This window comes from Camellia sinensis, chromosome 8, assembly GCF_055761805.1.
Source record: "Camellia sinensis isolate YWXY chromosome 8, ASM5576180v1, whole genome shotgun sequence".
Taxonomy (NCBI): Eukaryota; Viridiplantae; Streptophyta; class Magnoliopsida; order Ericales; family Theaceae; genus Camellia; species Camellia sinensis.
Genome location: NC_138968.1, coordinates 151,928,709 through 152,000,797, shown reverse-complemented (window position 1 = coordinate 152,000,797; position 72,089 = coordinate 151,928,709). Strand labels below are relative to the sequence as shown.

The following is a 72,089-nucleotide window of genomic DNA, read 5'->3' as shown; positions in this document are numbered from 1 at the left end:
TGTATTGGTCAAGATGCTTCGCCGCCACCAGCTCCTCCAGATATTGTTTGAGCGGCAAGCAGTCCTCTGTTCGGTGCCCCTGTTCTTCATGGAAGGTGCAGCGATATTTTGAATTGAAGCCTCTCTGTGCACTTCCCAACTTGGCCGGCCAGCGGACAAAAGGCTCACCTCTGATCTCACTCAAAATGCGGTAGATAGGGATTTTAAAGACCGTGGTGATTCCAGTCTGCGCCTTCAATTTTCTCTTGGCATCCTCCTCTGCATCACGCTGAGCGTCAGTTCGGTCGTTTCTACGACCTTTGTTTCTATCACCGCGGTTTGGGCCACGACGTTGATCTTTTGACCGGTCGCGTGGGCGGTTATCCTCCTGCTCGAACGAGTGAACTTTCCCTGCCACCCTTCTGTCCGCTGCGATCGGATTAACCTTTTCGGTCGCGAAGGCCACATCATCCTCCACACGAATGTGCTCATTGATCCGCTGCATCAAGGACTCCATGGTTATGGGTTGGTGCATTGTGAGCGAATCTCGCAGCCTATGTCCGACTGGGAGACCCCGCTTGTATTGAGTGATCACCAGATTGGTAGGGCAGTCGAGAATTTCGTTGTAAGTTTCCCAGTACTTCGCGTTGTATGCCTTCAATGATCCTCCTGACTCCATCTTGATGCCCAGAAGATGATCGACCTCCTTCGGCGTTCGAGTGTTGGTTTTGAATCTAGTAACGAAAGCTTCCACTAGTTGCTGCCACCCCTCGATACTCCCCTCCGAGAGCCTTTCGAACCACTTCAAGCCCAGTTCTCCCAAGCTTGCCCGGAATATGAGGCACATCAAGGCGTCATTGCACCGATGGCCAGCCATTACCTGCCGGTAATGACTCACGTGTATGTACGAATCCGTCTTGTCGTCGTACAAGGTGAACTTAGGCTGGTGGAATCCGGCAGGGAGTGGTGTACTCTCAATTTCCGGAGACAACGACGTGGCTGTAAGTCACGCCAGCTCTTTGTCCACTGGCGCATGGGCCATTGCTTTGGGCGTTGGCATCGCCACTTCTTCGCTACAATGAACTGGGGGGCTCAACCTCTGCAACGCTGGCACTCTCTGAGCCTCTCGACGGCGCGCCCTCTCCTCTGATACATCTCTCAGGTCTCTGGAACGTGTGGAGAAAGAGTATCGCGACGTTGGCGACGGGCGTGAGGGGCGGTAGGTGCTGTCGCGAGTGAGGGACCTGCCCTCTCTTTGGTCGGAATCTCCAACCGCATAGTTTCGGGTGACGAAGAGAGAGTGAGTCCTCTCCTGGCAGCTACTGCTAGAACGAGGGGACGGGGTGCGCTCACTGAGGTTGCCCTCTCCCGCAACACCCTTTCCCTTAATCTGGCGCTTCAGCACCTCCATCTCTGCCGCCATCTTGCGAATGAGGGCGTCTTGGTCTTTGAGTTTGTGCTCCAGGCGCTGCGCACGGGATTCCCCCCGACGTCAACGGCCTTCTGGACTCTTCGAGCGATCAGTACTCTTTCCGCGTTTGTCTCGCGCACCACGCGAAGAAGTTTCTAGGCCCGCCATGGCTGAAACATTCGGGGGGCCTTCTCTCCGTCAGACAAACTCTGGTGTGACGCCATCGACGACGGACAGTGGAGTTTCGTCGTTATTGGCCATGGAAATGGTCGAAGAAGCTTGAAAAACAAGGTTTGAGTATCAAAGAGTTTCCCACAGACGGCGCCAATTGTACGGGGGCGAAATGTCCACTGTTTTCCGTACTCCTTAGACTCCAAGCTTTACGTGACGACGTCTAACCTGGCAACACAGAGAACGGTGAGCTGCCCGGCGGTGGTGTGCCGGATAGACCCTCCGACGATCAGGTCAGATCACTTGAGGAAGAAGAAGGTTGTTAGAGAGAGTGTGTGTGTTTAAGATGACGCAAATTGCTTACTTCTAACGTTCATTTTCCACCCCTCTTTCTAGGCTGGCCATGCAGCCTCAAGATTATGCGCGCACTACCTCTGTTGTCCTTCCCTGGACAGGTGGCAGTGCTTGCCTCTCACCACCTTACGCGTGTAAAGGCCTAGTCCTCCCACCAGTACACGCAGAACTGCCAAACGGTATTGACGTGTGCTTGGAGCAGATTTTCTCTCCCTCACGCCATTGGCCCAGGTGGCACACTCAATCGGAGTACCGCAACCGACCTATTCCTTGTGGGGAATTGCCACCGCAGATAACAAAACCGAGCTATGTATCGCCGACCTGTCCCTTGACAAGGGGCAAGAGTGTGATGCTCATGGCCGAGCTGCGTAGGACCGATCAGTCCTGGTTGACCGGCCGCGAGGCATGCCGGCCTTTTCCCGTTCTACCTTCATTCTTAGTTATATGAAGCTGGGCCATCTCGGCTGACGGGTTGGTAGCATGCCGACCCTCGCCTCGCCCTAAGTCTATCCCGGGCTGCCTTAGCTTGGTCACCTCAAATCACTGCGCGTCCAGCCGAATGCCTTCCCAGTCATAGCTCGATCAGGCCTCAATCCATACCTGGTCGACCAATCCCTTCGGATGTACACGATAGGTCGGGGCCGCGCCAATTGAGAACACAGCTCGGCACCGTGAGATTTTGACCAACCTGCGTTACTGTAGCTCGACCGTACAGTCCGGTCCAAATCTCCCCTCTCAGTTACAATTAATAATGGAATTTAAACAAATAAAAAATTAATCATGCTATTCGAATCACAACATGTTAGAAATTCTAGGCAAAAAACAACAATATGATGTATTTAATATTCAGATTATGCCATAACAGAAAGTATATCACTTCTGAAATTTTCTGATATTTTCTAGAATTTTAAATAATTAATAAACACACATGAAATCATAAATAAACATTCAAGAATCTGGGAAAATACAACAACCATACCAGTAAATAGTAAACTATTACAGTGGTCTATAGTAAAAATTTCAGCTCCAGAAACTTAATCATGCAACACCAGATGCATTTTAAAGCAGAAATAATGAATTATTATTTCAAGAAAAATATTTTTTATTTTCATAAAATTTTGAAAATTTTACAGAAGATAGAAAATTTAATTTTGAGTCTAACAGTACCAACCACGCTTAAAACAAAGCTATAACGAATTACTTATGACCATTTAACGCAATTCTAGATTAAAAAAAAACAAACAAACAGACCCTTACACTCAGCCGTCAAACCAGCCAAGCCAGCGCGGAAAATGGTGCGGCTTAGCACAAGGCTCGCGCGTGGCAGTGCACGTGGCGCGACTTAAAGCGGTGCGACTTAACGCGCGCGTGAAAGGGCGCAAGTCACGCACGTGGACGACGCAGACAGCGCACGCGGGGGAAGCGCGCCTGGCGTGTGGTGATGCATGGTGCGCGCATGGCAGCACTGACGTCGTCAGATGGCGCGTGCGGCTCACGCGCCGCCTTCCAAGGTATTTTCTGGTCCGATTTTGGTACTGTCAGACTCCATTTTTTAAAATAAAATCAATGGTGGTATCAAAAATTATATTTAACAAACCCAAATAATATGGTGTATTATTTCTCTCTCAAATGAGAGTGAAAGTGCAGAAACTCTGCACTTCATCTTTTTCCTTAAGCCACCAAAAAAATAAAACGAACCCAAATTAGGGTTTGATGTATCTCATCAACCGTAAATCCAAATCTAACAAATAATATATCGTTTCGAAGGTCTCGAAACAAGGATTCTAAATATGTAAGATTTGCAGACTGAAATTAAAGCATGTAAAATCATCATGCATGTAAAGTTTCGAAAATATAAAATGGGTCTCCATTTTCTTGAAATCTAACCGTTGGATTTTCATGAAACTCTACAGATATGTTTTACATTAAATATACTACAATAGATATAAATTTCAGGTCGATCGGAGATAGTTAGAAAAATTATTAATTTTTATGCATATATCGTGTATATATTTATATAAAATTATACACTTATTTTAATGCATAAAAATAAGCACGAAAATACCCATTAAAACTCTGATACCAATGTAAGAACAAGTATAACGCAGCGGGTAAAAATTTCAGATTATACCTTAGGTGATAGAAGCGAAGAATCTTGTGGGTAAATCACGTGCTTCAATAAATGCGAACAACGAACTCCCAGCAGTGGAGTGATACCACAATATGAGTATCACCCATACAAGTCACAATACAAAGACTGGATCGTTCTCTTAATGGGAGAGAGTTAGAGAGAGAGTATATAAAAAAATGTTATGGGTAAAAAAGCACATAACGTATCTTATATCAATCTCTTATTCAAATATATAATCAGATATATAACCATATGTATCAATGTATCCATATCAGTTGATATGATAGATATAGATATCAAGAGTGGGTCATCCAAATAGATTTTGAATTCAAATTCAAAACTTACATGGATAAGGTTCAAAAGGGTCATGGGTCTTGCCACATGGGCGCCCAATTTCTAACAATTACAATTATAATGATTTTGTTTGGTTTGTTTTTAAGGATTCATTTTTAAGAAAAAAAAATTTTAATTTTTTAATTTTTATTGAATTTTTTGAATATTTTAAGTAATTGTTTTAATTTTTAGATACACTTAATATAAATATACTTAAAAAGTATAATATTTGTAAATTTTTAAAAAAAATCGCTAAATACCAAAAGTATAAAAAAATATATAATTTAACATATTTTCATATTTTTGTGTATTTATTAATTTTTTAAAATATTTTTTTACAAATATTTTACTTTTTAGATATATGTAAGGTACATTTAAAAAAAATTAAAAATTGTTTAAAATTTTAAAAATATTCATTAAAAATAAAAAATATAAAAAATACAAAAATTTATATTTAAAAAATTAAAACTAAACGCAATGAATAATTCTAGGGACATCAACTCTAAGGAAATACACCAAAGCAAAAATAAAAAAATTTACTGCTAATGCCTCACATTAAAAGTCCCATGTAGCACAAATTACGTGTTTTTTTTTTTTTTTCGGGATCAAATAGCACAAGTTAAGTTGGATCTGATTTTTATATCCTTTTAATGAGTATCACTGCTCTCCACGTGGGCACAATTTCATAAGCGGATTATAATTTATTTTAATTTGAAAATATATATTAAATTATTTGATATAATTTTTACTTACACAGCATCCTTATTAAATTGTGGGTGAAATATCAATAAATTTTAAATTGTGATTTTGTGAACCGTTTAGTCTTTCATTTTTTTTTAAACCCAAATGTCTTATTAAAGTGGAAATTACATAAAATGATAGTCACTTTTATGTTTGGATTTAATTTTTTAGGAACAAAAGTGGATTTCTCAAAATGTAAAATTAGGGTATGTTACATTGAAATATTAAGTTTGAGATTATACTAATTGAAGTGTTACGTTTCAGAAAAGTATACTAAGAATTTTTTTTTGTATGTTACATTAGAACATTATGTGTGGAAAAAGTATACCAAGGAGTTTTAAAAACGGACCGGTGAGTGAACCGGAAAAAGGATTGGGTGGACAAGTCACTGATTCAACTGTCAGGTTGAACCGAAATCAAACCGTGACATCATAAATATATTAAAAATATATTTAAATAAAAATATAAGTAATAAAATTATAAATTTAAAAAAAAAATAATCTAAAATATTTCACTTAATGCTTTTGTTACTAAAAATATAAAATATATTTTAAAATATTATTAATTTTAATTTTGGAAGAAGAAATCAAATATTTAATATTCCTTCCATATGATTTTAATTCAAATAATTTGATTGAAAGAAGAGCAAAAATTTCGGAGGGATACCAAGTTTCTCTCCAATAAATTTGATTGAATCGCACATAGATTTCTTGAGTTTTTTTGGAAGAATTTTTTTCTTATAAATAGGTAGAGACTTTCACAATAATTTTAAACAGTCAATGGGATTCCTCACAAGAGGTTCAGCGGCTCAATTGCCGGCTTTCCCGGCTCTCACAAAATAGGTCTTTTTTTTTTTTATCTCGAACGGTTTCGTAAGTGTATCCAGATCGGAACCCCGACCGGTCAACGGTTCAACTGGTCGAACAGGCCGGTCCGGTCCAATTTTTAAAACCTTGCTTTGGAGTATTATGTTTAGAAAAAGTACATTAAAATTTTTTTTTTTGTGTGTTACATTAGAGCGTTATGTTTAGAAAAAGTATACCAATGAGTTTTTTTTTTGTGTGTTACATTAAAGAGTTACACTAAGGAATTTTTTTGAAAAGTTTTATTGAAGTGTTATGTTTGGAAAAAGTACACTAAAGAATTTTTTTGTGTGTTACATTAGAATGTTATACTAAGAAGTTTTTATATGTTACATTAGAGTGCTACACTAAGAAATTTTTTTAGATTATTATATTGGAGTGTTACATTTGGGAAGAATACACTAAGAAATTTTTTTATGTGTTATATTAGAATGTTACTCTAAGGAGTTTTTGTGTCTGTGTTACACTAAGGAGTTTTTTTAGATTATTATAGTAGAGTGTTACATTTAGAAAAAATATACTATTTTTTTTTGTGTGTGTTACATTAGAGTATTACATTAAGAAGTTTTTTTTTTTCTTTTTTAGTGTTATATTAGAGTGTTACGTTTGAAAAAAAAATACACTAACGAGTTTTTTTGTGTGCTAGATTAGAGTGTTACAATAAGAAATTTTTTTGTATGTTACGTTAGAGTGTTACATTAAGAATTTTTTTTTGAGTGTTATATTAGAGTGTTACGTTTAAGAAATGTACAGTAAGTGTTTTTTTTTTTTTTTATGTATTACATTAGGGTATAACATTAAGATTTTTTTTTTTTTAATGTTACATTGGAGTGTTATGTTGGAGTATTACAGTTTGAAATTATATATTTAGCCAAAACTTACCAAGTAGTTTTTATACTTCTTCTGAAATGTTTGAAAAATCTCACATCCTTTTGGAATGTTTAAAGAATCCAATATTTTAAGTCATTTTTGTATTCCTTTTCAAATGTTTTCTAAATAAAAAAAGATTTTTACATAAAAATTCATTTCAAATTTGATTTACATATATTGCGTACCTTACCTTTATAGCACAAAAGAAAAAGAAGATAAGGAACATAATAGAAATATGGGTATAACCGTAAATCTTTAAATAATTTATTAAATCTACCTTTCAAAAATCAATGGAATTAATTGGTCTATAAGAAAATCATTATGGCTAAATGGATCACCATTCCTCAAGATGGGATTTATAGGTAATTTTTTCTTAAATTATTTAAAATTTTGTTATATTTTAACTCAAAAGTTAATTTTTCTATTTTGGCTATACACTTTTTCAATACACTTTCCAACAAATTCTCTATTCTTTGCCTATGTTATTCAAATATTATTTTTATTTTAAATTATCTTTTATAAACTCAACACAAGTATCTCTAACATAAAAATATCAATTTTTAATGTTTAACTAATCAAAACTACTACCTACATTTATTGAGTAAAAATTACCGGAACTAAAATAGCTAACTTGGTAACTAGTTTGATAGAGTTAAAATTTGGTGATCTATTCACTATTTTAGTTTTAAAAAAATAAAAATAATTAATTTGATAGAAATACTCTTATAACTTATTAGACAGAAATAACTTAAATAAATTAAAAATAATTTATTATTTAAAAGCTAAGAGAGATACTTTTAATTTTTACTCTCTAATTAACAAATTTTAACTTTAAAAAAACTCTATCAAACAGGGCCGATCTCTCCCCCACTTTCCATTTCTCTGTCTAGAGCATATGTCTCTCTTCTTCTTCCTTTCCCTTCCTACTTCATTCACTCTCTTCCATTTCCTTTCCCTCCCTACTTCATTCACTCTCTTACATTTTAATCAATTTTCTCTCACTAAAACACTTTTCACTCTCTCTATTCCAATGTAAGAACATAAAAAAATCCAATCAAAAGTAAAAGTAGTTTGATCTCGAACGATGAACTAGGCAATTCTTTTAACTTGTTGAATTACTGCAAAACGAATGATAAATCCTTGCAAATCTTGTATTTATAAGATTAATCTTCAAATGTACAAGTTCATTGAAGAGGAATAATGGAGACTTGCTCTCCTTCAACGAAGATACCATGTGTTGTTGTAGAGATTGTGTAAATAAGAGACTCTCAAGCCTCGTTTAGGAATAAGTTATTTTAATAATTTTTTATAAAAAGATGTACAAAAAAATAGAAAGAATAATGTGACAACTTATAATAATTTTTTGACTTTTTAATTAAAATTAAAAGTTGCCAAACGGGACCTAATGTCCCCTTCTTCACAAATGACCTTATATTTATAGATATGATCGGAATTGTTAAAATTGAAATTCCCAAATTAATTCCTTTTGATAGCCAAGAATAGTTCTCAACTTTTGACAACAAAGGTGAACTTGATTTAATTTTAATTTGAAATTTAACTCAATTTCGACACTATCTTCTACTATGTAATATTAACACGTGTCAATGAAAAATCCGCAATAAAATAGGCCAGCTATTTATTTTAGAGTGACCCACATTCTGAAATGTGTGAAGTCCCATATTTAGGTAGGTTTCACACTTAAAAATTAGGGGTAATTTTGAGACTTAATATAAAATAAATTTTTAATTTTTAATTTTTAATTTTTAATTTTGTAATTTAAATTATAATATTTTGATTTCATTTTAATTTAAATCATTTATCTATTCTTGTTAAGTAAAATCGGAACATTAGTTATTTAATCATTAAATTCGATATAAATATTCATAAAATGTATAAAATATTATTTTTATTGAGTTTATTGATTAAAATATTTATTTTTTCATCAATTTTACTTAATGAAAATAGACAAATTATTTAGATTGAAAACAAATTAAAAATTTAGAGTTTAAATTGACAAAATTAAAAACTCATTATTTATTTTGTTAAAAGACTCAAACTCTAAGTTTTTTTTTTTTTTTTTTTTGTAATTTCTCTTAAAATCTATATATTATATAAGGAAAAGTGTGTTTCTAACCCACAAGCTTGGTGGGAGCTCCAAATTCTCAATCTAAATTTCATAATTTTTTGATTTTTAAAAATTAAAAAAATCTTCTATTGGCTAGCTCTTATTCAAGCAAAATAATAATAATAATAATAATAATCTTGATTTATGACTTTTAAATGGAAAGTATATCAAATTAAAAAAAAATGAAAAGTATACTAATCTAAGTTCCCAACCTAAATTTCATAATTTTTTGATTTTTTTAAAATTAAAAAAATTCTTCTACTGACTACCTCTTATTCAAGTAAAAATAAATAAATAAATAAAAATTAATACCACTTGATTTATGATTTTCAAATGAAAAGTATATCAAATCTGATCTATCTATATATTATATAAGAAAAATGTGTTTCTAACCAACAAGTCTCCAAATTCCCAATCTAAATTTTATAATTTTTTGATTTTTAAAAATTAAAAAAGTCTTCTATTGGATAGCTCTTATTGAGATAATGAATAAATAAATAAAAATTAATATCCCTTGATTTATGACTTTTAAATGGAAAGTATATTAATTCTACCAAAAAAAAAATGAGAAGTATACTAATCCAAGTTCCCAATCTAAATTTCATAATTTTTGATTTTTAAAAATTAAAAAAATCTTCTATTAACTTTCTTTTATTGAAGCAAAATAAATAAATAAAAATTAATATCACTTGATTTATGATTTTCACATGAGAAGTATATCAAATCTAAAAAAATGAAAAGTATAGGGTCACTAAATATGGAAAGCAACATATTAATTTAAATTTAAAATTGACACAATATAAATTTAAAATTATAATGATCCATTCCATGATTTATAAGTTTTAAATACAAATTTAAAATTATCATAATTAGCTCATAATTTTTGTATTTAGAAGCCATAAGAGTGACGTGGAGATTTACATATTTTACAAAAGAATGTTTTTAAAAAGAAATATTATCAGAGTTTCAAAACCCCATACAAAATTTATATATAATTATAATTTCCAAATGTTGTCATCTTATTAAAGCTTAAAGTTGCAAAAAAAAAAAAAAAAAAAAAATTGGTTTTGATTTTGTTTGATTTTTGTTAATATCTGTCACAATGTGATTAGTTTATAAATTAATTTTATATTCTAAAATTAAAATTTTAAATTCAGATTGTTCTTTAAATTATATTACCAGAATAAGATCAATATTCATTCCTTAATTTATGGATCATTTATTAAATTAGAAAATAAAATTTTAAATTTAAATTCGTTTTTTAATTATGTTATTACAATTAGAATGAAATCAATATTTACATGTGTCATAATGATATGTCTCAATATTATTGGTCTAAACATAATATGTTACTAAATACACGTGTTCAAATTATTTATCAGTATTAAAAGTTTATATTTTTATTTTTTTGTCATTTTTGGTTTTAAATTTTATAAAAAAATTTACGTCCTTCTAAACAACAAGGACTTGAGTAATAAATTTTTTTAATACAAATATTTTTTTTAACAAAATATAAAAATATTAAGAAAATGAAAGACTTTTTTTAACAATTGTCAAACATTATGGATTTTATTAATTTTTTTAATTTCAATTGTCAATTAAAAAAATTAAAATAAAAAGGTAATTTTTTTTAAGCTTAAATAGTTAAGAAGTGACTTTTGCTAAAAGCAAATAGAAAAAACATTTTTTTTTCTATTAAAAGTGATAGTTGGTGAGACTTATTTTTATTTTATATAATAAAAAAAGAAAATTGAAGTTACATGTGATAATTTATTATTTCAGTAATGTTACAAACCTACATTTTCACCAACAATAATGTGGCAAGGGAGTTGGGCTCCAGGTTATTGAGTATGCACATATGATACCACATTATTGTGGGTTTTTTGTGAGTCTCAAACATTTTTTTTATTGTTCATTTAGACTTTTTTAGCACTTGATAAACGTGGTGAATTCTGTTAATTGTTTTTTTTAATCCCAATTGTCAATTAAACAAATTAAAATAAAAAATGAAAATTTTTTGGTTCAAATTGCTAAAAAGTGACGTTTGCTAAAACAAATAGACATAAATGTTATTTTTTTACTAATAAAAGTGATGGTTTGTGAAATGTCTTCTTTTATTTAAAAAAATGAGAGTTATAGGTGATAATTTATTAGTCATCTATAATTATTTTCTGATCAAATGAGAATATCATTTTAAATTTTCTTCTTACCTTTTATTTATTTTTTATTTTTTTATATAGATACTTTTATTTTGTAATAAATTTAATTTTATTATATTTAAGTATTTTATTTTAATTTTTAAATTAAAAATAATTTTTGAAAAATCATATTTAAATTATTTTACGCCATTATAAAATGTAATCTTTTTAATATCAACTTATTTGATGATCCATTTCTAAAAGGTGTATTTGCTTTTGTTCATTAATATGAAATTTTAATTAATCTCATTTATTATTAAAACAATAAATTAGCATATAATTTTATATGTTTATATGTAAAATTTTGTTTCGATTGCTCAAGTTATTTGGTGTCACTACCCAAGTCCATTCAAATTTATTCGAATTTTTAAATTTTACATAGGTTCTCACTGAATTAAAAATTATGTTGCACAACCTTTAAAAATTTACAAGCTTGACTCAAGTTATTTGAGTTCAACTCGCCCAAATTTATAACTTTAGTAAGGGAGTTGAAAGTTACATTATTGAAGTTGTGACAAATTAAAAATTGATACATAAATTGTGATAAAATTATAAAACTTAAATTGTAAGTTTTAATATTTTTTTATTTTTAAAATTTATATACAAAAATTTAACTATTTATATTATTTTATATAAACATATTTTATTAATTTTTTTACATCCCGTACATAGCACAAATTTTCAATAATTTTTCATTATTCTAAAACTAATCCAGAGTATTTACTTTGTGTCGAATGATGGAATGAAGATTTGAATTTTTACACCAAATTCAAGAATAATCGTGGTGGGTTGGAGCCAAGCCTGGCCTGAGATTTTCGGATCCTAAAGTCGATATTCAACTAATAAATATCACTAAATCATTTGGGGCCCTTTTTTCATTTAACGAAATTTTTTTTGAAGGTAAAGGACAAAAGATTTGTGTCAAAATCACAAAAAATACTTAGCATTATATTACAGCAACTAATAAGTATCGATTGATTCTCGCTCTTCTTATATTTTTAGAAGCAAATAAATCAATCATACTTACTCTGAATTTTTGAAAAATTCATTAGTGCTCTGTTGTGCAGCTTCTCTCAAATTTTTGGAAAAATTGAATTAAGAGTTAGGGTTAGAAATTAGATAGGGAGAGAGCATGAGTCCTTTAATTTTGAATGGGCCTTTTAATTTTTTAATGAGTCAATTCATTTTAAATTAATTTGGGCCTTCTTTAATTTTTTTTTTTTTGACTTAAAACATACCTAATATATTATATTAAACTATAATAGAAGGGACCTTTTTTTTTTGTCTATCTTGAGGGGCCCTAAGCCATAGTCTAATGGGCCTATGCCTAGGATCGGCCCTGGTTGGAGTATTATGTGATTAACGCAATAAGAAAAGTCTAACTGTTAAATAATATTTAATTCACTGGAATGAATTGAAATAAAATGATCATACTATTAAAATTTTCATTCATTTTAATATTTGATTAGGCTGAAAATATATATATATATATATATATTATAAATAGAATCATTTTTTAGTATGCCAAACTAAATTGAACATTATACTTCTCAAACATCTGATCCGTTTCTACTCGCTACTTTTGTTCATCAACAGTTGTGACTTGGACGACAAAATCTCAAATGACTCCAATCAAAATTTTAATGTTGTGTTTGGTTGAGGGATTTAAGGAGGGATTTGGAAAGAGAAATAGAAAATGTAGGTGAAATATGAATAAAACATACATATATTTCACCTAGTTTCACACACCTTTTCCCTTTCTTTTTCCAAATCCCTCTCCAAATCCCCCAACCAAACATAGCATAAATGAATAAAAACGCAATGATAGGGAGAAAAACAAGCCAGAATATAATTCAATACAAAAGCTTCAAATTGTGAAAGCATCAATTGTGTGAGATATGTGAGATATCTGAATTAATGTTGTAAATGTTATATCAGTTGATTACAAAGGTGATGCTTATTTATAGAGAAAGCACCGAAAGAGAGAAGACATAATAATGAAGGTGTGTGAGTGGTGTTTGACAGAATAATAAAAGTGGTGAGTGGTGTTTCTTCTTTACAACCGAAAGAATAAGGGATTCCTATGCCCTATGTTCTTTATCTTATAATATACTATTATACAGTATACTATATACATTATATATTACATTATATGTTAACAACCCTCCTCAAACTCAAGGTGGAAAAACATCGACCAAATGGAGTTTGGAGACAAGTTCAATGAAGCGGTCAGGAGAATGAGCTTTGGTGAAGATATCAGCAGGTTGATCAACAGAAGAGATTGGATGGAGATGGACAGTACCACGAGTAACGTGTTGACGAATAAAATAACAGTCAATCTCAATGTGCTTGGTGCGATCATGAAAAACATCATTGTGAGCAATTTGAAGAGCACTGTGATTGTCACAAAAAAGGTCAGTAGCACCAGAGGAGGGAACACCCAGATCAGTAAGAAGCCAACGAAGCCAGAGAAGTTCCTGAGTAGTATCAGCAAGAGCACGGTATTCGGCCTCAGTACTAGAACGAGCAGTAAGAGATTGTTTCTTGCTGCGCCAAGAAATAAGAGAATCACCCAGAAAAAAGCAGAACCCAGTAGTAGACCGGCGGTCAGTAGGATCTCCAGCCCAATCAGCATCGGAAAAAGCACGAAGCTGGAGAGAGGAGCGGGCGGAATAATGAAGACCATGAAACATGGTGCCTTTGAGATACCGAAGGATACGAATTAAGGCAGCATAATGAGGGGTACGAGGAGCCGACATAAACTGGCTGACAATATGAACGGCATAGGCAATATCAGGACGAGTAACAGTGAGATAGACAAGACTGCCAACCAGCTGACGATATAGGGTAGCATCAGAGAGAAGAGTGCCATCAAGAGGTGTAAGACGACTCTGAGGCTCGAGGGGAGTGGAGGCAGTCTTTCAATCCGTAAGACCAGCACGGGTGAGAAGATCAGAGGTATACTTAGCCTGAGAGATAAAAGAACCCATAGAATCATGGAAGATTTCAAGACCCAAGAAATAGCTGAGAGGACCAAGGTCTTTCATCTCGAAATGGTGGCTAAGAAACTGTTTAAGGCGAAGAATACCATCGATATCATCACCGGTGATAATCATGTCATCCACATAAAGTAAAAGCAGGGTAGTCCCTTGAGCTGTTTTCCGGATAAAAAGAGCAGTATCATAAGAGCTGGAGGTGAAACCACAGTCATGAATAGTAGAGCTGAACTTGGCAAACCAAGCGCGTGGAGCTTGTTTGAGACCGTATAAGGCACGCTGAAGTTTGCAGACTTTATGAGGTGGATAAGTAGACCCAGGGGGAGGTTGCATGTAGACCTCCTCGAGAAGAACACCATTAAGAAAAGCATTGGTTACGTCCAGTTGATAAAGATCCCAGTGGCGGGAGGTAGCAACAGCAATCAAGCTGCGAACAGAGGTGAGACGAGCAACAGGAGCAAAGGTCTCTTCATAGTCAATACCATATTCTTGGTTAAAGCCTTTGGCAACAAGGCGGGCTTTGTAGCGCTCAATAGATCCATCAGAACAAGTCTTGATTTTGTATACCCATTTGCAGCCAATGGCAGACTTGCCAGGAGGAAGATCAACAATGTCCCAAGTATGAGTTTTGGTTAAAGCCTGCAATTCAATAGTCATAGCTTGCTGCCAAAGAGGATTAGAGCGAGCCTCACGATAGGAGGTCGGTTCATAAGTAGAAAAAGCAGTAGAACCAACAATAAAGTCACGAAGACGAGTAGAAGGTTAAGTTACCCGGCGTGGTCGAGCAGACGGAGGAGGAGCCAGAGGAAGAGACTCAGCAGGAGGGGAGGAGTCCGAGGAAGCAAGAGTAGGACCATCAGAGGGAGCAGGGGCATGGGACAGACCAGCAGGCAAGGCGATCTCGAGAGAAGCGGGCAGGGGCGGTGGAGTAAGCGGATCAGAAAACTCGAGAGAGACTGGCTTGGGTGGTGGAGTAAGATCATCAGAAAATAGATCGGTGGAAGGATCAATAAAAAACAGAGAGGGTGAGGGAACGGACAAACGGAAGAGAGAGAGAGAGGAAAACATTTTGTGTTCCCAAAAGACCACATGACGAGAGATACGAAGTCGTTAGGAGAGAGGATCCCAACAACGATACCCTTTATGTTCAATACCATAGCCCAAGAAGCAACAAAGGCGGGAACGAGGTTCAAGTTTGGTACGTTCATGAGGTTGGAGAAGAACAAAACAGGCAGAGCCAAAGACCCGAAGGTTGGTGTAAGGAGGACGGGTGTCATGCAGACGCTCATAAGGAGTGCGATTATGAATGACAAGTGTAGGGATACAATTGATAGTGTAAGCAGCAGTGAGAGCTGCCTCTCCCCAAAAATGTTCCGGACAAGAGGAAGATAGAAGAAGAGCACGAGTAGTGTCGAGAATATACCGATGTTTCCGTTCAGCACGTCCATTTTGTTGAGGCGTACCGGGACAGGAACGATGAGGTTGAGTACCATGACTCTGAAGGAAGGAAAGAAAGTAAAAATCTTTATATTCCATGGCATTGTCAGAGCGAAAAATCTTAATAGTTTTAGAAAATTGTGTGTTAACCATTGCAGCAAAATTGTAATAAAGTTGTTTGAGCTCAGAGCGAGTTTTCATAAGGAACAACCATGTAAAACGGGAAAAACCATCAATAAAAACAACAAAATAGCGGGCTCCGCCCATAGTGGGAGTAGGAGAGGGTCCCCAAATATCAGAATGGATGAGATCAAATGGTGCGAGAGAAACAGAGTCACTTTTATTAAACGACAAAGCAGGTTGTTTGGCAAGTTAACAGGACACACAATCTAAAGCATCAGAACTGACAGGACCTAAATGACCACTAGAAATTAAAGTTTTTAAACGACCAGCAGAAAGATGGCCTAAACGACAGTGCCAAAGCTGAAAAGGAGATAAACGAGGAGCAGTGGTAGCAGTGGTAGGAGCTGTGATCTGAGAGGAATCTGGAACATGAAGATGGATAAGTTCGTAGAGGCGTCCATGCTTACGGCCTATCCCAAGGGTTTGCCCCGTCCGAGGGTCCTGCACCAAACAACCAGTAGGAGAAAAGGTAACAGTTAGACCATGCTCACATAATTGACTAATGGAGATAAGATTTAAAGTGAGAGCAGGCATAAGATAGACATGAGATAAAGATAAGTGAGAGATGGAAACAGAACCAACATGACTTACAGACAGAAGAGACCCATCAGCAGTATGAATAGAAGGAACATGAGGAGTAAAAGAGATAAGAGTAAAAATAGTAGAGTCAAAGGTCATGTGATTACAACAAGCGGAGTCAAAGTACCAGGAAGTGTTACCTGCGGTGACAGACAACGCAATAAAGGAAGGGGTACCGGATTTTTGCCAAAAATGTTGAAACATGGCTTCGACATATGTGTGAGAGAAGACTGGAGTGGAAGGATCTATACGGACAGGGGAAGGTAAATCCTCTGAGGCAGCAGCAGCAGTGCGTTGAGCAGGGAGTGATTTAAACGGAGTCCCAGAACGATGTGAGGTGCTGCGGGAAAAATGCCCGGGGGAAGGACCATTGCGAGAAGCACGGGCGGGATTGCGGAAGCAATCTTGCTGGAGATGACCAGGACCAGTCTTGTTGCAAAACCGACAGAGGCGAACAGGACAATTAACCAGAAGATGAGTCGACGGAAGACTGCGATTTTGACAGTAGTTGCAGAAAGTTGACTTCTGTGGTGAAGGTGGGGAAGGAGAACTCCGAGTTTGGGGAGTAGCAAGAACAGAGTCCACAGGGTACGGATGGAGAGTACCAAACCTAGTTTCCTCTTATAGGAGTTCAGAAATTACTTGCTCAAGAGTGGGTAAAGGAGTGCGATGGAGGAGAGATGCGCGTACTGGCTCAAAACGGGAAGTAAAAGCCATGAGAAACTGAACCAAACGATGTTGGTCACGGTAAGTAGTAAACAAGGCAGCATCCTTAGTACAATCCCATGGAGGTTCAGAAAGAGTGAGCTGATCCCAAACATAATATATTTGGGAGAGGAAATCATTAATGGTCTGAGTTGTTTCTTGGCGCATACGGTGAAGATGACTCAGAAGCTGATATTGGTGAGCAAGGCCAGTAGTCTGATAGCGTTCTTGTAAAAAATCCCAGATGTCCTTGGCGGGAGAGGAAGCAAAGTCAAGTTGAAACCGACCAAACTGAAGGCTGATAGATGTAATAGAAGTATTGCGAAACCAGGTAATGATCTAATAGTTTTTACTATCCCAATCCTCCAGACGATCGACATATTTGGCAGCGGAGTCCGTGGTGGCAGCGGATTCGGTGGTTGCGTGGATGGGTTTGCACACATCTCCAGTGATGATGCGCCAAAGTTTCTTTCCTTTGAGAAACCCCGACATAGCTTGTGCCCATAAGACATAGTTAGTCCCGTCAAGAACAACGAAAATAGGGTGGTTAGAGGAGTCGAGGCGATCCATGAGAGCAAAATCGTACTTTCGAGGTAGAATTTAAAAAATTCGAGGGTACCAGTGAATTCAGAAGGTCGAAATCAGTGGAAAAGGAGTGAACTGACCAAAAAATAGGACCAGAAAGGCACTAAATTGACTGGTCAAAGTGGCTGGTCAAAATTCGGTCAAACAGATGATGTCATGGGCGACAGGGCTGATGTCACAGGCGCGGCGCACGTTAGCAGAGGACAGCAGGCGGCGCACGAAAGCAGCTAGGGCTGACGTCGGCTGACGTCAGAAACACGCGGCTCACGTTAGCAGAGGAGGCCGCGGCGCACAGTAGCGCGGGACAGTGCAGAGGCGCGTAGAGCGCGTCGGAGAACGAGGATGCGCGTGGCCTTAAGTTCTGGCGGCGCGTGGAGGCGCGTGGAACGTCGGCTGGTGATGAATTTGGTGGCGGTGGATTCGTCGTAAGGAGACGAAGAGACTAGTGTGGTCCAATAAGGAAGACAGAGAAGGTCGAGAGATGCAACAATCTGTCCAAATGTGATGCAGACGAGAGACACAGCAGTCTGCAAAGAAGAAAAAAAAAATGTAGAGACTAGGCAAAACACCTGCGCTCTGATACCATGTGAGATATGTGAGATATCTGAATTAATGTTGTAAATGTTATATCAGTTGATTACAAGGGTGATGCTTATTTATAGAGAAAGCACCGAAAGAGAGAAGACATAATAATGAAGGTGTGTGAGTGGCGTTTGACAGAATAATGAAAGTGGTGAGTGGTGTTTCTCCTTTACAACCGAAAGAATAAGGGATTCCTATGCCCTATGTTCTTTATCTTATAATATACTATTATACAGTATACTATATACATTATATATTACATTATATATTAACAAATTGGACAATCATCAATGGAGCCATTAAAAAAACTCGTTGAGGGTAGAGAGAAACTGTTTAATGAAAGAAAAAGATATACAAGAAAAGATTTTGAGATAGCTCTAAATCTCAATTTGAGTGAAGACAACAAAATAGAGAGATTTTATATGAATAGTAAAGAAGCAAAAGTTTTTAAGTAAAATTGTTCAACATTACATACCATATTCTTGATTTTTTTTTTTAATTACATTTTTGCGCATCAAACAATTACCTTCTTTTTTTTCTTTTTTCTTTTTTGACAAAATTCTAAACCCTAATATTTTCAAAACACACCACCAGCCTCCACTACTCACTACTCAGTCCCCAGAAGCCCCCCAACCCCCTTGCCCCACCATCCTTTGCACCCACGACCACCACAATAGTAACTTCTACTCCTGTGCTCAAATGTTGTTCAACATTGGTGCAAACGATGCAAAAATAAAGAACAATTTGATTTGAGATTGTCCACTGAATTGCCAACCAGATAGAGCATTGATGACAAATAAATCCATCAGGAGCTATATGTGTCACGACTGGCTAAGTTACCTACACAAAATCCCCATCAAAAGAGACTCAAGCAATAAAGGCTAATGGAAGATTCTGGAACTTTTTGAATGACTTGAGAAATTATGAGAATATTATACATGATTTTAGAACTTGCATAGAATACTCTAGAATAGCTAGTTCTAGGAGAGTGTGGAATACTCTTAAGAGAATTCTACAAACCGCATTCAATATTGCCAGGAAGGCTAGGTTCCGATAAAAAGGGGAGGCCTCATTTGGCCAAATGAATACATTCTTCAAAATTTTGTGTGTATGAGCTTCTCCTTCTAGAAAGTGTTTTTCTCTAAAATTTTTGTGTATGTGGTTGACAAACATTTAAGGTAGTGCGGTTGACAGAGACTTGTCATCTCACGTAATATTAAGTGAAATGTAATTTTATCAGGTAAGTTCTCCCATTACCAAGTAGGCTCTCCTAAAAGTTTGAAAAATCAAAGAGTTTGAAAATTAGCGAAGAATGAGATAAATTGACAAATAACGAAAAATTTTAATTAAGAGATTTAATTTGGAGAAAAAAAATGCCTAAGGATCACTATTTTTAAATCTGAAGTTACAGTAAACTTTCTCAATGCTCAAAACTCTCTATGACGATTTAAACACACAAGTTTTTGTATTGTTCTATCTGCATAAGTGAACGGAAACAACCATCATTCCATTGTTCATGAAGTATCACAAAATAACGAGATCGGTGGAGTTTCTTCACACTCTGATGATGGGTTATCGGAGGAGCAAAAGTCGCACTCAAATTGAAAGGAAGAAGTATTATGTTTATATTCAAAAGATTGATGGGAAGACGACAAATTTGCTTCAAGGACTCGAGCTTCACACCCAAGTTTTTAATATCGAGGAGCAGAAGAAAATTGTTGTTTGTGTCTATAGGTTACAGCGACGTGTGATATTTTTGTTCAAAATTGATATACCAATTATGATGTGCTTCCAACAGCCTTTTTTAAACTTGAAGCACTGTTTGCACAATAGGAGAAAAAAAAAAAAAAAAAAAGGCAAAATTGATGCGGAACACTTTACCCATATTCAAAAAAGAAAATGTTTGAGGGCCACAAAATCAGTGACTCAAATGGCTCAAAACTACCAAAACGACGTCATTTTGCGTCGTTTTGTGCCCAAAACGACGTCGTTTTGATGGTTTTGAGCCATTTGAGCCATTAATTTTGTGACCCTCCAGCATTGTTGATTCAAAAATAAGCGGATAGAATGCTAGTAGTTTTGGACTAATTTGCATTTGTTAACTATAAAATGACTATTTTATCCTCATATTTTTAACCTAATCATATTTTAATTAATGAAACGATCTCTCAACTCTATATTTCAATTTATTTAATCTAATTATTCACACACATACATATTCCTAATTATTTAACTTAACCAAATTAAATTCCCAACGACATCCACACGCGTGTATATATGTTTACACTAAATATGTATGCACACAAAATGTTGTCCCAGATTTGAATAAATAAAAAAACGAATTGAATGAATAAAATCAGAGATGGCACGATCTAATCCAATTGTTTCTTGAATTGAATCTAATCTTTTAAATGCAAATTGGAAATCTCATTTTGGGCAAGGGATATGGGTGGGAGAGGGAAGAGAGAGTGGCAGGGGCGGGCTGGGAAGGAAGAGAGACCGACGGCGGTTGTTGAGAATAGGAGATGGGGTTGCAGCAGTGACTGGAAAGAGAAAAGAGGGGTCTGAAATGGTTCACAAAGGTAAGAGAGATTGGTGGAGCCGATCGGGGAAGGGGAAGGGGAATGGGCTGGCAGAGCTGGTCGGGAAATAAAGATGAAGATGTTGAGTTTTTTAATCACTTTTTCAAAACCCAAAACTTATTTGATTTTGGGTTTTCACAACATATATTTAAAACTCTTTTCAAACCCAAATTTTGAAATCCAAAACTTGTTTGGTTGAGATTTTCACAAACAAGTTTTCAAAACCCAATTGAGCAAGCCCACAAACCTCAACTCAAAAACCCCACCCCTCTGTTTCTCTTCCCCTTCTCTCTCTCTTCTCCACTCTTCTTAAATAGAAGAGTGACTTCTTAAATAATTTTTAAAGTTTGTTTTGGTTTTCACGTACTTAATTCTTCTTAAATAATTTTTAAAGTTTGGTTTGGTTTTCATGTACTTGAAAATTAATTTTGTTTAGTTTTAAAGTATTGACCAAATAATTTTTTATATTTTAGACATATATGATTTAGATATACTTAAACAATAACCAAAATGTGAAGAAATCAAAATCAAATTTAATAAATGCATAAAACATTAAAATTGTATTAATTTTTAAACTTGGTTTTTTTTTTTTTTTGTATATTTGTGATTATTCAATAATATTATAAAAAAAATTCATACATGTGAAATGATTTAAATTTATATAAATTGAGTAGATATAAATCAGAAAAAAAAAAAGTGCTAAAAATTTTAAAATGTTCATAAATATATATATATATATATATATATATATATATATATAGTGAAACTCCACCATATAAATTAAAGGGAAAATTGGTCTAGGGTCCCTCTCCCACTTTTCGTAATGGAAGAGATCTACAAAATTATTTTTTGATGTCTAAGGTCCCTAAACATATATCAGAGAAATTTGACTCTTTGTCTCTCCTCCTCTACTGCAGAGCAGCACTTCCTCTCTCTCTCTCTCTCTCCGAAACCCTAGAGAGAAGAGATGGGCAAAGTCGATCGAAACCAGACACTCCAAGATCCAACTCTCTCTCTCTCTCTCTCACCCACTAGTCTTCGAGATCCAAGGCATTCAAATCAGTTACTTGACGTTATGGAAACATCAAATGATAGATAAATATACATAAAAAGAGAATAGATTTGATGGTGTGAGAGAGAGAGAGAGAGATGATGTGGAGATGGTCGTGTATTTTCCTGAAATGGAGTCTGTCGTCGGCGGTTGGGTACAAACCTGCGTTAGGGCTTAGGGCGGTGTGTGTAACGCCCTCAAAATAATGCACAAAACCCCACATCCTTAATTCTTCTTAAATAATTTTGAAGTTTGGTTTGGTTTTCATGTACTTAAAAATTAATTTTGTTTGGTTTTCAAGTATTGACCAAATAATTTTTTATATTTTAGATATAAATGATTTAGATATACTTAAACAATAACCAAAATGTGAAGAAATCAAAATCAAATTTAATAAATGCATAAAACAATAAAATTGTATTAATTTTTAAACTTGGTATTTTTATTTATTTATTTTTTTGTGATTATTCAATAATTTTATAAAAAAAAAATTCATACATGTGAAATGATTTAAATTTATATAAATTGAGTAGATATAAATCAGGAAAAAAAAGTGCTAAAAATTTTAAAACGTTCATAAAATATATATATATATATATAGTGAAACTCCACCATATAAATTAAATTAGATGTATCTAAAAAATACATTTAGATTATATATATGAAAGAAGTAAATAAATTAATTTTAAAAAAAAGTTTTGACTACAAAACAAAAAAAGCAAGCTCCAAAAAAGCTCAAAAACTAATTTTAAAAACTCATAACCAAACAAGTTTTGAATTCAATTTTCTAAGAACTATTTTCAAAACTTTTAAAAACTCAATTTTTAAAATTCTTTTCGAAAACCCAAAACTCAAAACTAATTTCAAAACTAAACCAAACCAAACCAAACCAAACGCAGCCTGGAAGTTACTGCATACAAATAAATGAAAAACATAAGTCCGACTACTTAACTGTTCCCAATCAACTCATTAAATATTAACCTGCAATCGGGCACAACAATAAGGCCATGTTTGTTTGGACGGACTGGATTAGTATTCCTATGACTAATAGTCCTAGGACTACCAATCCGTTGGATTATGTATCCTATCTTAACTAATAGTCAAGTTTAAAATAATTAATCCGTACTTCAATTGTTTAACCAAACATCGGATTAATAATTTTATTGGACTATTAGTCCAATCCCAAGCTCATGTCCACCCAAACAAACATGACCTAACAGTTTTCAATGTACTGGGGGAAAACAAGTCAGACCCAGTACATTAAAAAACATCCAGAACGTGCATAGCAAAATACCAAAGGTTGAGAACCTCTCCAGCGAGTTTTATTTTTCTACGCTCCCTATATTTATTGGTGGCCGTAGCGCTGTTTATTTAGGGGAAAATCAGTAGCAGTAAACAACGATAACACTTCTGAATCATAAATACTAGCATCAAGATAAAACTGAAAGGAGTAGAGCAACTGCAAACATATAGTCATTTTACTTTCTGACTAGCCAAAGTCTACACCCTTACAGGTTGTAATGATCATTTTCTCCAACACCTTCAAGTTCTTCAGCAAGAATCTCAGAAAATTCATCTTGTTTTGTAGTTGCTCAAGCAATTCTGCAGTTGTGGTACTCATGCGTCCATGCAGATTCCTCATGAAGTAGTATAGTTTAACCGTCTTCAGGTCAAACAATGAGAAAATTTGGCTCCTGCATTTTCCAGTATTCTTCTCCATCTCCATAATTAAATTTGCAATTTGACTCGTCATTCTCCTGCAATTTGGGAAACTACCATCTCTTAAACAAAGTAAAATAAACTAAAAATGGGCAAGAAAAAAAGAAAAAACAGAAAACAGCCAACTACAGCATATTTGAACGATCATGTCATGCACAAATCTAATTTAAGTTGAAGAAGATAAACAATTATAACAAACTCACCTTTTTTTCTTCGTTCTTGTCAATACTAATGATCAGAGTCTCAATATTTGGTGAATGTCTTAGCATGTAAGCAATTCCTGGTAACTCCCATTTTGTCAACCCTGTCTTTATCCTTAGACATGTGACTGCAAATGTCATAAAATCTCGACCTTCACCACTGGACAGAGCCTAATCATTTGCTTTGCAGACCAAAAAAAATAATTTAATAAAAAAAGTAAAGCATACAATCAAAAACTTTTATTTTATTTTACAGTAAAAAATAGATAACGACTGTCCAAGGAATTCATGTTTTGTACCAGAATGTAGCAGCTACATAATCTAAGCTCTTTAGGATGACAGACTTCATCAAGAATCTGAACAATGGTTTGCCTCTTATCCTCTGCATTGAATTGCAAACCAGGCATTCCATCACAATCAAAGCTTGCACTGTCAAGAGATCGCATTCTTTTGATGACAGTTTTTCCTAGACATGCTCGTAACGAGTTCAAAGAAAACAACAAATATTCAAGAATTTGACTCGAAGATATCAAATCACTAACAATTAAGCAGACTCAATCAACTGAGAGGATTTTAAGGGAAATGAGATTGGATTTGATCGGGAGCTTTATAATGCAACGATTTAGGAAGTACGGACACGGACACAAATACAGACACAGACAAGAGACACGGTAATTTCCAAAAAATGGAAACACGGACATGGCGAGAGACATGGTGAATTTTATTTTATTTATTTTTATATATTTTTATGTGTTATGTAGATTCATAATACATTCATCCTAAATCAAAATTAACAAACACTAATATAATAACATTAATTCAATAAATATAACCACTATATTTAAACAAATTAATAGATCATCCATTCACAAAAAAGTCATAATAAAAGATAACAAGAACTAGGACAAGAAGGGGAAAACATTCAAAAAAGAAAATAAAGAATTATATAACTTTTTAGACAAGTCTTTTTAGTTTTGATATTGAAACTTTGATTTGTACGTTAGATATTTAGCTATAAATTTTTTTAAAAAAAAATTAAAAAAAATAACGTACCCCAGCCGTACAAATACCCTACTTCTTTAAGAATTTACCATATCGGCATACCCGTATCATACCCGTATCCGTACCCGTGCTTCATAGCTACTACCTCTATTATTCATTGTATATGACTAAACCATCTTAATCTATTCTCCCTCAACTTATCTCCTATCGGTACTACTTCTACTCGTTCTCGAATATACTTATTCCTAACCCTATCTTTTCTAGTCTCGCCACACATCCACCTTAGTATCTCATTTGAGCAACACTCATCTTATTTACATATTATTTCTTACTTGCCCAACATTTCAACTCATATAACATTACTAATCTAATAATCATTCTATAGAACTTCCCTTTTAGTCTAGTGGGTACTTGTTTATCCCACAATACCCCAACTGCACTCCTCTACTTAAGTCACCGCGTCTTGATTCTATAAACCACATCTACTCAAATCTCCACATCTGCCTTAAATATCAAAGCAGAAAATTTTTACTTCAAATTGTATCCTCCCTCTGCCACACAACCAAATACTTGCAAGTCAAGTTTTGGCGCACAGAATCACAAGTTCCAACAAACAAAAGAGAAATGGAACTCTCAACACAAAACGGAATGCTTCTATACATGTTCACGTCCAGTCTAGAAATGCAATGTAATTCTGTTAAACAGAATAACCAATAGAAACTTCATTAATTTAAAGGCTTAACGAAGAAGCTAGCTCAACAGTCCGTTTGGCAAATTAGGTGAGAAAATAAATGAAACGATTGTGATTTTATTTATTTTTTTAAATTAATAATAAATAAAAGAAGACACGTGTCAATTTATTTTTAATGTTCTGTATTTAGATGGTCACTATAAATATACAACAAATTTCATTTAATGTGAATTCTTTTTCTCAGCATTTCTCACCTATATCATTCAAACAAGTGATGAGAATCCTCTCTCTACAAAATTTACTCTATATTTGTATTTAGATGGCCAATTCAATTTTTTTTTTTTTTTGGTGGGGGGGGGGGTGCAGCGGTAGCAACACTTCCGTTTAGGAACAAAAAGGTAAATTATTTTATATTATCAGCTACCAAAATATGAGTTAGGCCATAATTGTAAGACTGGATGGCAAACTCTGATGTATGTACATACATTAGGGCTGTTCACGGGTCGGTCAGAATTGGGTTTGGCCATGACCCGTCAGCGGACCGAACATGGTCGGGTTCAGGTTTGGTGAAACCGTTTTCAAACCACATGACTATTGAAATCGACCGAACATCAATTTAATTTTTGGAATCGGTTGAGGTCAGATTACACGGGTTGAAAACTCCAAACAAAAATCCTAAATCAAAACATCACCAAATCAAAATATTTTGAAATCTTTAAATAAAAACATGAAAATATAAAACAAGTACAAATCCTAAATCAACCATCATCAAATCAATAGATTTTAACAATAAATCAAAACATGAAACCATAAACAAACATAAAGTTACCTCGATTTTCTGGAGACTACAATTGCTGGAAGATCAAAACCTCTAAAGGTTGAAGATGGACCATCACCATTTTAGAGAGAGACGAGAGACCAAGAGCAGCAAGAGAGAAGCACCAAATCGAGAGTGAAGAGAGAGGGTCAACAATTTTTTTTTAACTAACAGAAGCAGCGAGTTGATGAGAGAGAAGAGAGAAAAAAGACAGCCATAAGAGACCAAGACTCTTAGCCAGTGTTTTTAAAGACTCCAGGCGCACTAAGATGCTGAAGGTCTCTCGGGGCCTAGACACAAGGCGCAAGGCGAGACGCAGGCTTTATTGAAGTAAGACGCACAGTCTTAGTTAAAAATAGAAAAATTAACATAGACTAATCATTTATAGTACTAATCATTCAGTATAATGAATGTAATGTATATGATGAATTAATTAATGTATGTAATGTATGAATCAATTTCAGCATAATGCATGTAATGTATGTCATTTTCTATTTTATTTTATTTTTAACAGAGACGAGACTCAAAACAAAGGAAAAAAAGAACAGAGAGCTAACTAGCAGAATGAGAAAAAGAAAAGAAGCAGAATAAGAAGGAAAAAAATAAAAAATAAAAAATAAAAACAGAGAGAAATTTCACCCAGCAACCAGCAACGAAGAAGGGAAAGGAGGAGGAGGAGAAGAAGAGGAAAAAAATTCACCCAGCAACAAGCACAACCAGCGCAGAAGGGGAAAAAAACAAAAAAAAAAAGAAAGACCCAGCGAACCAACAGAGAAGAAGAAGAAATTCACCCAACCCAACCCAGCAACCAACGAGCGAAGAAGAAAAAGACAAAAAAAAAAAATTCGACCGAGCTTCAAACAGTGAAGAAAAAAAAAATTGCCGATAGAGGTTTGAAAAAGAAGAAGAAGAAGAAGAGTATCTAGTTCGAGAGAGAGAAAAGCCCAGTCGAAGGAGTAAAGGAGTCGAAGGAGCCCAGTCGAAGGAGACAACACAGATTAGGGATTTGATTTGAGTCATCTTCTAATTTGGGTTGTATTGTATTGTATATGAGTTGTAATCGTATGTGTTGGAGGCTATTGGAACACAATTTTGAGCTGTTAAATCTGAATTAAAAATAAACACAAAAGCCTGACTAGGCGCGCTCCTTGAGCCTCTCTGCGCCTCTCCCAGTCACATCCAAGGCGCGCGACTGTTCTACTGCACCTCGCCTTGGCCTCCTTAAGTCGTGCCGGCGCCTTGCCTCGCCTGGTGCCTAGGCTCGCACTTAAGCGTGCCTTTCACAACACTACTCTTAGCTTTCTTCTTGGAAAGAGGAAAGACAAAATGAGATAAATGAGAGACAGAAGGAAACGCTGGAAAATTAAGGTTAAGAGATGGTGGTCTACAACGGACACATGGACGACTATCTTTCGGTCGGATCGGTTCCGACTAGTGAATATATCACAAACCCACTACCGCCCATGATTTTGAAAATTCACAAAGAATACAACCGCTACCGACCGTGTGACATCTCAAAACCGTCCGTACCATTGCGGGTCAATTCGGGTCGAGCGGGTTCATCAAGAAAGCGGTTTGAATGAACGGCCCTAACATATATGTTCCAAATTTGTTTATCATTTCAGCATAATAAAGGTATCATCCAAGCAAATGAATAATTCAACTTTGCTTTCTTTCATGATGTAGTAACAGATACAACATCATTTCCAGTGCTCCGCTTTGGTTAGGTAGTACCAGTATGTGACACAACAATGATAGGCAAAAACAAGACAGACCCGCTAAATAGATAAATAAATAAAAAGGTTTGTGCACATCAACAAACATACCAAGGAGGGTATTTTTTAGAACATCTGCTATGTTTGTTGGTGTCCCTAGCACCCTAGATTAAGGAAAATCAGTCAAAGTACCTTAGAAACAATAAATAAAGAAACAACCATAATCACTTCTGAATCATAAATACTAGGATGTTAGAGCAATTGCAAAAATATAGCTCCTCAAAAATAAAAAAAAATAAAAAAACAGAATTGAAGATAATATAAACAAGTTATTCTGTCATATAGTTTAATGCAAAAAGGGGGGCCCTACAAATTCCCATCCAAAATAGAGAGAAAAACGGAGGGACTTAAAAATAGATATATTCATCGTGCACAGAAGATGCAACAAGTTTGGTAAGAACATCGGCGACTTGATTCCCTTTCCTGTATACGAAAAGAAAGCTTATGTTACAAAATTCAAGCAAAGCCTAAGGCGGTCCTGCAAACATAGTGATTTTAGTTTCAGATGAAAAATATTTCAGCATCTCGAGAGGCTCTAGGGAATGCTAGTAAAAAACGAAGCGAACAATAGGAAACTAACTGCTGCAAAGGTAAACAAATAGAAATTCAATTTTCCTACGCTAATAAAGCAAAGGATTTTGTCTCAAATTTGTGGATACATAGAAACTAAGCAAGAACTCACAAGTTGTACTTTCACAATCAAATAATGAAAAACCGAAAAATTTTAGGGTTTGTGAAATTTGGTTTGGCATAGTCAGGCATATTGTCAAACAAATGGTGTGTGTAATTTGTCTATGCACTAATAAGCACCAATACAATACAAAAGTACACAAAACAGATATAAATCTCCATAAAAGACAAAGAAGCCGCAAACCAGAAAATTGCATGGCAGATTGTCCAGATTGGTAGCTGATCTGTGGACAAAAAAACAAATAGACCTCAACCAAGATGCAAACTGAAACAGAACAAACGAAGATACAAAACTCAAATGAAAATGTAGAGTAAGGAATTGTACCAATCCAAAGTGAAACTGACAAACCAGATTATCTGGTTTCCTGGACATATTGAAATCCAAAACCACAAAAAGTACGTATATATCATTTTCTACACTGAGACACCACATTTGTCTTGCAGGAATTGGCTAAAGCCTACAGATGTGTTTCAAAGCTGCTTCAACATAAAATGACTTCTGATGGCCAAACTGATGTTATAGGATACTAATTGAGAGGGTTCACACTATGCAATCATATGCAATTAGTTTGGTTGTTATCTAAGCAAAATAAGGGAGAAATTTCTATCAAAGAAAATTTTTGATACACTCAAGAAAAGTAAGGATACATACAAGTTTCCATATGTGGGCTTGACCATGGTGCGGTGAGTGAAACAATGGATCAGACAAGTTATAGACCTCGAGAGCTTGTAACGTGGCTTGGTGGAATAAAGGCCAGATTTTGTATAACAGCCTATTAAGCTTATCAACATGCATGTTAGAGAAGATAGTAATAGACAAAAAAAAAAAAAAAAAAAATTTGTCAACATGGCTAGGAAACAATGATAGAATCCAATAGTCCCCATAGATACTAATAAAATGGCCATTGTCCACCAAGTACTCAACTCCTTAATTAAATCCCTACCATGAGAAAGACTTCCATGCCCAAGAAGATTTAACGTTGGGGTTAGACTGGTGACTTAATTAAATCCCTACCATGAAGAAGACTTCCATGCCCAAGAAGATTCTTAATTGGGGTTAGACTGGTTACTATTTTGCAATCAACAAGGAAGTATTTGTTAAAGCCTCCAATAGCAAAGCTTGGTTAAAGGCTCAAAAAACACCAAGGTCTAACCCACCTTCTATCTTGATATAACTAAGTATGTCGCATCTTAGCCAATAAAAAGGCGTTCTACCATGCAAAGTCCACCAAAATCATGAGGAAATGGAATTAATTTTGTCACACAAACCAAGTAGCAAACAGAAAGTTGACCATGGTATACTAGAAGGGCAGCAAACACTAACCTGACAATTGTTTGTTTAATAGCTCAAGAGAATGGAAATTTCACATCTTTGGAGCTTCGAATTAATTTGATCTACAACGTATTTGAAGCATTCCTTTTTTACTGGCACCGTTGCAAATGGGCCTTGGAGCAACTGTTCAACAACATGCAGACATGCACTCTCTTGGCTTGTGCTTGGGCATGACAAAATACAAAAACAAGTAAACCAAACCAAACTAAGCCTTAAGTCCTATCAAATGGGGTCGGCTATATGAATCCTTCTTCTCCACGCGACCCTATCAAAAGCCATTTTGTTAGTCAAATTAAGTGGATCTATATTTCTATTTACAACGCTAACCAACGTTAATCTAAGCCTAGCCCGTCCCCTAACACTTCCATCTACCATTACAACATCGCATCTCTTCACTACTGCCTCTGTTAGTCTCCGTTGAATATGACTAAACTATCTCAATCGATTCTCTCTCAACTTATCTTCTATCGATGCTACTCCTACCCATTCCCAAGTACACTCATTCCTAATTCTGTCATGTCTAATCTTGCCATACATCCACCTTAACATTTGCATCTCAGCCACACTCATCTTATCTACATGTTGTTTCTTGGTTGCCCAACACACCATACAATATCGCTGGTCTAATAGCCGTTCTATAGAACTTACCTTTAAGTCTAATGGGTATTCGTTTATCGCACAGTACTCCTGACGCATTTCTCCACTTACACCATCCCGCCTTAATCCTATGGGCCGCATCCGCATTAATCTCTCCCGCTGTTGTGATAATTGACCATAAATAACGACCTGTTCACTTTTGGGCAGTTCTTGGTTCTCAATCTTCACTTCTCCTCTACTTTCATTGTTACTATTACTAAATTTACACTTCATGTACTCTGTCTTAATTCTGCTTATTCGGAATCCTTTAGATTCAAGAGTTTTTCTCCAAATCTCCAACTTTGTATTAACTCTTTCTCTAGTCCATAATTGTCAAATCGGGATTCGAATCGTGAATCGAAATGGCCATGTACCGAATCGCAAATCGAATCGAATCGTGAATCGTAAAGATTCACTTGCGTTTTCTAAATTACATAAAAAAAACATATTTATACACTTAAATATTATAAACATGAAATATTTAGATTTAAAGTAATAAAAATGTTACTTTACATGTTGATCACGTGGTCTAAATAGGTAAGACGCTTCTATGGCAAGAGATGTGGGTCCGAGCCCCACCGTGATCCATGATCCTATGTTATATTCATGTATTTATGATATAATTTATGTAAATTCACATCACAACATATATGTATGGCAATTCACATTCATCATGAATAAGGTTCAGAACTTAACAAGTTCTAAACTTTTCAAAACTCTAATCTATACTTGTAAAGTAACTTGTGTCAAAAAGAGACCATACAAAACAAAAGTTAGATTAGACAAAGTTAAAAATTCCAAAAAGTCTTCATTTCTTCATTTCAATCTTCATCATCTCCAAGGTCAATATCATCTTCATCATCATCTACCATAGTCACTTCATCAAACTCTTCTTCCTCTTCCTCTTCCTCTTCCCCACCTTCAATCAATTCAACTTCATCATCATCTTCAAATACTTTTCTTTTTCCTCTATTGATGGCATTTAAATTTCTTGGTCCTACATTAATAAAATTAAATAAGGTTATGAATGAGCAAGTAAATGTGAAAATATAGAAACTAAATCTTTGAAATTAACTTATTTAAAAATTAAAATATAGAATTATACCTCTTTTTCTCTTTTTGCTAGTTGTTCCTTCATCATCTTCGAAACACTCTTGGATGTCCATCCATGAATGATCTTCGGGTAGACATGGATCTTCTTTCTCGGTAATCCATTCATCATCGGATTCCATATCCGATAAATAAATAGGATCATAAGTCTCACCCTTTTCTTGTCTCTTAATTTGCCTCAACTCAAGTTGAATGTTATACTTCACAAAAACCAAAGCATTCAACCGTTGTTGCTCCAACCGGTTTCTTTTCTTCGAGTGCACATGATCAAAAGTGCTTCAATTTCTCTCACACCCGGTGGCACTACAAGTAAGACTTAGCACTCTAATAGCTAGCTTTTGAAGCTCTTTGCACTCTTCTCCGTAACTTTCCCACCATAGAGCTGTAATTAAATGATAAAGAGATGTTAGAGAATAATGCATGTCATTGCCAACATAATTGTTGTGAAATTGAGAATATATAATTTCATAATAAAAAATTTTACCGGGTTGTTTCTTTTCCCTTGTCAAGATGGCCATGCTCATACCAAACATACCCTCGGCCTTCTTGAACTTTTCTAATTGCTCATCAACCTTCACTCTATCCTCTATATCCGGATACATCCTCTCAATGGTTTTAAATAAACCAATTTTCACCTCCGTATCCGCATTGAAGTTTTCTTGATAATGAAACCTAGAAAGAAAGATAAATTCATAAATAAATTCCATTACACATTTTGTATATAAGTCACACAACACAACACAAATAATTTGACAAAAATAGAAAAAAACTTACATCGAATTAAGGTAATATGCCGCCGCATGCAAAGGCCTATGGAGTTGTAAATCCCATCTAGTATCAATAATTTCCCAAATGCGCTTATATCTACCTCTCACATGGTTCAAGTTTGAAGCAATTTCTTCCTTCTCTCTATCCATAGCTTCATAAATAAATCCCATTGCCGGCTTTGCATCACCATCCACAAGCCTCAAAATTTTCACCAAAGGGAGCACACACTTCAAGCAATACTTGATTGCTTTCCAAAATCTAGCATCTCCCAAGATAGTTCCTTGTGCCTTTTTTGCATTAACAGATGTAGAATAGCTACTTCTAGCCCACTCTTCCGATGCAAACATAGCTCTAAGTTAGAGCTTTCTATCTTGGAAACTTTTTAAAGTAAGGAAGGCGGTGGCAAATCTAGTAACCGCGGGTCTTGTCAACTCCCTATTCTTTGTAAATTTTCTGAACAAATCAAGCACCCAAGCATGCCTATAAATGTACGTAGCGATTTCCTTGGCTTTAATTATTGTATCTTTGAAAACCGTCAACTCACCTATGTCACTCAACATTAAGTCAAGGCAATGTGCCGCACATGGGGACCAAAACAATTTAGTCCTCTTCTCTTCCAATAATCTACCGGCACCCACATGCGCCGATGCACTATCGGTTACCACTTGAACCACATTTTCTTTACCAATTTCATTCACAATGTCATCAAGCATCTCAAACAATTTCATAGAATTTTTAATTACACCGGAGGTGTCTATTGATTTAATAAACACCGTTCCGCTTGGACTATTAACAAGGAAATTAGTAAGAGAGCGAGACTTTCCATCGGTCCATCCATCGGACATTATAGTGCAACCCGTCTTCTTCCATTCTTTTCTATACACTTCTAAACTTGCATTCACATTATCAACCTCTTTTTTCAAAAAAGATACTCTCACTTCATGATAACTTGGTGGTTTCAATCCCACACCATACTCACCAACCGACTTCAACATTTTCTTAAACAAAGGGCTTTTCACTAAATTAAAAGACAATGCATGCCCATAAATGACTCTATAAATATCTCTAATCACAGGCTCCCTTTGCTTTATCATTTGATTCAAAGTTTGTTACTTTGCCCTCCCCTTTGTGACATACACATCCATAGTTCCCCCTTTATTTTTCCCCTCGATATTTTTTTCTTCAAAACAATCAACATCTATAATGTTGTCTTGTTTTTTTCCACTTAAGAGTTGTAAAAACATATTCATAACATCTTCAGAAACTTGACTACAAGCACCAACATTATCATGAGTTCCGGCAAAATGATTTTTCATTCGAATCACTCCACCCCAATAATCTTTTCCACAATAATTACATCTCAAATACATTCTATTATCATCTTTGATACAAGTACAATGGTCCCATATTGGATCTTGTTTTCCACTTTTTTTTTTGCTTTTCATATTTTTTTTATCCATTAAAAAAAACAAAATATTTTTTTAATGTCCCACCCACACAGCAGATTCTTCAATGCTTCTACAGTCCACACAATAGACAATAATAAAGTAATGGATAATGGACAATAAAGTAATGGAAAAGGAGGAGTCTAAAGTAATATAGTATTTTATATTCCCTATTTGAAGTTTGTCTGGTAGTGTACTACCTCAAACAAAATTGCAGGTGCAAGAAGAGGCGACCAAACAACAAGAAGGGACCACGAAGTTCTGCGTCGAGAGCCACGAAGACTATACGAAGGGCCACGAAGCAGATTCCAGCAGCAAGGGACCACCAAACACTGCGAAGAGGGACCACGAAGCTCTGCGTCGAACAGAGAGGTGAGTCTTTCTAGGGTTTTGTCTGTTGGAAGTAAAAAACGATCATGGGTTACCTTGGGTGGACTGTCGTTTGGTCTTAGAAGACCAGGCGACCCATCTTGTGCCAAGAAAAAGCAAAAAAAATGGCCCAAAAATTGATTTTTTTCCATTCGGGTCCGAGAAATTGGGTCGACCCGCGACAGTAACGAATCGTGCAATTCAACGATTCTTCGATTCATATCGTGAATCGATCGATTCAGATGCGATTCTGCACCATTTTCGATTCCATGTACCTATTCGAATCTATTTCTATGTGTATCGAACCAAATCGTACGATTCGAATCGCGAATCGTACGATTCTAACAACAGAGCTCTAGTCTCATCCACTAGCACTATATCATCTGCAAAAAACATACACCATGGCACGTCATCCTGAATATTTCTCGTCAACTTATCCATAACTAAAGCAAAAAGAATCACAATCCCACTATAAGCCATGAACATACTTGAAAACTTAAGAAAGTCATGCCAATTGAAGTTTGCATAATGATCTCATCAAATTTTAATAAGAACTTATTTATCCTAACTAAAAAATCGTTTGTGTAAAACAATAGATTCACGCATAAAGTAAAATGTAATAAGATGTACCAACTGATAGGATTTCCCAAGCATATCTAAATAATATTTACAACCAAATGGATGACAACTACTAGCCCAAACTTCAATTCAACCAAGACTCACCCTCACAAATCAAGTTGGGCCGAAGCATATAAAAGTCAAAATGTACACTTAAAATAATTTTTTAAATAAATATTTTAAAGGACTTTAAATTGTCATAATTTTATTGCTAAACAGATCTTAATGTCAATCAACCGGCTCCTGAGAATGACCTGATTCAAAATAAAAGCATAAACAAAAAAATGAATATGGTGTTGTCATTTAACTTCAATCCCGTGGAATGAGCAAGAGATGAAGCAGATAATAACACAAAATCTCTGAGTTTATCAGACCCTACACCCACAATTCACTTAGAAGGGTAAGAGTATAGTTAAAACTCAGTTTGTAAAAACATTATAAATATTTTCAAGTACACTAGTAGTATGCAAAATTAAAACATGACATTTGGATCTATCATTCATGAGTTTATCCTCGCAAAAAATTCTACAAAACTCTTTGAAAAGTGATGAATAAAAGTAGCATTACAAATTCAAACATGTTAGTTGCATTCACAAAACAATTGCATACTACAAAAATACTAGTTTGTAAAAAGAGACTTGCCTCAGTAGAATCCAATAATATCATGTGAAATGTAGCTTCACCAAGTAGGTTCTCCCTATAAAGACAGGGGCTTGGCTCCACAACACTTCAAAAAAACATGGACAAAATCTTCACGGGCAGTCAAATAACATAAAAACCTCAAATCTAACAAAAAAGAATATGGCAAATAAAATCCAATTCAAAACCAATAGAACATACACCAAAAATACAATTATATTTTTTGTTTTGAAGGGAATCGGGTTTGTTCAAAAATTAGCTATCGCTGCAAAAGCGACTCCTCTAAAGTGCAGATTGTTTAAATGGGAAATACAAAAATGTAATATAATACAACAATGCAAATTTAAATTATCATTGGATCATAAATCTACACTAGAATTACTTAAACAGTTTAAATGGGAAATATTCAAAGTTCTTGAACTTTCAAGACCCACCACACAACTTCATGTCTTCATCACTCAAAACTATCTCTTGATTCCTACATATAATTTAAGAAATGAATATGCATGTCCATGAATTTATGCTTTAGAAAGTGAGATCAACTATTTGCTGAGAGCAACTTCCAAACAACATGCTCTTACACATGTTGATATTGATGGATAAAAGAAAATAATTAATTATCAACAGAAATGAAAACAAACCTATATATGAAGGCTCATAACTCTGTATAAACTAAGACCAAAGCCACTTGAATTCATAACTGCCATGGCAAATTATCAAACAAAAACCCCAATAGACTTCATTTGGGTGATGAGATGAAATTATACTTCTGTTTTGTTTTAAGGCTCTATGTTTGATGGAGAGAATCACCCCTGATATAAATGTCAACAAACTTGCATGTGCTCACAACATTACAATGTAATTAGTCCACCAACACCAATAAGAACAATAGATTAGGGCTAAAAGTGCAAAGTAATAATTGGAATCTATATCTTACTTTTGAAATAATTTATGGATAGGCACTTCCCAACAAAAAGATAAATTTGATTTGTTTTTCAAGGTGTGACAAACTAATGGAAACACATTTCATTTGTTTTCTTAAGTCATTCATTCTTTCTTACTCCCCCTAATCCCGCCCTTACCGAAATTTGATTTTAACAAACCAAAAGTACGATAATTGTGAAAAAAAATTAAAAGTTCATACCTACAATTTTATTCGCCTATAGCCAAGTCAAACAACCAATCAAAGGAAATAGTCAGACAATAACAATGAGCAACCATTGCTTAAATATAAGTATACAAATCAAATATTTACATCAATGTTTGGATGAGCCGACTAAGAAAATTTTGAGAAAAAAAACAAAAATTAAAAAGCTATCATGTCAATCAAACAAATAAAATACTAATGCCATCAACCAATCCAAATATATAGTACCACAAACACAGAGCTTTAAATACAAATTAAATATGTAAATTTAATATACAGACTAAATAGGTATACACAAAGGAACATTTAAAAATTCCATAAAATGTCAAGGCTCAGAGTATATAACAGCTCTTTCAATCAAGAATTTTCTGAAGCAGAACTGGCATTTGAACTGTAAAATAATCCTCACTGCCAATAACAAATTAAAAAAACCAACATAATCATTTCCAACAACATACACACTATATCAAACCAATAAAATTAAATAAAACTTTCTTTAATCTTATCAATAAAGATGATTGATTTGTATTAATTGGATTCAGGGGAAAAAAATACTAAATCAGAGATCACATAAATTGAAATTTCTAAAAGAGAAAGAATTAGGTTTTCAAAAATCATGTATGTAGCCGTCGAATTGACACAGATATAATCATAGGAAAGTGAGGTACACAGGCTAAACTGCAACACAGAAGGCCTGCGTTGAAGCACAAGCATTGGGGCTTACTTCGTCATCGATAACTATTCAGAGAAGCCCGGAAGGCATCGTGCAACACAGAGAGAACCAAACCAAACCAACAGATGCAATACACACACAAACATATATACACATTCATATAATCATTTATACAACAGAAACAAAAGGTAAAAATTATATTAGCCCTCTCTTGTATATACTAATGCAAGAGAAACAATCCAAAATTTGACAGTGTCAGATACGGAGACCTGCTCTCTCTCTCTCTCTCTCTCTCTCGCTCGCATGCAGAGAGATGGGAATGGCGGTGCAATTTGCCGCAAAATGGCAGCAGCGTCCGTTTCAAACCCTAAAGTAACACCGCGTGTGGCTGGGTATATATATATATAGTATTATTTTTTGATAAATTACAAATAGGTTTGTTTATATATTGATTTTTTTTTTTTTAATTTTTAAAATCATAAGAATTATAATTTGTATTTTAGGTTGTCATTGGGTAAAAAAAAATTTAGTTGACTTTTTTGAGTTGAGACTTTCAAGATTGTTTGAGATATTCTAAATAAGTGTATTTTTTGACTTTTTATAAAAAGATGTGTCGAAAAGTAAAGAGAGTAGATAGAAAAGTAGAGACAATATGTTGATAAATATTGATTGATGTGACTCAGTGTACTTTTTTAGTGCATGCCAAACAAGCACTTAGATTGGGACTAAAAAGTTCGAGATAGTTTTTCTTTTACTTTTTTGATGAAAAAAATAAAATAATTATAGTTTGAATGTGACATTTTATCTTATTAACTTTTTAGTATATTTTGTCTTTCAATATCTAATTTAGTCCCAACTCAACCCAACCCACATAGCCAAACGAAACCTAAATAAACTTTAGGGAGTGTATTTATAATTTAATTTTTTTTATATTTTCATAAACTATGCACTCGTTTGGCATAGCAAATTTTGGAGCTAAAATATTATTTTCGTCACAAAAAGATAAAATAAATTAAAAAATTAGTAAGATAAAATGTCATATCCAAATTATAATCATTTTTTTTTTCAAAAAAGTCAAAATATCTATCATAAACGAGACTTTTTAACCTCAAGCTAAATTAACAAAAAATTCAAAAAGTCAACTCATATCCAAAATGAACCCTATATATATATATATATATTTGGGAGATTTTTTTTTTAAAATTCTTGATATTAAAATTTTATAAGATAAATGAATACAATATTTTCATAGTAGTTAAGGTTCCTCAATATTTTCACAAAATTTCTCTGAGTCGGGACTGAAATTTCTGTAAGTCTAGCAAAATTGCAAAATTTTTCTGAATCGGACAAAATTTCTCAGAGTTAAATTTTTTTCTGTAAAAATATTGAGAGACTTTAGCAAATAAAAAAGTATTTTGAATCTCTCCCTACTACACAAAGTTGGAAAGGAATGTTTGTCTAATTTTCCCTATATTTTTCCGCATGTAAAACTCATAATTTTTTTTATTTGCAACATATAAATAAAAGTGATAAAATATAATTGTTTTTTCTAAGCATTTTAAATCGGAAAAAGAGGGAAAAAAATTTGATCCCAAAGATTATAGTTGTCAAAGTCATTGGAATTTTTATTTTGTATATGAGAATAATATGTCTTGCTATTAATAGACTATGAAAGGAAAAATAATTGGATGAAAGGAAATCAATTTCAAAATTTTAACCTCATTCGACTAGGGTGTAATGTAAATACGGTATAAAATGAAATCTGTTTGGTTTATTAAAGATTTATTCGAGAGTGATTAGTTATGTAAAGTTATGTTTTGTTTTGGCTTTTCGGTTAAAAAAACACAACAAAATTAGCTACATAAATCAATATGATAAAATGTCACATTCAAATCATAATCATTATACATTTTTTCTTACAAAAGTTAAAAAAATCAAAAACAAGAAAAAAGATTGGTAGCTTAAAATTTGGGACTTGAATCGCCCGAATTTGATAGAAGGCATTGGCAACCCTTCTCTCTCCAAAATCTACTCCAAAATCAAACATGCGCATGTTTTTTCTCTCTCGTCTCTATCGCTCTCAGACCAGACCCAAGAAAGCTGTGACTTTTTTTTTTGGTTGTCCTTTTATGATTATTTAGCCCAAAGAATTTGCCAAATTAGGGCTAAATAAATCAAATTTTAATTTTAACAATAATTGATTATTCCATCCTACTCAGTTATATTATTCGGCCAAGATAGTTGGGATTAATTTAGCCGATTAAAAGACAAAATAAGTTAAAAAGTTAATGAAATAAAATATAACGTTCAAATCATAAAATTCTCTCACAAAATTACAAAAAAGTCAAAAATTATTCCAAATAAAACTTTGTTAACTAGACTAAAATAGTCAAAATGTTAAAAATTCAAGCTAAATTTTTTTTTCCCAAATGAACGTATACAAAAAAAAATTATTATTATTATTATTTTCATTAAACCCCTGCAGTTAAAATATTCCCATTTACAAAAGGTTATTATTTTATTTATTTTTAACTAAACCAAGTTATTCATTTAAATGAACTTAGTTTGAATTCAAACCAAACTTAAATAATTTACTATTCTACCTCACTCTTCTCAATTGTAGCCTAGAAGTAAAACAAACAAGTGTAAATAATAAGCTGACCCTAGTCAATTAAATCACACGGTTTAGTAAGACATGATTTGAATTGTTCAAAAATAAAAAATCACTGACCACAATTTAATTCGTGAATTAAGAATAAAAAAGGAATTGTATTGAACCAAATCGAGCCATTTTTTTTCCTTTTTTATATTGGCCCTATTTGGTACAGCTTTTTTTCAGCTTAATTTAAACTATTTTGATGTATTTGGTTTAGCTTAACAATGCAGCTTATAGCTTTTTGTAAGTCAGAAATCAGCTTATTCTTTGAGTGAGGCAGGAGAAGCTTAATTTATAAGTCAGAAATCAGCTTATGTTGATAGTTATAACTTCAATAGGTAAAGTAAAGTGCATCAAGATGTTGTGAGGACATTATGCCCCTGATAGTGCTAGATGCACCAATTAATATACTAACATATGTTATGACATTATTACTTTAAAATTATGAGCCCATCCATTATACAAATTATAAATAACTAAAACCTCTAAAATTATACTACAAATTATAAATAACCAAAACCTCTAAAATTATACTACATCATCTGTTAGTACATTAATTGGTATACCAGTTAGTGCATATAGTATTATTCTTATACACCAAACTACATTCATCCAAATTTGTGAGCATCAAACACCAAAATATTAATCTACACTGGTGGATAGTAATAAACGTTTTTCATTCAATACACAATTAGTGCACTAGCTTATTCCGAGGAAAATTAGAACGCAGACAAAAGCTGGGAAGGTGCAAAGTGCAAACATCAAATGTGAGTGTTTCAGTACACTTCTTATATTTGTCGGTGTCACAAGTACTTAGACATTTATTTACTGCCTATGCCACAAGAAGTACTAGTATCAAGATAAAACTGACAAGCATCAAATTTTTAAAACAAAAATGTGGCAACTGAACATGTATAGTTAATTTAGTTTTCAGCTGAAAGATATTTGAGCATCTCGAGAGGCTCTAGGGAATGATAGCAACTCCTGAGTAAGCAGGAACATCAGCTTTAGCTTCTTACTTTCTGACTTGCCAAAGTCGACACCCTTACCGGTTGTAATGATCAATTTCTCCAACACCTTTGAGTTCTTCAGCAGGAATCTCAGAAAATTCATCTCATTTTGCAGCTTCTCAAGCAATTCTTCAGTTTTAGTACTCGTGTGTACATCCAGATCACTCATGAAGTTGTACAGTTTAACTGTCTTCAGATTCCCCAACAGATTGAGAAAATTTGGCTCCTGCAGTTTCCAGAATTCTCCATCTCCAAAATTAAATTTATAATTTGACTTGTCATTTGGCTGCAAATTGTGAAACTACCATCTCTTCAACAAATCTAAGTGAAATAAACTAAAAATGGGAAAAAAAAAAAAAAAAAAATCAACTATAGCATATTCACCTTTTCTCCTTCATTCTTGTCAATACTAATGATCAGAGTCTCAATATTTGGTGAATGTTTCAGCATGTAATCAATTCCTGGTAACTCCCATTTTGTCAACCCTGTCTTTATCCTTAGACATGTGACAGCAAAGGTAATAAAATCTTGACCTTCACCACTAGACAGAGCCTGATCATTTGCAGACAAAAATAATAATTAAAAAAAATAGTGAAGCATACAATCAAAAGCTTACATTTTATTCACAGCAAAAAATAGATAAATGACTGTCCAAGGAATTCATGTTTTGTACCAGAATGTAGCAGCTACATAATCTAAGCTCTTTAACATGATGGACTTCATCAAGAATCTGAACAATGCTTTGCCTCTTATCCTCTGCATTGAATTGCAAACCAGGCGTTCCAATGCAATCAAAGCTTGCACTTTCAAGAGATTGCATTTTCTTCATGACATAGTTTTTCCCAGACATGTTCGTAACAAGTTCAAAGGAAACAATAAACGGAGCATAAACATCTAACTTAGAACTCTGACTGTAATAATGACTTTCATATATCTTTAAGGTCTTCATACCGACTTTAAAGATAGAGAGATAGAGGTCACTACTGCTTAAACAATTTGTCAGAGACAAATATTCAAGAATTGGACTCGAAGATATCAAATCACTAATATCCCCACCAATGAAGAAGGCATGCTCAAGTGAAAGGATTTTAAGGGAACTGGGGATGAAGTTGACTGGGATCCTTATAACACAATGTTTCAGTGCCAAGACCGTCAGTGATCTACAGCTGAATATAAAGTGAGGCAACTTGTAGCCATATCGAAACAGACAGCTCCTTTTACAGGGGAAATCAAGATAGAGTTCATTTACATTGCGTGCTATGGCAAAGTGGATCCATGAATCAACTTGGTGCGCATGTGCAGGGTTGTAGACAAAAGTGATGCTGAACTTCTGAATCTTGGGACCCTTGTGAAGAAGCAAAGTTCGATTGATGAAACCTACTTCTTTGTATTTTTGCTTTTTCATTGGCAAAAATTTTAAACAAGTGATAGATAACCATATATATCTCCACCTCTTTGACAAAACACTGGTTTTGATCACATCCTTCATGGTTAAGTATGAAAGAATGTTGTGAAGTAAAGGTTCTGGCAATTCAGTAAGACAATCGCGATCGCGAGTCTCCTCAACCGTTTGGGCCTTCTTCTTCTTCTTCGAACTCTTTGAATTTTTTACTACATATGTTGCCTCCATGACCTTGCAAATATTCAGAAAACGGTTTGCCCAAATTAGAAGCAGTAGTTTAGCATAAATTGAATAGCATTACTATCTCGCCCTACTTAGAAATGGGGAAGACATGGAGACTATGACAAAATATTGGGGAACTCCTTTGCTAGTATTTATGGCATGCATTTTTATAGAGAATGGACAACAATTTTAAACTTCTTAACAAGTACAAGTAGGATGCTCATTAACAAAATATTTTTTAAAATGTATTTTTCTGTTGCAACTTATCAGAAAACTGCAGGAACATTACAACTAAAATTAGGTGCATACAAACAAACACAATTTTTTCATAATACTCCACAAACAGATGACTACAAAACACTTCTGTATTTTGATAAAAAAAAAAAAAAAAAAAAAAAGGAGATAAAATATGAAAGCACAATAAAACAAGCATAATTTTTGTATCTGAATTCATTGAATACCTTCAAATTTCACCGACTTCTCTAGTTCTAGAAGTTAATTGATGAAGAGCCATAAACACACAGACATAGCATATATATAGTATGCACACACACAAATACAATGAACCAAATGGTTCAACTTCCCTTATCCTGGAGCTGAGAGGTCAGCTCTGTGCATGAATGCAGCAAATGATGTCTCAGGTTACGAGAGGCCACATTTCTAGGGATGGCAATGGGGATTAATGGGGTGGATATTAATTCCCCATCCCCATTCCCCTATAATAAATTTTTCCTATTCCCCATTCTCCATTCCCCATGGGTACCACCCTCCCCATTTCCTAATGGGTTTGGATTTTCCCCAACTCACTTTAATCCCCATTTTTATTTTATTTTTATTTTTTATATTTAATGTTAACAACTTTTTTTTTTTTTTTTTTTTAAGGTTCACAACAAAAGCTAAATGTACCTTCAATTTTTTTTCTTTCTTTTTTAATATATTTAATGTTAACAACAATTTTTTTTTTATTTTTTATTTTAAGGTTCACAACAAAAACTAAATATACCTTCAATCTTTTTTCTTTCTTTTTAAATATATTTAATGTTAACAACCTTTTTTTTTTTTTTTTTTTTTTAAGGTTCACAACAAAAGTTAAATGTGCCTTCAATCTTTTTTCTTTCTTTTTAAATATATTTAATGTTAACAAATTTTTTTTTTTTTGGTAAGATTCACAATAAAAGCTAAATATACCTTCAATCTTTTTTCTTTCGTTTTTAATATATTTAATGTTAACAACTTCTTTTTTCTTTTCTTTTCTTTTTTTTTTTTTTTAAGGTTTTAGCTAAATATACCTTCAATCTTTTTTATTTCTTTTTTAATATATTTAATGTTAACAACTTATTTTTTTATTTTTTTTTAGGTTCACAACAAAAGCTAAATATACATTCAATCTTATTTATTTTATTTGGTTCAACAACAAAATCAAATACACATTAATTAATTAATTAAAAAGTTTGTTTTATAATAATCAAATATATAATTTTGAGACAATCAAATAAGTTTTAGTAATTAAAAAAAAATGTGGAAGAACGTGGAAGATTAAAAAAAAATTACAACCATCTCTCTCTCTCTCTCTCTCACTCTTTTCCCCTACATGTTATAAGAACCTGTTTACAATGTTATAAGAGCCTGTTTGAAAAAATAAAATGTGAAAGAACCTGTTAGACATTCAACCATCTTTCTCTTAGCAAATTTGAACCATTCATTTTAATTTATCCAAAATCTAATTATACCTTTTAACAAATTTGAACCACTCATTTTAAGATATCTATGCCTTACCACACCCAATCCATCCTCCATCTTCTTCCTTTAGTCCCCCACGAATTTTGTTGTTTGTTACTTTTAAAAAACAAAAAATATTTTTTCAATTAAATTTTTACTAATTTCACAACACCATCACCACTATTCTCACTTTCACTGTCACACTACCATCACCATAGCCACTACCATCATCACTGACGCCATCACCCCACCACTATGTAACAATTTCTACTTTCACCTTCGTTCCATCACCACCACCACCAAATATAAAAATATATATTTTGAATTTTTTTTATAAAAAATATTTTTCATTAAAAAATATTTTCTATCTAAATAAATGAAGCATAACATTGGGAAACAAGCTGATTTCAGTTAAATCTGTTCATAACTAAGAAAAATTCTTTTAATTTAAAAAAAAATTATTTAGTATGACTTTGTATCCCCTTTTTGTTTTTCTAGCAAATAAATCTATGTACCCATCATTTCTAACCAATCACAACTCATGCTTGTTTTGATTCTCTACAATTTCCTTATTTTCAAATACATTCATATATATATATATATATATATATATGTTGTATAAATTGTGTGATAACATAAAACAAATAGATTCATATTCGTTAATTGAAATTTCAGAACAAGCAAACCATTCTGAAAATTACAATACACAACTGAGAGGGTAATTTATGATCTGGAGTTGGGCCGAGGTAACGGCCGAGCAGGTTGAGGGCCCAACGGTGCATGGGGCCGAGCTGATCAGCTATCCGCCTGGAAAGGGGCTGCCAGAACTTGGGCCGGGCAGAGTTTGGACTGTGTGCCACCCCGGACCGTACAGAAACTGTTCGGTCCGGGGTGGTGACCGATCGGACCAGGCTGCTCGGTCCGAGGATGGTCGAAGCCAGACAGACCGAGTGACCGGCGCCCGGAAAGGCGTGATCAGCCGAGGTAGTTGTATGACCGGCAGGAAGGCCGATCAAAGTAAGTATCCGGGCTAGGCTCGGCCGGGATGCCGCTTAGCCCGGTCCTCCGTGTGTTTATCCGGTTAGGCGCTTGAAGTATGAAGCATGGTATGACCGAGGTAGGGCAGCTCGGCTGCCGAGCTCCAGCTGTGATGACAGGCAGTTGAGGTTAGGTGATGAATGGCATGGTTTATGCTGACAGATGGGATAGTAGAGCCACGTGTCAGGAGATGACTGGGAGTGGATATGGGGCTCAGAAGGTATATAAGCATGTCTGCGCCCCCCATACGCAACACACGAACATCTCTGTAAGAAATTCTTACACCCAAACACTCTCTCCCTTCTCTCTAGCTATCCTCTGTGTGTGTGTTCTAACTTGATCGTCGGAGGGTTTTTCCGGCCACACACCGCCGGGTAGCTCACCCTTATTGGCTCGCAGGTAATCGGACATCGACGGAGCTCGGAAGAAAGGAGTACGGGCTTGCCGGAATATTTGCTCCCCGTACAACAACAAAATAAAATAACATAGAAAAGCAAACCGAAACCTACACTAGACAGTGTCCTTAATTTTTTTTAAATAAATTTAAAAAATTCTAGATATGCATAAAATTTGACAAGAATAATGTGACAATGTTAATTAATGTGTATTTGATTTTATTATTGAGCCAAATAAAATAAAATAAGATTGAATGTATAGCTTTGGTTGTGAATCTTAAAAAAAAAAAATGGTTGTGAACCTTAAAAAAAAAAGAAAAAAAAATTAAATGTATATTTAGCTTTGGTTGTGAATTTTAAAAAAAAAAAATTAAAAAAAGAAAAAAGATTAAATGTATATTTAGCTTTGGTTGTGAATCTTAAAAATTAAAAAAAAAAATGGTTGTGAACCTTAAAAATAAAAATAAAAAGATTGGAAATATATTTAGCTTTGGTTGTGGATCTTAAAAAAAAAAAAAAAAAAAAAAAAATTGGTTGTGAACCTGAAAAAATAAATAAATAAAAAAAAGAAAAAAAGATTGAATGTATATTTAGTTTTAGTTGTGAATTTAAAAAAAAAAAAAAAACATATGGGGAAATTAGTGGGTACCCATCCCCAACCCATCCCCTGTGGATATTTAAAGAATATCACCTACCCTACCCAATGGATAAGAAAAAGAGGGGAAAACTCATGTATTTGGGTTGGATCTCCATGGATACCCACAGGGTAGGTTATCCATTGCCATCCCTACACATTTCTGGGTACAATGAACAGAATAATCATCAATATAATATCAAATCAGAAAATTTTTACTTTAAATTGAATCCTCCCTCTGTAACACAACCAAATACTTGCAAGTTAAATGTTGGTGCACAGAATCTCAAGTTCCAACCCACAAAAGAGAAAGGAACTCTCAACACAAAATGGAATGCTTCTACACATGTTAGCGTCCAGTCTAGAAACATAATGTAATTCTGTTAACAGAATAATCAATAGAAGCTTCGTTAATTCAAAGGCTTAATGAAGAAACAAGTTCAATGGTTCGTTTGGCAAATTAGATGAGAAAAGAAAAGAAATGATTGTGATTGTATTATTTTTTCTGAATTAATAATAAATAAAAGAAGACACGTGTCAATTTATTATTAATGTTCTGTATTTAGATGGACAATTTAACTATTCAACAAATTTCATTTAATGTGACATCTTTTTCTCACCATTTTCACCTACTCAATCATCCAAACAAGTGATGAGAATCCTCTTTCTCTCTAAAAAATTTTATTTTGTTTTTGTATTTAGATGGCCAATTTAGCTATGTTTGGGGGAAAAAATTATGTAGCAACTTTCATTTGGGAACGAAAAGGTAAGACTATTTGATATTATTAGCTATCAAAATATGGGTTAGGCCTGTAAGACTGGCTGGCAAACTCTGATGTATGTACATATATTTTCCAAACTTCTTCATTAGTTCAGCATAGTAAAGGTATCATCCAAGCACATGCATACTTGAACTTTGCTTTCTTCTCAAGATGCAGTAACAGATACAATAGTATTTCCAGTGCTGTGCTTGGGTTAGGTAGTGTGTGACACAACAATGATTAGTGCCTAAGAGGATGGGTTAGTTTCCCAGGTAAAACAAGACAGACCAACCCAGTAAATTAACAAAAAAAATTATGTTTGTGCACATCAACAAACATACCAGGGAGTGTATTTTTCAAAACATTTGTTATGTTTGTTGGCATCCCTAGCACCCTAGATTTAAGAAAAAAATCAGCCAAAGAACTTCAGAAACAATAAATAAAGAAACAACCATAATCACTTCTGAATCATAGATACTAGGATGTTAGAGAAACTACAAAAATACAGTTCTTTTTTTCTTTAAAAACAGAATTGAAGCATAATATAAACAAGTTATACTGTCATATAGTTTAACGCAAAAAGGGTGGCCCCTTCAAATTCCCGTCCAAAATAGAGAGCAAAAATAGAGGGGCTTAAAATAGAGATATTCATCATGCATGGAAGATGCAACACGTTTAGCAAGAACAACGTCATCTTGATCCCCTTTGCTGTATATGAAAAACAAACTTATGTTACGAAATTCAAGCAAAAGCCTAAGGCGGTCCAGCAAACATAATCATTTTTGTTTCAGATGAAAGATATTTGAGCATCTCGAGAGGCTCTAGGGAATGTTGGAAAATGGCTTTTGTATAACTGAGAGGGAGTTTATATGTGCATTAGGGCCGAGCTAGGCCCAGGCGTAGTAATGGGCCAAGGTAAAAAAGGGCTTAGTGAAGTGGACCATGGTGTTAGATTGGTTAGCTCGGTCCAAGTGGTTACAGTCACCGAGGTCGGGATGGTGATTATTAGCTCGGTCAAGGCTTGCTGCAGTTAGCTCGGTCCAAACGGAAGAAAACCGAGGTACAAGTGAACATGAGCCGAGCTACATGTTGCATATAGAGGCGCCAGGTTAAGTATGAAAGAGATAGCATTAGCTCGGTCATACTATTATCCAAACCGTGGTAAAACCATCTCACTTGGTTTAAGCAGTGAGGGGGGTGTTGAAGGATAAGCATTGTCTTTCAGGAGTGTGATTCCTAGGAGGACTCTAAGTGGAGGAATAAGAGTCCTACTAGGATTGAGCCACGCGGAACCTATAAAAGCTCACAACATAACCTATGGAAAGGTAATAGAACTTTGATTCTTGAATACACAGAGCTTTTGTCTGCTTGTCTATTTCGCTGACTTAGGCATCGGAGAGGTATCCGACACACACCCGCCGGCTAGCTCACGTTTGTGTTTTCAAGGAGTAAAGCGACGACGTTTGGGGGAGCGCAGACTTGATCAACAGGATTATACGAGAAGATAATTTCGTGCCCGTACAATTGGTGCCTTCTATGGGAAGACACAAAGAACAAAACCTTTTTATCGAGTTTTCCTCCTTATTTGAAACCAATGGCGCACAATAAGGATTTGCTGCAATCCGCTATCAACGGACAAACCCCAGAAGGGGTTGGGAGCCGCGAAGGCTTACCTTCTATCCCATCCATGGTGGACCTAGAACCCCAGCGACAGAACCCCCGGAGGGATGCAAGGGGGAAGTGGGCTGGCAGCCCTCGTCGCTCTCAAAGTCCTGAAAGACAGAGGCAGATGATGAACCCTCAAGTTCTGGAGGATCACGTGAAGGAGCAGGACGAGTTAATAAGAAGGATGGCGGCAGACATGGAGTCAATGAAGCGCCAGATAAAAGGAAAAGAGGTGGCGACAGGAGAGGGGTGCAAAGGCAACACGCCTTATCGCCACACAAAGGATCGTGATAGGCGTACCACACCATCACAAGCAGAAAGTAGGAGCCTTAGAACATGTGACACTCAATCAAAGACTTCCAGGGCTCGTTACTCCAAGTCTGAGAGAACGAGAACTAAGAGGTCATGTACTGAGGGAAGCACCTATCGGCCTTCGCATACGCACCAGACGTCATCTAGGCACACGGAGTTGCCTAGATCATCCGACTTACGAACTGTGCTTGAAGAAAGGGCCCGATGGAAGGAGGATACCAGGGAACGCGACTCGCACAGAGTTTCAGCCTTTCAGCGGTTAGCCCCTCGGATGCATGGGAGCGTCGAGGTAGGAATGTCACTACCGCGCCTTGCTTATGAACCAGCAAACAAAGCATTAGCAAGGTTACAAAGCTCGCTGTTCGTTCCGGCAATAGAGAACGCACCGCTACCTTCAGGCTTCCACCAACCCAATTTTACTACTTATAAGGGAAAGACGGACCCTTACATGCACTTTCACCACTTTCGCCAGGTTATGGCAGTATACTGGCGGAATGAGGCCTTGATATGTATCCTGTTCCCATCCAGCCTTGGCGACCTAGGTCTAACCTAGTTTGAAAGGCTACTAGAAGGCAGCATCGCCTCTTGGGCACAATTAGCAGAGGCGTTCATGACTAAGTTCAGAATGAACACCAAGACATCAGTGGAGATCGATTAGCTACTCTCCATAGACATGGGCGATAATGAGACGTTGAGATCCTACAACAGTCGCTACTGGGAAATCTTCAACCAGATTGGGGATTGCCCTACAAACCTCGCCATTGCACAACACAAACGGGGCCTGCCAGTTGGTAACAAATTGAGGGACTCAATTACTATGACGCCGCCCCTCACGATGAAGGCTTTAATGGAGAGAGTGCACCAACATATTTGTGTGGAGGAAGATAGCGCCCGTACTAAAATGAGATCTGGCACAACAGCAATACCAGATAAAAAGACTACAACAAAGTCAACACGGTGGAACAACGAAGCAGGAGTGGGCGAGGCAGGCGGGCTAACAGAGAGGACCCAAACAAAAGGAGGTTAAGGGTGCGCACTGCCATTACCACGGTGTTCAAAAAACCAATCTATCGAATTCTCAGCGAGATACGCAATGAACCTTTCGTCCGATGGCCAGCTAAGTTAGGAGAAGCACAAAAAGACTATGACGAGAGGTCCCGGTGCATCTTCCATGATGAAAGGGGGCACCGCACTGAAAATTGCACGTCATTGAGGCAGCATTTGGAGAAGTTAGTGGCAGCTAGACACCTGGACTAGTACATAGAAGGGGGAACACAGCCAGCTCCCCAAAACCACAACAACCCAAACGGGATACCGGTCGACGCTCCACTTCAAGGCGTGATTAACGTAATACATGGGATATGCGAACTTGAACGGGTATGTGAGCTCAGGGGGATGATAAAAAAGGCTGAGCACTTGAGGGAGGTATTAAGTGCACAACCTACAATCAAAAGGGGGAGAACAGAGGCCACAAATGTCATATCTTTTTCAGACAAAGATTTAGCAAGGATATACTGCCCTCACAATGATGCACTGGTTGTGACTCTACACATCAAGAATTTCGACATCAAGCGGATTTTGATTAACCAAGGAAGCTCATGTGAAATAATGTACTACGAAACCTTCAAACAACTAAAACTGGAGGACAAAGACTTGGCACCTGCAACATCTTCTCTAATCGGATTCAACTCAATGCCAGAGTGGCCAGTGGGCAAGATAATCATCCCAGTTAAGGCAGGAACTATGACGAAACAAGTGGAATTCTGGGTATTGAAAGTCCCTTCCACTTACAACATAATTTTGGGGAGGACATTGTTACATGCCATGCGATCGATAGCATCAACCTACCATCAAGTATTGCGGTTCCCCAACGAAGCCGGAGTAATTGAAGAGGTCTTTGGAGACCAAATCATGTCCAAACAGTGCTTCGTCACAGTAAATGGCAGTCGCGCTGTAAAAGGGTATGTACAGATGGTGGAAGAGCTTGAGAGCAATGAACTATTTGCGGATGTTGGCAAGGCAACTGAACAAAAGGTAGTAGAAGACTTGGTACAGGTAAGAATAGATGAAAAAGACCCAGAAAAGTTCTTTTTCCTTGGCTCGTCTTTATCCAGCACTGAGAGAATAGAGGTCGTGGAATTCTTAACCTCTAACATCAAAGTGTTTGCCTGGACGCCGTATGACATTCCTGGCATTGACCCAAACTTCATCTGTCACTAACTGAACGTCCACCCAACTGCCAGACCAATTATACAGCGCACTCACAGATCAGCACTCCACTATATCGAAATCGTGGCGGAGGAAGTGGGAAACTTGCTGGATGCAGGAGCTATCACAGAAGTATACTATCCCAGGTGGATCTCCAATACCATAGTAGTGCCAAAGAAGAACGGAAAATGGCGTGTCTGCGTGGACTACAAAACAGTCAACAAGACATGCCCAAAGGATAGCTTTCCTTTACCCACGATAGACCAATTGGTAGACCTGACGGCAGGACACAATCGACTTAGCTTCCTTGATGCGTATAGAGGTTACCATCAGATCGCTATGTATGAACTAGACCAAGAGATCACATCCTTTACAACGCCTAAAGGATTGTATTGTTACAAGGTCATCCCCTTTGGCCTAAAAAACGCGGGGGCAACATTCCAGCTGATGGTTACCAAGATGTTTGAACCATTGTTAGGCAGAACAATGGAGGCTTACATGGATGACATGGTGGTCAAAAGCAAGGATGAGAAGGACCACCTCAAGGACCTAGGTGAGATGTTCTAGATTCTGAAAAGCCACAAGTCGTGCCTAAACGCTTCCAAGTGTGCATTCGGCGTAGGATCCGGCAAATTCCTAGGCTTTCTGATAACCAATCGAGGTATAGAAGCAGACCCTTCTCAGATCAAAGCAATCCAGGATCTTGAGAGGCCTAACACAGTCAAAGAGGTGCAGCATCTCACTGGCCTAGCAGCCGTGCTCAACCAGTTCATAAGTCGATTGTCAGACAGATGTCGACCATTCTTCCAAGCATTAAAAGCCAAGTTTGAGTGGGATGAAGAATGCGACTGCGCCCTAGAAAGCCTAAAAGAGTACATGTCCTCTCCACCTTTGCTAGTAACCCCAATACCTGGAGAAGAACTCTTTTTGTACCTGGCAGTTTCATAGCAAGCGGTCAGCGCAGTGTTGGTCAGAGCGGAAGGAATCCAACACATGCCCATCTTTTATGTCAGCAAGACCTTTCTGGGCGCAGAAACCAGGTACTTACCATTGGAAAAACTGGCCTTAGCCTTGATGATGGCCTCAAAGAAGCTGTCGCATTACTTCCACGCCCACACCATAATCGTCCTAACTGCTTTTCCCTTAAAGGCCTTGTTTAAGAGGGCGAACTTTTCTAGGCGAATCTTGAAATGGGCGGTGGAATTGGGACAGTTTGATATCAAGTTTTAACCCAGAACTGCAATAAAAGCCCAAGCTTTGGTAGACTTTGTGGCAGAGTTCACACCAGGAAGTCATCATATCTGCCCAGTTGTCTTGACTGGTATGACAAGAATGGGGACGGAAAGTGCTGCAGGAAATGCGCAACCCCTAATTTAGGATACCCAGCTACATTGCAAACCACACAGGCTTAAAGATCAAGGGGGAGGAATAAACCATGCTATTCATAGTAAGGACTCATCGACAAATGAAAACTTGGGGCAGTCAGTTAATAAAAAGCAAACCGCAACAGCAACTAGGCACTTGGAAGAAAACAACACTCATGACCCTAAGACATCATCTAATCCCTCCACTTACTGGAAGCTATTCATTGGAGAGATGTAGAAGCTCTTCGTAGATAGAGTATCCAATAGGCATGGTGCAGGGCTTGGCATAGTCCTCATCTCACCAGATGGCCTGATAGTGGAACAAGCAGTCAACCTTGGCTTCCCAGCATCAAACAATGAGGCGGAGTATGAAGCACTCTTAGCAGGCTTAAAATCAATACTCTTCATGCAGGCCACTGAGCTAATGGTTTACAGTGACTCCTAACTGGTAGTAAACCAGATTTCAGGCGACTACGAAGCAAAAGATGAGAGGATGACAAAGTATCAAGAGTTAGTCAGAAGGGAAATCATGAAATTCGAAGTGGTGCGAATAGAGCAGATCGGCTGGGAAGAAAACAGCAGAGCAGACGAATTGGCAGGCTTTGCTTCGATGGCAGATACATCCATCCCACATTCATTACTGATCGACTTCCTACCAAGACCAAGCATTGAAGAACCCGAAGTTACTGAGGTATGTTGCGCCGAACTAGGCCCTTTATGGATGGATCCCATTATAGTATTCTTAAAAGACGGTGTCTTACCTGAAGAGAAGAAAAAAGCCAATAAGATCAGAGTAAAGTCACAACAATTTTGGCTCTCCTCATCAATGGCCTTGTACAAAAAATCCTTCACAGGACTTTACTTGAAATGTGTCCATCCCAGCAAGGTCGAGGCATTCTTGTTCGAGATACACGAAGGCGTATGCGGAAGCCACCAAGGGGGACGACCATTGGCCTACAGAGCAATTTTCGCAAGGATATTGGTGGCCTTACATGCAAGCAGATTCAAAGAAGTATGTCAAGAAGTACGAAAAATGTCAGAAGTTCACGTACCAAATACATCAACTAACCAGAGAGCTTCTACCATTAACTAGCCCATGGCCCTTCGCAATGTGGGGCTTGGACATAGTAGGACCACTTCCAACGGCGCCCGGCAACAGAAAGTTCTTTCTTGCAGCAACAGACTACTTTACAAAATTGGTGGAAGCAGAAGCACTCGCTTCAATAAAAGAGAAAGATGTGAAGAAGTTCGTCTGGCAGAATATCATCACTCGGTTCGGCATACCCAAGGCTCTAATATCAGACAACGACACTCAGTTCGATGGCGAAATTTTTAGAGGCTTTTGTGAGGAATACAAGATAGAATTCTATAATTCTACACCAGCATACCTCCAAGCAAATGGCCAGGCGAAAGCATCAAATAAAGTCGTCTTAGATGGATTGAAAAAAAGGCTGGAGAAAGCAAAAGGCAAGTGGGCTGAGGAGCTCCCTCATGTTTTATGGGCTTACCGTACCACTCCTCGGCGGTTTATTGGAGAAACACCTTTTTCCTTAGCCTATGGTATGGAAGCAGTAATCTCACTGGAAATTGGCCTCCCCACTATTAGAAGTGAAAATTTTGACCCAGACTTAAATGGAGAAGCCATAGCATTGGAGCTCGACCTCGCAGAAGAGAGAAGAGAAAGAGCACTGGTTCACATCACCTCATACCAGCAAGAGTTATCCAGAAAATATAACAAGATAGTACATCCGAGGCAATTCAAGATTGGAGATTGGGTGCTGCGCAAAGTAATGGGAAATACTCTGGTACCCGGAGATGGCAAGTTAGGGCCTAATTGGGAAGGTCCATACAAAGTGGTTGGCTTAGCAGGAAAAGAGACATATCACTTGGAAGATGGAGACAACAAGGCAATTCTTAGGCCATGGAACACTACCAATCTCAAACTATTTTATTTTTAGTTTTTATTTTAAATACTTGCTATTTTTCCTTTTTCAATAAAACGAGTAGTTCTCTTTTCAGTATGATTCTTTTTTCTATAAAAGTTGTTTCAGTGGTATTAGGGGCAATGAAAAACAGAGTTGGCAGGAATAACCAACACTTAGCTCTAAGTTGGCAGGAATAACTAACTTTGAGCTCTCTTCAGCCAATATCAGGATCTAGGCTGAAGAAGTTTGGCAAGAATAACCAAACACTTAGCTCTAAGTTGGCAGGAATAACCAACTTTGAGCCCTCTTCAGCCAAGATTAGGGTCTAGGCTAAAGAAGTTAGCAGGAATATCCAACACTTAGCTCTAAGTTGGCAGGAATAACCAACTTTGAGCCCTCTTCAGCCAAGATTAAAATCTAGGCTGAAGAAGTTGGCAGGAATAACCAACACTTAGCTCTAAGTTGGTAGGAATAACCAACTTTGAGCTCTCTTTAGCCAAGATCAGGATCTAGGCTGAAGAAGTTTGGCAGGAATAACCAAACACTTGGCTCTAAGTTGGCAAGAATAACCAACTTTGAGCTCTCTTCAGCCAAGATAAGGATCCAGGCTGAAGAGTGGTTGGCTGGAATAACCAACTTTTAGTACTATTCAACCGAGATAAGGATTTAGGCTGAAGAGTGGTTGGCTGGAATAACCAACTTTGAGTACTCTTCAGCCGAGATAAGGATCTTGGCTGAAGAGTGGTTGGCTGGAATAACCAACTTTTGGTACTCTTCAACCGAGATAAGGATCTAGGCTGAAGAGTGGTTGGCTGGAATAACCAACTTTTGGTACTCTTCAACCGAGATAAGGATCTAGGTTAAAGAGGTTGGCAGGTATGACCAAACACATTACAAGGTTAAGACCAAGATAGGTATCTCGGCTAGAAAATATTATACTTCACACAAATCATAGTAGAAAATAAATGCAAGCATGGAGTAAACCGAACAAACAGTTGGAAAAAAAGAGAGAAAGATTTCATTCAAAATTCAAGTCCAAGTTACAAGAAGTGGGACTTTAGCCCGGTTACATATTCTTTCCAAAAGTAAAAAGAAGAAAATACAGGATCAAGCAAAAAGGTCATCGAGATCCGCGTCCAGATCAACTCGAAGCCCAGTTTTAGCAGGTAGCTCAGTCACATTTTCAACCAAGTCTTCCACTGGAGGCTCCACCTGAGCTAACTTAACAACGGGATCATTGGCGACAACCGGGACGTTGTTGGGTTCAGGAGATGCTTCTTCTTCCTCAACTTGAAGAAATTTTTGTTGAATTGTGTTAGTATACTCCGCCATATAGCTCGGGATGAAGTGGGGAGGAGGATTCTGGAATACCTCGGTTTCATTCCCTTGACCGAGCTTCAAGACCGCTGCCTTCCACCCACACTTGAAGAAAATATCTTTAGCAGCTTCACACTGCAAGATGTATGTGGTTTCGCCTTCCTTGTAACCGCGGTCTTTCGCGTCCTCCATCTTTTTCTCCAGTTCAATTATCTCGGCATTCTTCTTCATCTCGATCTTAGCCAGCTTACGCAGACAGCGGTCCTTTAGCTCAGTCAAGGCTTTTTGTTTGTCTGCCTCCGCCGAATTTACTAGCCCGGTGAGTTGGGCGACTTCTGATTGAAGCTCGGCCATTTTTTGTTTGGTTTCGTTTACCTCGGCCGTCTTGCTATCGGCCTCATCCACGGCAAGCCTTGTCGCCTTGCGCAGCTCCAGCACCCACTTATGTGCAATATGGTTTTTCTGCATGGCCTGCATGAGGGTGGTAAGCAATTTTGAGTGAAAACCGAGCTAACAAATGCACAAAAGGGGAAAACAATGGAAAAAGTACTCACCAGCACCATCGATTTGGTGGTCGAGCGGATGGCTTTAAGCTCGGTGAAATGGTCATGGTGTTCCATGTCAGGGGGCAAGCACACGCTCTTAGCCAGGTTGAAAGCGAGTGTGTGGTCTTTGTCTGCCACCATTGAATCTGTGTCTCTTATTGCTCAGTTCCGGTATGATAATTTTGGGGCCCACTCAGAAGAGCTAGCCTGGTCAGAATACTCAGGCTTTGGGCTTGGCGAAGTGACTTGTGGAAGTAGGGTTTCATCTTCGTCAACAAGGCGTGGCTCGGTTGTGGAAATCCGAGCATGCTTGCTTGGCCAAGATGATGAAGACTGAGCGGTTAGAAGAGCTACCACAGCCTCTTGTGTTTGGCCGGCCTGTGGTACCTCGGCTTGATTTGTCTCGGTGATGAGGGCCCTTACTGCTCTCTTCTTGGCCATTTCTTGTTCTGCAATTAATGGGATAAGATTGATTTGGGGTAGTGTTGGATGTGGTTCTGGAGAAGGTTCCAGAAGGAAATCTGTCACCCTAGTCTTCCTTCTACTACTATATCTGTATGTCGGTTCAAAGTTGAGTAGCTTGGCCCAACCTCGATCGCGATATCTTAGTGCGGCACGGAGTGCGTCAAGATTGGGGTAACTGTACTGCGACTTTAGATGGTTCAAGTCTGCATAAGGAAAAAAACAACGGTTAGCACGGTGCAAAATATATAAACAGGGTAAAGAACGCACAAAAATAAGCCGAGGTATGTATACCGGCTACTCCTTTATTCCAGTTAATCCGGTCTCCTGGTATTTGGGCTTCTTGGTCTTCAAAATTCCCAGAAACCCAGAAAAAATCGTCGTCATTTACATCTTTGTTTGGGGTGTTCTTTATTATATTTTCTCAGCAGCGTCTTATTCTTAGGTAATATACCCAACCGTCTTCATTCTGGCCAAGGGAGTATTGGTGAAATAGTTCGGCTAAACCGAGGTTAAGGCCAAGTCGGCGATTTAGCTCGGCGATGCCGTTTATTATTCTGTACGAATTTGTGGAAAGCTGGGTAGGGCAAAGTCTTGTTTGTCTAAGGAATTCACAAAGAAGAGGTTGAATGGGAAAGAGGAGACCGACTTCCACAATAGATATGACGAAGAAGGGAACAAAGCCTGGTTTTCCCCATGGGGTTGTGTCTAGTTCGGCGAGTGAAATGTGGACATCATTAGGGATGTTGTAATCCTTGCGGAATTCGGCTATAGCCCCTGGAGAGTTTACTAAAAACCTATATTTACCCATGTGGACTTAAATTATGTATAATTTAGCCTGAAGTGTTAGCTCAGTGCTGAGATGATGTTGGGTATCTCGGTTGAACGTGCAAGGGAGTGCCTGGCCAACCTAGTCAGAGTCTGTAAAGTGGAGATGAGAAGTGTTAAGCCTAAATCATTGGACTGCACTAAGTATAAAGGCAAAAATAAATGTAAAGCCTAGCTCGATTATGTGGGGTACTATCCATTCTTAGTTCGGTTGGAGAGAAGACTTTTAGCTCGGCAAAATGAAGTGGAAGGTTCTTAGACTGATTGAAACCAAGGAGTAGCATGAAGTTTTAGTTCGGTTGTTGGGGAAGTTATCTAGTTTGGCTGGGTGCACACCTAGAAAGGTCCCTAGTTCGGTTGTACCTAAGCCTTGAGTTGCCCAAACAGGTTTTTAGCTCAGTCACACCACGATTTTGGATTCAAACTTCATGTTTTTTGAATCCATAGGGTGTGTTCTTAAACACGAACTTATGGTTTGGGGGTCTGGTTTTTGGTACTATCTGTTCTTTCTATTTTCATCAAAACTACAGAGTATGTTTTGTAATATATGAGTATATATATGTCTATATTATGTATATTCACAGAATGAATGGAAAGAAATAAATGATTGAGCTACTTACGGTTTGAAGACAAGAGGACGTAGATCAGAAACCACGAAGATGGTAATGAGAGCACAGGATTTGCAGGTACTGTGGTTCCAAAAATGGAGGCTCAAACGAACGAAGGAGAGAAGATGAATAGTGGAAATGGTTGGTTCAAAACATAAGGTTTTTGTATAAAGTGAAGGAAAAATGCAGAACTGTTCAAATATTTCGGAATACGAAGACGGCGATGATAGCTACGCTGGGCCAATGAGAGCTAGCCACGTGTCCATGGAAGAGAAAGCGATTCAGTTATATAGCGATTGAAAAGACATTTTGACTGGACAGATTAGTAGCCCGGCGTGAATTTAGCTCGGTTGAAGGCCACTTTTTAGCTCGGCTGGTAGAAAGGTAATCCCAAGTCATGCTTGGCAGATGGAATTAAGGGGCAATTGAGAGGGAGTTTATATATGTATTAGGGCCAAGCTAGGCCCAGGCGTAGTAATGGGCCGTTTTGTGGGCCGAGGTAAAAAGGGCTTAGTGAAGTGGACCATGGTGTTAGAGTGGTTAGCTCGGTCCAAGTGGTTACAGTCACCGCGGTCGGGATAGTGATTATTAGCTCGGTCAAGGCTTGCTGCAGTTAGCCCGGTCCAAACAGAAGAAAACCGAGGTACAAGTGAACATGAGTCGAGCTACATGTTGCATATAGAGGCGCCGGGTTAAGTATGAAAGAGATAGCGTTAGCTCGGTCATACTATTGTCCAAACCGTGGTAAAACCATCTCACTTGGTTTAAGCAGTGAGGGGGGTGTTGAAGGATAAGCATTGTCTTTCAGAAGCGTGATTCTTAGGAGGACTCTAAGTGGAGGAATAAGAGTCCTACTAGGATTGAGCCACGCGAAACCTATAAAAGCTCACAATATAACCTATGGAGAGGTACCAGAACTTTGATTCTCGAAGACATAGAGCTTTTGTCTATTTCTCTATTTCGCTGACTTAGGCATCGGAGAGGTATCCGGCACACACCCGCCGGCTAGCTCACGTTTGTGTTTTCAGGGAGTAAAGCAACGACGTTTGGAGGAGTACAGACTTGATCAACAGGATTATACGAGAAGATAATTTCGTGCCGGTACAATAACCTTATTTTTTTGTTAATTTTGAGCATTAATTAAGGTGGGACCCAAGCGCTATTTTTAACGTTTCTAATTGGGTTCATGTTTAATGCCGCGTAGTGAATAAAGTGAGCTAGACTAATTGGACCCAAAACTAAAAACAACCTTCGCTGGTTGGGCTGTGATGCGTGGTGTGACGTTGAGTTGGATTTGTCCAGCCCAATACTTATCTTTTTGGGCCAAAAACATTTGAATCTTTTTATTTATTTATTTTAATTTTGGTTTCAAAATTCAAAATAAATTGGTCCAGAATTTTTCCTTCACCCAAACAGATCTTTAACAGGTTCATAAGGTCCATTCCTGAACAGATTCAAAAGGTTTACCCGAACAGATCTGTTTCTATTTTGAACAGATTTGTTCCTGTTTTAAACAAGTTTTTCCTGTTAGGTACCTGTTCCGAAAAGACACTTCTTCTCCTATATAAAGCATGCTTCCAATAGTTCATTTGATCTGATTTTTCCATCATAATTTTGTCCTTCTTTCTCTGGTCTTCTCTGTGTTTCTGCATCTGTTCTGCATTTAATTTCAGGAAGGAAAAAAAAAAGAGAGTTACAACAGAGTTTTGGTTCGCCAGACTTGTGTTTGTAGTGCTACAAATTCAAGTGTTAGTCGTTGCATCCTGGGAAGTAGATGCCAGTAAATTTCAAAGCATCGGAGCGAGAGCGAAATCAACTTTAAGGAGATTGTATTCAACACAAGCCTCGACTTTAATTTCTGGAAGCATTTAATTTGGAATTTAATTATATAACTATTTTTTGAATTATTTTATTTTATTATTTATTTAATTTATACATTTAATTTACACACATACCACTGTGGGTTTAACAGGAATGCTAACTGCTGAGTAAGAAGGAACAGTAGCTTTAACTTCTCACATTTCCGCTTGCCAAACTCTGTCTTACAGTTTGTAATAATCATTCTCTCCAACACCTTTGAGTTTTTTAGCAAGAATTTCAGAATATTCATACAATTTTGTAGCAGCTCAAGGAGTTCCTCGGCTGTACTCTCGAGACTTTCTTGCGGTTGGTTTAGATTCTTCATGAAGTTGTATACTTTAAGGTCATGTTTGATTGGATGGATTAGAGCATGAGATTGGAATTATTAATTCGTGAGCCCAATTATCCTATGTTTGTTTTAACATTTGCGTTTAGGATTATTAATCCAATAGATAATTAATCCAATAAATTTGTAGGATTATTAGTAATAGGGTAGGGGTGAGATTATTAATCCAATCCTATTAATCCAATTGGATAGTGAATACCACACTAATTTGATAGGATTATTAATATCTCACTATTAGTCTTGTAAATCAAACATGGCCTAACAGTCTATAGATTCCACAACTGACAAGTAATATTTGGCTGCTGCAGCTTACAGCATTCTCCATCTTTCTGAAACTGTCACATCATACACAAATCTAATTTAATTACGACAAAATAATAATATAAACAAATTATAGAAACCATCTTACCTCTTTACCCATGATATTGTCAATACTAATGATAAGAGTCACAATATTTGGTGAATGCCTTAGCATGTAGGCAAGTCCAGGTATCTTCCATTTCATCAAATCTGTCTTTATCCTTAGACATGTGACATCGAAGGATAGATAATCTAGACTTTGCTCCTCTGTAGTGGAAAATGCCTGACCATTTGTGGACCAAAAACAAAGAGATTAAAGCAGAGAAGCCAAAAGCTTGGAAAAATAAATGATTGTTAAAGGACTTGATGTTTGTACCCCAGTGTAGCAGCTACACAATCTAAGATCTTTAAATTGACAAACAGCTTCAAGAATCTTCACAATGGTATATCCCTCATCATCTGCATAGTGCCAACAATGCAACCGGAGGCAATAAAAGCTTGCACTTTCAAAAGATTGCATTCTCTTGATGACAAGGTTTTTCCTAGACATGGTTGTAAGAAGTTCAAAGGAAACTATATATGGAGCATAAACCTCTAAACTAGAACTTGAATGGCAATAATAACTATCATGTAGCTTTAAGGTCTTCATACCAACACTCATGCTTTTGGCAATCTGTCAGAGATACATTTTCAAGGATTGGACTAGAAGATATCAAATCATTAATAGTCCCACCAGAAAACTGGACTAGCTCAAGCAAAAGGATTTTAAGGGAACTGAGTTTGAAGTTGATAGGAAAGTTTATAGAACATCTTTTCAGTGCCAAGACGGTCAGCGATCTACAGCTGAATATAAACTAAGGCAACCTATAGCAATCAAGAGATAGAAAGTGCGGGCCTTCATTGATGAAATCAAGATAGAGTTCGTTCACATTGCGTGTTAACGCAAAGTAGATCCACCAATCAACTAAGTGAGCATCTGCATTGCTGTATTTGAAAGTGATGTTCAACTTCTGAATTTCGGGACCCTTGTAACAAAGCAAAGTTCGATTGATGAAAACTACTTCTTTCTGTCTTGACACTTCCATAGGTGAAAATTTTAAACAAGGTACAGATAACCATATATATCTCCACCTCTTTGCCAAAACTCTGGTCCTGATCATATCTTTTATTGTCAAGTATGAAAAAATGTGGTGAAGTAAAGGTTCTGGCAATTTGGTAAGACAATCATGTTTCTCCTCAACCTTCTGGACCTTCTTCTTCTTCTTCTTTGAAATCTTTAGCTTTTTTATTAAAGCCTTTGCCTCCATGACCTTGCAAATCCTCAGTAAAGGGTAAATACTTCCTCACCTTAGATGCCTCTATCAATACAAACCCAAAAACAACTTTTAGTTGAAGAAACAAAAAGACATCAGAACTAATTTGTGAGTAATAAATTGAATAACATTTTTGGTTTGGAGTAGTTTTGCGAGTTTGTAATTCGTATTTTTGTATTTTTAGTGATTTTTTAAATATTTTAATCAATTTTTTTACATTTTAGATTCAATTAATTTTGAGGGAGATTTATTAGAAAATCCTTTTTCAAGGATTTATATTTTAATTAGCCCATAAGATATTCTTGTATTCTAATAAGTCCTATTATTTGAACATTTGATCTACAAAATCATAATTCTCATATTTAAGGTATTTTATGGACATTTCTACCCTTACAATTATTTTTTGAACGGTTAGCAATTTGGTGATATGAATATTCATATTTTACAATGTGAATATTTACATTGACGTGTGAATGTTCACATTGATATGTTAACATTCACATTGATGGTGTAAACATTCACATTGACAGTGTGAACATTCACATCACGGAATATTTGCATAGTAAATATAAATATTATTAGAGGTATTTTGGTAGTTATGTCACCCATAGAACTTGTTAGAATATAAGAAAATAATGTGGACTAAATGGAACATAAGTAGGTGAAAAATGATTTATGAAAAAGTGCCCTTAATTTTGATATATTTAAATGTATAAAATTTAAATAAAAATCTTTAAAATTCATTGAATACAACAAAATACGAAAATATACTGAATTTTCATATATTTTTATATTTGGTGAATTTTTTAAAGTTTTTTCTTTCACAAGTTATATACTTTTTAAGTATATTTAGATTAGGTGACTCTAAAAAATAAAAATAAAAAATTATGTAAAATATTAAAAAAATTCACTTAAAAAAATACGAAAAATAAAAACTCAATTTTCAAAAAAAAACAATCATAACCAAACAAGGTGTCACTATTTTCCCGAATTACAAGTAACGGAAAAAATAAATGTTAGGAGAATCTAATTGATTCCATCGCAGCTCTCTCTCTCTCTCTCTCAAATATATATATATTTTTTTCACTTTATAAATTGTGAGGAAGTATTTTGTGAATAATAGCACGTGGCTGAGGTAAGCTGAAATGTCAGCCGAGATGCCACGTGGCCTGGATGTGCTGTCGAGATGATCTTAGTTGAGCTGAGGTTATCTGCGGAGATACCAGAATCGGAGATAAGCGGATAAAGGGACAAGAATCCTAGATGAAAGAGGGTTATCGTTTGGATAAAGATAAAACTCTCAAGGAGTTTATCCTTATTTAGCTAAAACTCTGAGATAAGCATTATATGCTTGAGTCTTATGAAGTGAGGCTTTCAGGTCACTGCTGGTTATAAAAGTAAGGCACTTTCGTGGGTTGAAAATAAATTCTTTATTGTGAATTTAAGCATAATTTGCTGTCTTTGAGAAATATTGATCTTGACTTGATTGTCGGAGTGTCCCCAGATGGATAAACCACCGCGGAATTTTCAGGTTGTTGGGCTTAATCTATTCTGCCGATGTTCTCCAGCTGAGTTCCCCATTTAGTTGTATGGTCAAAAATCAACACCTACATAAATATATCTATTGTTTTACTTTATAAATAAGAAATCCCAAAAAAACCAACAGAAAAGGGAGAGAAAAAGAATGTTATGTCAAGACCTATAGAATTCTGTACAAATCTCTCTCTCACACACACACACGCACACAAATACAACACACACACGCACACAAATACAACGTACAAATAATGTAGCACGCTGTACAATTACAAAGGCACTTTACCTGATTTCAAGACTTGAGGAAATGTTAGTATCCAAACAAATGCTTCAATAAGGGAAACAGAGCACTCCAGTATGCAAAATCCCGCAATTCCAACCAACCAGGAAAAAGGCTAGCATTAGCGACAAAATTAAAAAAAAATCTGATTTGTAACTCCAGTATACTCTCTCCGTCTCACATTATTTGTTTAGTACCAAATATAAAATCTTAAAACTAGATAACATTAAATAAAATAAATACTATAAAGGAAAAATTAATTAAACATCCCCCTCTAACTGTGTGTATTACAAGATTTCAAGATGTATTTTTTTAATTAGCTAAGGTCCTTTAACATTTTTATAGAGAAAATTTGACTCAGAGAAATTTTGTCCGATTGAGAGAAATATCGGACCCGATTCGGAGAAATGTTAATTTTCATAGAGAATTTCTCTGTGAAAATTGAAATTTCTCCGAATCGGATAAAATTTTTTTGAGTCGAATTTTCTTTGTGAAAATGTTAAGAAACCTTAATTACTATAACAATATTATAAATCATTTATCTTATAAAATCTTAATATTAGGGACCTTAAAATTTTTTTTCCTATTATAAAATTAGTAATTTTGCAATTGAATTAGTACAAAAAATATAATATATATAATCATTATGTTCTAATTCAAACACTCTGTTTGTTTCATCAAAAATTATTTTCTTTAAAAAATAATTTCCTTTTCATATACTTAGTTGAAAGGGGGCGTTGACGACAATAGTGGCACTTATAAAGTGTTGGCGGTGATGGTGGTAGTAAGATGTGTTGTTCGTAAGATTGTAGTTCAAAATATGTTTCCACCTTTCTAAACTAAAAAAATATTTTCTTCCAAATAAACTAGTTGTTTGTTGATTTTAACAAATGGAGCATTAGATGAGTTTATTTTTATATTAAATGTATTTCTTTATATAAATTAAAAGAAAAATTAGGACTAGTCTCTTCACAAGTTTTCTATCAAGTTCTAGTCTACCAAAAATTTGTTTACTAGTTAAAATTATTAGGATTCTAAATTTTAGAATAATAAAAAAGTTATTTAACATAAATGGTCAAAAATATTCTTACCAACTTAAAAATCTTAATGCAAACAGGTCCCAATTATCTACCAACTTCGCAATCTAGATCTAGATCGTTGTTCGCCATTAACCGTTTCAAACTACCATTTGCCGGTCTAGATTTCCAAAGTAGTTCAACGTTCATCTCTGCCACCATAACCTATGCATCCAACGTTCCCCAACCACCATCTTACTTGCTGGTTCAACTTTGTGTATTTATTTTTTCAAGAAAATAGGAAAATAATCTTATTCCCAATAAGACACAAAATTATAAATGAGAAAAAGAGAAAATACAAAAAACAACAAATTTGAGTTTATAGCTAAAAACACTCAAACAAAAAACAGAAAAAATGAAGTTTTAGGAGCCTAAACAGTGAAATTTGAAACCCCCCCACCCAAAACAAAAATAAATAAATAAATTAAATTAAATAAAATAAAGGCCAGCCAAGTTCACAACGAAACTGACCGTCTTGGATCCAAAGTCAAAAAACAACTTTATTTTAGCATAATAAAAGTATCATCCAACCACATGCATATTTCAACATTAATTTGTTCCTTTCATGATGCGTATTTTTCCCAAACATAGTTATGCTATAGCAACTGCAAAACCTAATATAAACAAGTCATACTGATATAAACCCCCATCCAAAAAAGAGAGCAAAAACATAAAAGGGCTTCAAATTGGATACATTCATTGTGCAGGGACGATGCAGTAAGTTTAGCAAAAGTATCCAAACCTTGATTCCCTTCCTTGTATACAAAAAGAAAGTTTATGTTATGGAATTCCAGGAGGAGACCGAAGGCAGTCCTGCAAATATATTTGAGCATCCCGAGAGGCTCTGGGGAATGCTAGTAATTCCTGAGTAAGACGAGACATCAGCCTTAACTTCAGACCATCCCACTTGCCAAACTTAGTCTTCTTATAGTTTGTAATGATCATTCTCTCCAACACCTTTGAGTTTTTGAGCAAGAATTTCAGAAAATCCATACAATTTTGTAGCAGCTCAAGGAGTTCCTTGGCTGTACTCTCAAAACTTTCTTGAAGTTGGTTTAGATTCTCCATGAAGTAGCATACTTTAACAGTCTTTAGATTCCACGACTGATCTATAAAATTTGGCTCCTGCAGTTTCCAGTATTCTCCAACTTCTAAATTGTTACTCAGCTGAAAATTGTGAAACGATCACGTCATAAACAAATCTAATTGAAGTACAACAAAATAATAATAAAAATAATAAATAAACAAATCAAAGAAACCATTTTACTTCTGCACACATTTGTATTGAACAGCTCACCCCTTTATCCCTAATCTTGTCAATACTAATGATCAGAGTCTCAATATTTGGTGAATGCCTTATTATGTAGGCGATTCCCGGTAGCTCCCACTTTGTCAACTCTGTCTTTATCCCTAGACATGTGACATCAAAGGATAGAAAATCTACACTTTGATTCTCTGAAGTGGAAAGTGCCTGAGCATTGTGGACCAGAATCAAAGACAGCAACGCAGAGGAGTAAAAAGCATAGAAAAATAAATGATTGTCAAAGGAGTTCATGTTTGTACCTCAGCATAGCAGCTACACAATCTAAGATCTTTAACATGATGAACAGCTTCAAGAATCTTATGAGTACTATATCCCTTGACCTTATCATATCGCACACATGGCACTCGATCGCAATAAAAGCTTGCACTTTCAAGAGATTGCATTCTGTTGATGACAAGGTTTTTCCTATACAGGCTTCTAACAAGTTCCAAGTAAACTGTATGTGGAGCATAAACCTCTAAATAAGAACTTGAATAGTAAGAACTACCATTTATCTTCAAGGTCTTCATACCAACATTCATGATAGAAAGATTGAGGCTGTCATCCTTTTGGCAATCTGTCAGAGATAAATATTCAAGGATTGGACTAGAAGATATCAAATCATTAACAGCCTGACTAGAAATGTCGACCAGATCAAGTGAAAGCTTTTTTAGGGAACTGAGTTTAAAGTTGATCGGAAACTTTATGGCGCATCTTTTCAGTGCCAAGACAGTCAGCGATCTACAGCTCAATATAAAGTGAGGCAACCTGTAGCAATGACGAGATGGGTCTCGCGCGCCTTTGACGAGGAAATCAAGATAAAGTTCATTTACATTGCGTGTCAATGCAAAGTGCATCCACGAATCGACTTGGCAAGCGCCATCATTGTTGTATTTGAAAGTGATGTTCAACTCCTGAATGTTGGGACCCTTGTGAAGAAGCAAAGTTCGATTGATGAAAGCTACTTCTATCTGTCTTGACACTTTCATAGGTGGAAATTTTAAACAAGGCACATATAACCATGTATATCTCCACCTCTTTGCTAGAACACTTGTCCTGATCACATCTTTCATTGTTAAGTATGACAGAATGTGGTTAAGTAAAGGTTCTGGCAATTCGGTAAGATAATCATGTTTCTCCTCGAGTTTTTTGGCCTTTTTCTTCTTCGAAATCTTTAGCCGCTTTATATTTGTTGCCGCCATGACCTTGGAAATTCTTAAAGGGTAAATTCTTCCTCACCTTATTGACCTACAAAACCCAAAAACAACTTTTAGTTGAAGAAACAAAAAAAGCATCAGAATAGTTTGCGAGTATAATAAACTGAAATTACTATTTCACCCAAATTAGAATTGGAGAATACATAAAGACTAAGAGAAACTAATGGACTCCATTGCCACGATTTCTCTCTTATCTCTCCCTTTTTTCACATATTTTCTTTCCTCATATTTTTTTCCCTTGATGAATAACAAACTATAAGGACTGAACAACTCTCCAATCCTTGATCCAGACCTATATCAAACTTAAATTAGGGTAAAAACCACTCAAAATACTCTTGACTCTTGTAACAAAATTGAGTTTTACTAAATTTTTACCAAATCAAGGGACACTCAAATGTTAAAAGTCCAAAAATTTTAAAAATTATTTTGTGACTGTCAAATTTAACACTTTGCCATTAGTGAAGCATTTAGAGGATATCACTCATAAAATTTAGAGTAAACAACATTTTTTTCCCTCTATCTTTTGATCCAAATTTTACTTTGGTCCCTATTATTTCAATTTAAATAATTTAGTCCTTACACTTGAAGTCTAATTTTAATTTGCTCATTCAACCTAGTTTTTTATTTATTTTTGGTACTTTTACATCACAAAGTCGTTGATTTTAACCTTCAACTTGAACAGAATGACCAAATTGAAATGAGACTTAAAATGTATGGACCAAAATGTTGAATTTGAAACAATAGGAACCAAATGAAATTTGAGTCAAACTATAAGAGTTAAAATTGTAATTTATCTTAAAATTTAAATTTGCTGAAAAATTTAGTGAAAATGAGATCCTACCATTTCATCAAAACTTGTATGAAATAAAGTTTTCATCAAATCATATATGAATCAAATCTTTCATCAAATTTTCAACAATCTTCTTTCACTTAATTTGATAAAATTGTTAAAAGATGAATGATTGGAGATGGGTTTTTGAGATAAGTTAAATAATTTAAAAATATTTGATTTTCACCATTGGATTGAATTATATCAAATCAAGATTTTGGTCTAAATTCTTGAACAAAGTTTGATGAACAAATATTAAAAAAAAAATGAAAGGTTGGAGATGCTTAAAGGACAAATTACCAGTCCCTAAATCTGACCCTTTTATCATTTTGCTTCCACATTTTTAATTGACACAATGAATTGAACTAAATTGAGACAAAATATAAATTTAGGATCAAAATCGAAGTAATTAAAATTCTATAGATCAAAATGAAATAAGAACCAAATATAGGGACTCTTTTTTCACTTAATTTGATAAAAATGTTAAAAGACGAATGATTGGAGATGGGTTTTTGAGATAGGTTAAATAATTTTAAAATATTTGATTCTCACCATTGGATTGAATTATATCAAATCAAGATTTTGGTCTAAATTCTTGAACAAAGTTTGATGAACAAATATAAAAAAAAAAATTAAAGGTTGGAGATGCTTAAAGAACAAATTACCAGTCCCTACATTTGACCCTTTTATCATTTTGCTTCCACATTTTTAATTGACACAATGAATTGAACTACATTGAGACAAAATATAAATTTAGGATCAAAATCGAAGCAATTAAAATTCTATAGATCAAAATGAAATAAGAACCAAATATAGGGACTAGCAATATAAGAATCAAATTGGAATAAAATTTTGAGTAAGGGGTTGAAGATGACTTTACGTACCTTCAAATAACTAGTTCTCCACCTAGTTCAAGAAGTGAATCAGATGAAAAGCCATAAACTTGAAGCATATAAAAACCCTAAGCCTTTGGAGCGTGAACTTGCAAGTCTTCAATAAACCCTAACGCGATCGCTTTCGTCGGTTATATTCTTCTGAATATGTGCTACCGTACTTGGGATTCAGGGGCAATGCAAATCCTTTGAAATAACAATTAGGTGATTTTTATACTCTTCCTCAATTTATGGCTCATTGGCTTAATTCAGTCCAAATTTATAGAGAGAAAAAAAATGTAAATTTTATAAAAATTAATAATTAAAATCATATTTTTTTTCATGTATTTGTAAATATTTTTCTTATAAACTAATGGATTGTAATTGTTCCTAAAAATTATACTCCACCAAATTGAAATAGTAGACATAGTAAATAATTGAAATAGAAATTTTTTATAGGAAAATTAAAAAAAAAAAATCAGAATTTGATTATTGTAAATTTTGAATTTTGTTAATTTTATCAATTTAAACGTTAATCTTTTGGTTTATTTTTAATTTAAATCATTAGTCTATTTTTGTTAAGTAAAATGGACGAAAATAAAATATTTTAGTAATTCTCAAGAAAAATAATATTTTAGACATTTTATGTACACTTATATTGAATTTAATTACTAAAATATATATTTTTTCTATTAGTTTTTTACTTAAAAAAAATAGGCGAATGTTTAAATTGTAAACAAATCAAAATATTAGGATTTAATTGATAAAATTAACAATTTAAAGTTTATTTTGTTGTAAGAACCAAACCCTGAGTTTCTTTCTTTCTTTTCTTTTTTTTTTTTTGTTGGTAATTTTTGTAATTTTTATTTTTGCAAATGTTGCTTTTGAGTAGCTTTATACAAAATGATAGTGATTTATTGTAATTGCACCATTTAAAAACACAAAATCCAATATCATTATAATCATAACTTATAAATATATCACTACATTGGCCCTGTTTGGTAGAGCTATGGGACAGTACTTATAGCTTATGCCTTAACAGCTTATAACTTATAACTATGAACATAAGTTGATTTCTGACTTATAAATTAAGCATCTCATGTACCACTCAAAGAATAAGCTGATTTCTGACTTACAAAAGCTATAAGTTGCATTGTTAAGCTAAACCAAACACATCAAAATAGTTTAAATTAAGTTGAAAGCTGAAATAAGTAGCTTTTAAACTGCACCAAACAGGCACATTATCAATTTAAAAATATATATAATTTTTTTATAGTATAACATTTACCTTTTAGTATGATATAAATCAATCATAACTTATAAATAAATCACTAAAACATCAATTGAACAATATATATAATTATTTTATAGTATAACATTTACATTTTAGTATGATATAAATCATTTTATGATTGCTTGCACAGAAATTATCACACAAATCAAGAATATTACGTGCCCATCAAATGACATTTTGTCATTTCTTCACAATTTTTTTACTTTCAAAATTTTCGAAAGACATAATAATTATTCTTTTCGAGATAAATTAACTGATGTATGTTTTCTTTTTAGATTTTTTTTTTGATTTAAAAAATAGATATGTAGATAGGCCACTCCAACATATCCACTAGCTGTGGCGTAGCTAGGAATTCAATGAAGAGGGGCACAAATTAATGAAAATATTAAAAAAAAATTCCATAATAAACAATAGGGTAAATTACACAAATAGTCCCTATAGTTTGAGATCTGTGTCACTTTGGTCCCTGACTTTTCAATTGTGACACATTTGATCCTGAATTTTGAATCTTGTTCTAAATAAGGACAATTGAAGATATCATTAAATTTTTCAAGGAAAAAATTGTCAATTTGATAAAATATAAACTAATTTGACAAAAATAAATGTCAAGCAAATATTTTTGGATTTTTAAAAATTATATCTACCCACTAAAATAAAATTATGTAAAATTGATAAATCTTTTAGACATTTATTTATTTTTTTACCAAATTAATTTTTATTATGTATTTGGATGATCATGTAAAATTAATTTTAAAAAATTAATCATCTAATTTTTATTAATTTTACATAATTTTATCATTGGTGGATAAAAATAATTTAAAAAAAACTAAAAATATTTTTTACATTTATTTTTGTCAAATTAGTGTATATTTTATCAAATTGACGATTTTACCCTTGAAAAATCTAATGATATTTTCAATTGTCCTTATTTGGAACAAGATTCAAAATTCAGGGTCAAATGTATCACAATTGAAAAGTTTGGGACCAAAGTGACACAAGCCCCAAACTATAGGGACTATTAGTGTAATTAACCCTAAACAATAATGAGATATTACTAAATTTAATTATTAAGAGTTCATTTGGATAAATGTGAATTTTAAATTAAAGGATTTGAGATTAAATTTTATACAAATATTGGGGATTAACTATTTTTATAGGTGGATTGGTAGGTGGATTGGAAAATTAAAAAAAAGAAGAAGATAAGTTGAGATAGAAATTATATATTTTAGTAGAGAAATTTGTGGGAGCCAGAAAAATATAAGTACTAGCTTATTGGGCCTAACC

General features: G+C 35.3%; 5 protein-coding genes, 1 long non-coding RNA gene and 4 other non-coding genes across 13 annotated transcripts in view; all 10 read right to left on the bottom strand.

Moving 5' to 3' along the window:
* The window catches only part of LOC145798188 (uncharacterized), a 1,353-nt gene extending 497 nt beyond the window's left edge, over positions 1 to 856 (bottom strand). The window contains exon 1 of the mRNA XM_082885678.1: positions 1 to 856. This exon is cut by the window's left edge and continues 281 nt beyond it. Within this exon, the coding sequence (XP_082741804.1) occupies positions 1 to 856 (856 nt within the window).
* A 22,320-nt stretch (positions 857 to 23,176) lies between these two features.
* On the bottom strand, positions 23,177 to 24,261 carry LOC145797216 (uncharacterized). Its single transcript, XR_014338463.1, has 3 exons — positions 24,095 to 24,261; positions 23,799 to 23,977; positions 23,177 to 23,633 (listed from the first exon to the last, which is right to left on the bottom strand). It is a non-coding gene; the product is annotated as an uncharacterized LOC145797216 (long non-coding RNA).
* Positions 24,262 to 31,386: 7,125 nt separating this feature from the next.
* Positions 31,387 to 37,877, bottom strand: DSS1(V) (DSS1 homolog on chromosome V). Of its 2 annotated transcripts, none has more exons than XM_082883822.1 (4): positions 32,624 to 37,877; positions 32,334 to 32,521; positions 31,845 to 32,231; positions 31,387 to 31,736 (listed from the first exon to the last, which is right to left on the bottom strand). In XM_082883822.1, exons 3-4 carry the CDS (start codon positions 31,969 to 31,971, stop codon positions 31,561 to 31,563), a joined length of 303 nt encoding a protein of 100 aa, XP_082739948.1. In that variant the 5' UTR covers positions 31,972 to 32,231; positions 32,334 to 32,521; positions 32,624 to 37,877; the 3' UTR covers positions 31,387 to 31,560. Both variants share the same exon structure in this region; 1 of them encodes a protein (XP_082739948.1).
* Positions 32,974 to 33,612, bottom strand: LOC114297371 (uncharacterized). The gene has a single exon (XM_082885677.1). It carries the CDS (start codon positions 33,610 to 33,612, stop codon positions 32,974 to 32,976), a length of 639 nt encoding a protein of 212 aa, XP_082741803.1.
* Positions 35,336 to 35,442, bottom strand: LOC114297376 (small nucleolar RNA snoR97). Its single transcript, XR_003641472.2, has one exon. It is a non-coding gene; the product is annotated as a small nucleolar RNA snoR97 (small nucleolar RNA).
* On the bottom strand, positions 35,690 to 35,809 carry LOC114297375 (small nucleolar RNA Z278). Its single transcript, XR_003641471.2, has one exon. It is a non-coding gene; the product is annotated as a small nucleolar RNA Z278 (small nucleolar RNA).
* LOC114297374 (small nucleolar RNA Z223) lies at positions 37,161 to 37,252 on the bottom strand. Its single transcript, XR_003641470.1, has one exon. It is a non-coding gene; the product is annotated as a small nucleolar RNA Z223 (small nucleolar RNA).
* On the bottom strand, positions 37,454 to 37,605 carry LOC114297377 (small nucleolar RNA snoR134). The gene has a single exon (XR_003641473.1). It is a non-coding gene; the product is annotated as a small nucleolar RNA snoR134 (small nucleolar RNA).
* Positions 37,878 to 41,094: 3,217 nt separating the features above from the next.
* On the bottom strand, positions 41,095 to 42,804 carry LOC114297372 (putative F-box protein At1g49610). Its single transcript, XM_028241782.2, has 3 exons — positions 41,848 to 42,804; positions 41,559 to 41,726; positions 41,095 to 41,460 (listed from the first exon to the last, which is right to left on the bottom strand). Exons 1-3 carry the CDS (start codon positions 42,802 to 42,804, stop codon positions 41,095 to 41,097), a joined length of 1,491 nt encoding a protein of 496 aa, XP_028097583.2.
* A 22,961-nt stretch (positions 42,805 to 65,765) lies between these two features.
* LOC114297367 (F-box protein At5g03100) lies at positions 65,766 to 69,787 on the bottom strand. Of its 3 annotated transcripts, none has more exons than XM_028241776.2 (4): positions 69,524 to 69,787; positions 66,854 to 67,841; positions 66,588 to 66,761; positions 65,766 to 66,457 (listed from the first exon to the last, which is right to left on the bottom strand). In XM_028241776.2, exons 2-4 carry the CDS (start codon positions 67,793 to 67,795, stop codon positions 66,071 to 66,073), a joined length of 1,503 nt encoding a protein of 500 aa, XP_028097577.2. In that variant the 5' UTR covers positions 67,796 to 67,841; positions 69,524 to 69,787; the 3' UTR covers positions 65,766 to 66,070. The 3 variants fall into 3 exon arrangements, with proteins under 3 accessions (XP_028097577.2, XP_028097576.2, XP_028097578.2); XM_028241775.2 differs by having other exon boundaries at positions 66,558 to 66,761; positions 69,524 to 69,762; XM_028241777.2 differs by lacking the exon at positions 66,588 to 66,761 and having other exon boundaries at positions 69,524 to 69,730.
* Between the last annotated feature and the right edge of the window lie 2,302 nt (positions 69,788 to 72,089).

What these genes read in the sequence shown, in the direction of transcription:
- LOC114297371 (XM_082885677.1), bottom strand. Translation starts at nt 33,612, where the DNA reads ATGTTGAAGTCGGTTGGTGAGTATGGTGTGGGATTGAAACCACCAAGT.
- LOC114297372 (XM_028241782.2), bottom strand. Translation starts at nt 42,804, where the DNA reads ATGGAGGCAACATATGTAGTAAAAAATTCAAAGAGTTCGAAGAAGAAG. An exon ending in TATGTAGCTGCTACATTCTG is followed by an intron (nt 41,727 to 41,847) that starts GTACAAAACATG and finishes GCAAATGATCAG; the next exon opens with GCTCTGTCTAGTGGTGAAGG. An exon ending in ACAAGAATGAAGGAGAAAAG is followed by an intron (nt 41,461 to 41,558) that starts GTGAATATGCTA and finishes CACAATTTGCAG; the next exon opens with CCAAATGACAAGTCAAATTA.
- LOC114297367 (XM_028241775.2), bottom strand. Translation starts at nt 67,795, where the DNA reads ATGGCGGCAACAAATATAAAGCGGCTAAAGATTTCGAAGAAGAAAAAG. An exon ending in TGTGTAGCTGCTATGCTGAG is followed by an intron (nt 66,762 to 66,853) that starts GTACAAACATGA and finishes CACAATGCTCAG; the next exon opens with GCACTTTCCACTTCAGAGAA. An exon ending in CAATACAAATGTGTGCAGAA is followed by an intron (nt 66,458 to 66,557) that starts GTAAAATGGTTT and finishes CACAATTTTCAG; the next exon opens with CTGAGTAACAATTTAGAAGT.